Source organism: Humulus lupulus, chromosome 1, assembly GCF_963169125.1.
Source record: "Humulus lupulus chromosome 1, drHumLupu1.1, whole genome shotgun sequence".
Lineage (NCBI taxonomy): Eukaryota > Viridiplantae > Streptophyta > Magnoliopsida > Rosales > Cannabaceae > Humulus > Humulus lupulus.
This window is the reverse complement of record NC_084793.1, coordinates 175,079,434-175,151,522: the sequence shown is the minus strand read 5'-3', so window position 1 is coordinate 175,151,522 and position 72,089 is coordinate 175,079,434. Positions and strand designations below refer to the sequence as shown.

At 40.2% G+C, this 72,089-nt stretch overlaps 2 protein-coding genes across 3 annotated transcripts; both read left to right on the top strand.

Annotated features, from left to right (window-relative positions):
• Positions 1-33,750: 33,750 nt before the first annotated feature.
• Positions 33,751-39,663, top strand: LOC133800617 (dicarboxylate transporter 2.1, chloroplastic-like). Of its 2 annotated transcripts, XM_062238621.1 has the most exons (8): positions 33,751-33,820; positions 35,337-35,399; positions 36,420-36,733; positions 37,046-37,290; positions 37,408-37,437; positions 37,522-37,624; positions 38,107-38,171; positions 38,931-39,663. In XM_062238621.1, exons 3-7 carry the CDS (start codon positions 36,522-36,524, stop codon positions 38,168-38,170), a joined length of 654 nt encoding a protein of 217 aa, XP_062094605.1. In that variant the 5' UTR covers positions 33,751-33,820; positions 35,337-35,399; positions 36,420-36,521; the 3' UTR covers position 38,171; positions 38,931-39,663. The 2 variants fall into 2 exon arrangements, with proteins under 2 accessions (XP_062094605.1, XP_062094613.1); XM_062238629.1 differs by lacking the exon at positions 37,408-37,437 and having other exon boundaries at positions 38,931-39,125.
• Positions 39,664-40,001: 338 nt separating this feature from the next.
• Positions 40,002-41,939, top strand: LOC133800629 (inorganic pyrophosphatase TTM2-like). Its single transcript, XM_062238643.1, has 5 exons — positions 40,002-40,152; positions 40,228-40,340; positions 40,798-40,921; positions 41,244-41,516; positions 41,613-41,939. The coding sequence occupies exons 1-5, from the start codon at positions 40,018-40,020 to the stop codon at positions 41,703-41,705; spliced, it is 738 nt and encodes a 245-aa protein (XP_062094627.1). The 5' UTR covers positions 40,002-40,017; the 3' UTR covers positions 41,706-41,939.
• The last annotated feature ends 30,150 nt before the right edge of the window (positions 41,940-72,089 follow it).

Genomic DNA, 72,089 nt, shown 5'->3' with positions numbered 1-72,089 from the left:
GAATACAAGTGACCTAGATCCGGGTCACTAGAGTAGTAGGATGCTATGGTTTGGATGGTGAAACCAATATGATTGTTGGTGACACTAGTGATGATAATCCATTGTCTTTCAAATAGGGAATGGCTAGCCATGAAAAGGAACTATGGCTCGAAGCCATGTAATAGGAAATGGAGTCCATGTACTCAAATTCCGTCTGGGATCTTGTGGAGGCACCTAGAGACTTTAGGGTCATTGGGTACAAATGGATCTACAAGAAGAAACAAGGTGCTGATGGAAATATCGAGACTTATAAAGCTCGATTAGTGGAAAAGGGTTATACCCAAAGAGAAGGCGTGGAGTGGACTGTGAAGAAACTTTTAATCCGGTAGCCATGCTCAAGTTCATTCGCATCCTCTTATCCATAGCAGCCGCTCTCGACTATGTGATATGGAAAATGGACGTCAAGACAACTTTTCTTAATGGAAAGCTTAACGAAGTCATTTATATGGATCAGCCGGAAGGATTAAAAGTAGTTGGACAAGAAGAAAAAGTTTGCAAGTTGAATATGTATATTTATGGACTTAAGCAAGCTTCTCGTTCGTGGAATCTTAGGTTTGATGAAATAATCAAAACCTATGACTTTGAACAAAATATTGATGAGCCTTGTGTTTACCAACTAAAGGCAAATTAAATAGTGGTATTCTTGGTTCTTTATGTAGATGATATCTTACTCATTGGAAACAATGTTAAGAAATTACCAGATGTGAAGAATTGGCTGAGCACTCAATTCCAGATGAAGGATTTGGGTGAAGCAAGTTATGTTCTACGTATCCAGATCATTAGTGTTGACCCTCAAATTGGTCAACTACACGGAGTCAGATAAACGATATGAAATAAGATGAAAACAAGAAGAAATTCAAATGGAAAAGTATATGACACAAATGATTTATAGTGGTTCGGCCCCAATTGGATTGTAATGACCTACGTCCACTTAGTGTTCTTATTGATGTAGAGTCCCAATACTGTGATCAATGAACTAGGGTTTACGAGTTTCACAAGCCTTGGGAGAATTACAACTTCAGTGATAATCACACTATAATTTTCTCTCAAGATTCAAAGATCAAAAAGTCCCCTCCCTTGAGCCTTTTCATTCATATTTATAGGCTCAAAAAGGTTACATGGGCCAATGGGCCTTAATTATAATTAAGACTTGCGTATCTAGGTAATAATAGAAATTACAATCAATGTATAATTACAGAATTGCATAAATAAAGGAAATAAATGAATGTATGCGACCAGGCTGGTCATCTGTAAGTATGATCCTTGGTAAACCAATAATTTTCTGGTCGATGGCCGAGCAGGATACACTCACTAAAAGCCATCATGTGCCTGCCACATGTGAACCAATCCTAGCACGTCATCAGGGCTGTTTTTGGGTAAACAATTAGGGATAGAAAGAATAGACTCTTAGCTCTATCTCAAGCTGCTTACATAGATAAAGTGCTTGAACGTTTCACAATGACAAATTCCAAGAAAGGACGTTTACCATCCCACCATGGAATTCATCTTTCAAAGAAGCAGTCTCCCCAGACTCCTAAAGAGGAAGATACAATGAGAAAAGTTCCTTGCGCATTTGCAGTTGGAAGTCTGATGTATGCCATGTTGTGTACTAGACCAGATATCTGCTATGCATTGGGAGTAGTAAGCAGGTATCAGTCAAACCCAGGACTGGAACATTGGACAATAGTTAAGCATATCATGAAGTATTTAAGGCGGACTAAGGATTATATGTTAGTCTACAAGGGTGGTGTTCTGAACCCTGTAGGTTACATCGATTCAGATTTTCAGACTGATGTCGATGACAGGAAGTCTACATTAGGAATGGTGTTTACTCTTGGGGGTGGAGCTATGGTATGGAGAAGCGTAAAGCAGTCTGCAATCTCATATTCCACTTTGGAGGCTGAGTACATAGTCGCGTCAGAAGCAACTAAGGAAATTGTATGGCTAAAGAAGTTCTATTTCAATCTTGGTGTTATTCCAGACATGGATAAACCACTTGTGTTGTTTTGTGACAATACAGGAACGATAGACAACTCGAAAGAACCTTGTAGTCATAAGAGGAGTAAGCATATAGAAAGAAAGTATCACATTATACGAGAATATGTGGCCAGGGGAGATGTGAAGGTTATGAAGATTGCATCTGAAGACAATCTTGCGGATCCATTTACAAAGACACTACCAAAAGCTACATTTGATAAGCATATCAAGGAAATGATATTAGTAGAATTAAGGCATTAGTTTCAATTAGTGCAAGTGGGAGTTTGTTAGGGTTTTATGCCTTAATTAAAACCCAATTTCTTTGTAATCTCATTTTATTATCAATAAAAGAATAGAAATCATTTTTTGACTTGGTCAATCACTTTGCTCACATGTTTGATTTTCATGATTATTTGTTTAATATAAACTTCTATTAAATCCCGAGCATATAGCTAATGGTATTTATAGTGACGTAATCACAGTGGAATATAAATATGATTATATGTTCAAAATAAGTCAGTCCTAAGATTAGTAAGTGCACAGGATTTACACTGACTTGCCAATCTATAATATGATCTACTTACACATTGTAGTGATATCTTTTTTCCAGAACATTAGTAAAGTAGATAAGATCGGATGTATTTGTTACATCGGACTTGACCGATATTGACAGTTGATGGGATAAGTAAACATACCGTTATTATCTATTCTAGTCATATCATATAGTTGACCATAGGTCAATTCAATCTCAATTCTGAGTGGTTAGTATTCTAACTGATTGTATTATTTGACTTCTTTGACTTGTTCGTTACCAGCTTACCCTACGGACTAGCCCATACTTACATCTTGGGAACTCGGTAGTGTAATTGAGTGGGAGTGTTAATCATAGATATGAACATCTATAGCTTCTGATGAAGAAATGAAATGATGGTTTCCTTTTAGTTTTGTTCAAGGTGTTTAATGATAGAGATCTCATTTCACTAATTAAATTAGTTTACTGAAATATCATTTACAAGGAACTAAGTTTTGAGGATAAAATACAATGAGGGGTAAAACGGTATTTTAGTCCCATCTCATTGTAGACCGTCTATAGAGGATTGAGTGACAAGTATGGTTGTAACAATGGATAATTAATAGCGTATCTATATTTTTTTATAGAGCGTTCTATGAATTCAAGAGTGCAATTCCAAGTCTTTAGTGGAGTTACGAGGAATTAATAAGTTAGTAAATTTATTTGTTAGATTTATGATAACTTATTGGAGCTTGATTTCATAGGCCCATGGTCCCCACTGTACCTTGGATAAAATTATCTAGATAGTCTCAATTAATTTATTTAATTATCAATTAGAATTATCAAAGTTGACCAGGTCAATTTTGGATAGTTTCACAGAGTTATGTAATTTGGAGAATAAAAGAGAAATTAGGGCAGATTTATTAATTAAGATAAATTGGTATCTAAATTAATAAATAAGTTTAAATCAAGGTTCAATTATAAATAATTAATTTGATAAAGGATTTAAATAATTATTTAATTTATTAAATCAATAGAAAATAATACATGCCATGATTTTATGTCCAATGTGCTTATAATCAAATGGGAAAATTCACGGGCCTAAAGCCAATGACAATTTCGACCTAAGGTTGTTAATTGGCTATTATTTTATTTATTTTTAATTAAATAAATGACGTAATTGAGTCTATAAAAGGAGTACTTAGAGAGAAGTCAAAACATAAGTTTAATCACTGGTATTCTGATAATTTTAGATTCTCTCTACACATATCCTTTTCTAAGCCTCTTATTATTCTTTTATCTTCTTCTCTCTGTAGTTATCTCATGTGTTGAGAATTTCCCACTCTAGTCTAAGAGAAAAACATGTTCTATCATTGTTATCTCATAATACTCTACGACAGAAAGGATACAAGGGTTAGAGAAACTGAAGGAATGACTCATTCATTTTGCTGTGTATACTGTAAGTATTCTATCATTGTTTCTCCTTGAATTCAATTTTAGAAACATGTTCTAGGTTATTTCATATTAATTTTTTTAATATTAGATCTACATGAAAATAAATAAAGATCCTGTAAAAGTTTTCTAACAGACACAACCATCACTAGTAAAGTCAATGGTACTCTAGGAACAAGATATAGTTAAAAAAGTAAAACAGTAATTTTATTCCCTTTCAATTATGAACATTTAATAGAGGATTAACGTTGTATATAATTATTATATCAATGGACACTTTATTCTTTAGTAAAGTACTCTGTAAATATATGTCTATAATTATCAAGAGTTCAATCTCATATTTATAGTAGAGTAATCATGAGATTAATAAATATGATTATTGAATCAAAGAGCTTTGATTAATAGTCTAATATTTATTGGAGCTTGATATTATAGGTCCATAGGTCCCCAGGCTGGCTCTATCAACACTATATCAAGGTAAGAGTTGATACAAGGGTAAAACTGTAATTTAGAAATTTGAGAAGAATTTTATTCTTCGGGTCAAGTATGCAATTATATGATAATTGAGATTAAATAATTAATTTTGAATTAATTATTAAATTTTCGAAAATATGTTTATTAATTTAAATATATAATTTTCAAAATTCAAATATATATATAAATAAATAAAAATTTTAAATTAATAATTTTATTTGAGTGGAAGAAAATAAAATTAGTAAATCAAAAATAGTTTTTGTTTTATTTATTGAATTTTAAAAGATGATGATAATGATGATAATCAATTTGATTTTTGAATTTTGAATTTAAAATTTAAAATTTAAATTTTGAAATATGGTTTTCATCTTTTTCCTTAAAAAGGTAATGATGATAATCAATTTGATTTTTAAAATTTTAATTTAAAATTTAAATTTTGAAATATGGTTTTCATCTTTTTCCTTAAAAAGATAATACCATATTTTGTGGAATGATTGATTTTAGTTAAATAAATAAAGAAAAGAAAAATGAAATATCCCTAAAAAGGGAATACACTGTTGTTCACGCATGGACTGTGACGTGCGTGTAACAGTGTACAAATATTGTATCTGTGTAGTTTTTATTTTAATTATTTAATTAATTAATAATTTAAAAATAGATATTTTCAAATTTGGTAAGTTAGAATTTTACCTAAATCAATTCCTATCATCATTAGGATATTATTATTGTATTACTATTATTATTAGGAATAATATGGTAATACATATTCTCTCTATATATGATATAGAAGAAAAACAAGAAAAACAAGAAAGAAAAATACAAGAGAGAATTCAGAAAAAGTTTCAGCTTTTGTCAGACAAGAAATTGTCTTCTTCTTCTTTTATTCTAACCATTCTCAAGTCATAATCCAAGTTCTCATGATATACTTGTTATTTCTAAATTACCACCCATGTTCTCTATGTTCCCACACACATCTTGAGGTGTAGAGAACACTCTAGAAGATCATGGTTTGAGTGCTCAAATCATTGGGGTAATGACCCAACTATTTTTAAGACCTTGGACAATTAAAACTTCTAAACATAGCTACTATCTTTGAGAAAACATACATAAGAAACATTCATAACTTTATTAAAACTTCAAAGTAAATGTTGAAATACATAAATGATTGATATGAGATCCCATTGTTTTATAATAAAACATAACTTTAAACTAAAGGAAATTGTTTACAAAGCTAAATGCGGAAAATACAAAGAAACATAATTTAAAGAGACTAAAAAAAATAACGCCATCATCGAATCGTTCACGCAGTCCATCGAATCCCTTCATCCTTAATACACAAACCAAGCTACCAAGAATCCTTCCGCCGCCATAACTATTTTCCTGCATACATAAAAATAAAGGAATGAGCCTAATGTCCAGCAAGGAAAATCTACTAGCACATACAACATAAAACATAACATAAGAGTACAAAACATATGACTATAAAACATGTATTATAATGGCCATCATACTTCTTTGGGCTTGCTAACTAAGCAATCATATGCCCATAAAATTTACGGGGCTTAGTTATCTAAACAAGTCATATAAATTTATGGGGCTCATTATCTAAACAACCATATGCCCAAGTAATATATTATTGGGACTTGTTATCTAAACAAGTTATATATTTGTTATCTAAACAAATTATGTGATTGTTATCTAAACAATTTATATGCTAAAAAAACTAAAAACATATCATACATAAATCATAGCATATATCAAAACATAAAAGCATACAAAATCTATCTTGTTTTCCTTACCAATACCGGGATTTATGAGAACAAGGATGAGATTTGGAACACTCCTAAAACCAACAATAAGAATGTGAGTATTTCTAAAGAAAGAGATTATAAAGAAATGAACTAAACCACCAAGAATAAGCTTACCAAAAAGAAACCTTAAGTTCAAAGAACTTAAATACCTAACCAAGAATTGAAAACATCAAGTTAGGATTTGAATAAAGAAAACTAAAGGAAACTAAAGAACCATACAAAAATGAACTTAAGATTAGGAATACCTTTGAATGTACTAGAACCAAACTACACCTTCATATTGAAAACACATTATTTATCTCACTTCCCAAGTGTTTATAAAGCTTAAGATGATAAAGCTTTTATCCCAACCCAAGTGTTTATCACTTTATAGTAACCCTAACAGCTTGAAGGCTCTGAACATAGCTTGAAGAATGAGAGAAATGGCTAGGTACTAGGTCATATTTATAGAGTTCAAGGAGTGAAACTATCTCCTTTTATCTTGAATAAAAATAATGAATATTAATTGAAAAATATTTGAATATTCGTTCAACAGGAGCTGAAGACTCGGTCAAAACGTTCAGAGGCTAGTCAAGAGGTTAAGGAATGAATCAAGCTCGGTTTCAACAACATTTGAAATTATGGCCCTAGGGCCGATATATCGCCCATCATAGGCGATATATTGCCTGGCCCTATGTCCCGAGTGCTCGTGGTTTCGTTTGTGCGAAGTTGACGTGTTTTTCGTATTCCCCGTGTGGCGATACATCGGCTCCTATACTGCGATATATCAGCATACATGAATATATTAAACACTTAATTGCACTTTTTCAGCATAATTTGAATTGATTAATCAAGTTTTACTGAGTAATACGAGATTCCAACAAGTTCTGGAAGGGTCTAGAGCTTCTGGAAACTTCTATTTTTGAATTATCCAGTTAAAATGCTTAAATCTCCAAATAAACAAGATTGTGACAAATGTCATGCTCTTAATGGTCTTGGGAGATTCTAGAGCTTTCTTGAACTTTCTTTTATTTAAACTATAGTTAAATCCTTAAATAAACATGCACACGACAAATGTCATGATCTTATTAATTCTATCTAAACCTTATAGTATAATACATGGCATCTTTATATTCAGATATATTAATCAAACCTTATGTTATAATTAATATTCTTAGACTATAGTTTAAACTTATAAAATATATAAGAGTTGCTACGAGTGCCCAACTAAGTCCTGACTTAAACCAAAATCCACAGTAACTATCATACTATAACTACTAGCAGTTACTACTACTACTACTACTATCTAACTAGCTAAGTAAAATTCTGGGACTCTACAGTTGGATAGGAAGATCGATATATATAAGAAAAGACTTAAGGACACTTGATAGGCTTCGAGAGGTAAATACTCATGTTCTTGAATATTTATGTATATGTTTCTATGTTATTTATAAATATATTGTATATTTATATATATGTTGCATGATTAATAATATTGTATGTTAATGTTTCTATCTGGATGTTTTTCTTTATCATATAAATTGTTTATATGAGAGATGAACTTTTTTTTGGTTCACCACGCCAATTCCCCTGCGCACTCTGATTGTTTTGCCAATAATTGGTATCAGAGTAGGTCATTAATCTATGCATATTATTAATTGTTGTGTGGGACTATGTGCATTTTTATATTATATGTGATATATATTTTAATGGATTGATGCTTATTTTCATGATGATAGATTCTTAAGGGTTATTTATAATGGTGCTTTTGGGTTTAGGAATTTTTCTTAAAATTTCTAGATGAAATATGTAAGCCAATTTTGGGGCATTGAAATTTTATATTTTTTCTTTTAAAAAATAATGGCTGAAATTCCAGCATGGCCCGAGCCCAAAGCCCGAGCCCGAGCCTAGCCCCAAGCCGCGCCTGCCTGTGCCACCTACGCTCGTGCACGCCTCCCTGCCCAGGTCCATGCACCTGCACGCCTGTCTGCCCAGGTCCGCACCCAGCGTGCCTGCCTTCCCAGCCGAGCCCCGCGCGCCTTCTTGCCCAACCATACCTCAATGGTACACACCTAGGGTTTGTATTTTACAAAGCCTAATTTGTAGTTACCATAATTATTTTAATTATTCATTTAATTAAAAATTTGAAATTGAATTAAAATTGTTTTAATTTGTAAATTTATTTAATTGAAATAATATTGATTAGTTTCCTTATTTAACATTGTTTTAATTGTTATCTTCCATAATTAAAATATCCAAAATTAAAATTATCTTGAATTTTAATTTATAAAATTTAAATTGTTTAATTTTATTTTTTAATTAAATTACCCAAATTAAAATTGGGCCTTAAAATCTATTTGGGTGTTAAAACCCAAAGTTTAATTATTTTAAAAGTTTGTTTAAAGTAATTAAAAAGTTGTATAATTCAAAATAGATATGGAAAAGGGGTGGCACTGGCTCAACAAGACTACATCTCAAGGTTCAAGATCAAAGTGCTCTTCGTTAGGTCTTTAATAGTCTAGATTACATTTTCAAGTATTTTTCTAAAAATACCCAATAGTTACCAACCCGCTTTTAATGACTTATTATAAATGTTTGAATGTGGTTAAAATGTTTAATATTTTGTCATTTTAATCAATGCTCACGGAACAAAGCAAGATGAATTCTCAAGGTTCCAAGGACCCCTAGGAACCAGGCAAGATGAATGATAAGGTTTTGAGGACCTCAAGGAACCCAGCAAAATGAATGCTCCAGGCTCAGAGGACCTCAAGGAACCAAGCAAAAGGAATGCTAAATGTTCCAAGGACCTCTAGGAACCAAGAAAAATGAATGCACCAATTTCCCAGGATCTCAAGGAACCAAGCAAGAGGAATGCTCAAGGTTTTGAAGACCACTAAGAACCAAGCAAGATTAATGCTCAAGGTTCTGAAGACCTCAAGGAATCAAGGAAAATGAATGCTCCAGCTTCCAAGGATCTCAAGGAACCAAGCAAGAGGAATGCTCAAGGTTTTGAGGACTTCTAGGAACCGAACAAGATGAATGTTCAAGGTTCTAAGGACCTCTAGGAACTAAGCAAATTAAATGCTCTAGGCTCCTAGGACCTCAACAAACCAAGCAAAAGAAATGCTCATGGTACCAAGGACCCCGTGGAACTAAGCAAGGACTAATGCTCAAGGTTTTGAAGACCTCAAGGAACCAAGCAAGAGCAATGCTCAAAGTTCGAAGGACCTCTAGGAACTACGCAAGAGGAATGCTCAAGGTTCCAAGGACCTCTAGGAACCATGCAAGATGAATGAGCAAGGTTCCGATGACCTCTAGGAACTAAAAAAAGGCTAATTCTCAAGTTTTCGAGGACCTCAAGGAACCAAGAAAAATATATGCTTCGGGTTCTGAGGAACTGAAGGGACAAAGTAAAGACTAATGCTCAAGGTTTCGAGGACGATATGGAAAAAAGCAAAATGAATGCTCCAGGTTCTGAGGACTTCAAGGAAACAAGAGAAATGAATGCTCAATGGTTCCAAGCACCTCTACGAACCAACCAAGATGAATGGTCAAGGCTCTGAGGACCTCAAGGAACAAATCAAAATCCAATATTCAAGGAACTCATGTAACCAAGCAAGGTGAATGCTCAAATGTTTCGAGGACCTCTAAGAACCAAGCAAAATGAATGCTCTAGGTTTTGAGGACCTTTAAGAACCAAGCAAGATCATTGCTCAAGGTTTTGAGGACCTCAAGGAAACAAGCAAGAGATATGCTCAAGGTTCCGAGGACCCCTAGGAACCAAGCAAAATGAATGCTCCAGGTTCCGAGGACCACAAGGAACCAAGCAAGATGAAAACTCAAGGTTCGGGGACCTCGAGGAACCAAGTAAGATTAATTCTAAAGGTTCTAAGGATCTCTAGGAGACGAGAAAATTAAATGCTCCAGGTTCTGTGGACCTAAAGGAACCAAGCAAGAGGAATTCTCAAGGTTCCGAGGACCGCAAGGAACCAAGCAAGATGAATGTTCAAGGTTCTGAGGACCTCTAGGAGCCAAATAAAATGAATGATCCAGGTTCCAAGGACCTCAAGGAATCAAGAAAGAGGAATGCTCAAGGTTCAAAGGACCTCAAGGAACCGAGCAAGATCAATCCTCAAGGTTCTGAGGACCTCTTGGAAACAAACATAATGAATGCTCAAGGTTCTGAGGACCACTAGGAACCAAGAAAAATGAATGCTCTAGGTTCAAATGAAATCTATGAGCAAAGAAAGAGGAATGCTCAAAGCTCTGAGGACCTCTAGTAATGAATGCTAAAGGTTCTGAGGACTTCTAGGAGCAAAGCAAGATGAATGCTTAAGGTTTCGAGGACATTTCGGCAATAAAAAATGACTAATGCTCAAGTTTCAAGGACCTCAAGGAACCAAGCAAAATGAATGCTCCAGATTACGAGGACCTCAAGGAACTAAGCAAAGACTAATCCTCAAGGTTCCGAGGTGCTCAAGGAAGCAAGAAAAATGAATGCTCCAGGTTCCGAGGATTCAAGGAAGTAAGCAAGATGAATGCTCAAAGGTTTTGAGGACCTCTAGGAAACTGGCACAATGAATACTAAATGCTCTGAGGACTTCAAGGAACCAAGCAAGAGGAATGCTCATGTTTCTGAGGACCATTAGGAAACAAGAAAAATGAATTTTCCAGGTTATGAGGACCTCTAGGAACATATCATGATGAATACTCAAGGTTCCGAGGACCTCTAGGAACCAAGAAAAATGAATGCTCTAGGTTTCGAGGACCTCAAGGAACCAAGCAAGAGGAATGCTCAAGTTTTTTAGGACCTCTAGGATTCAAGCTAAATGAATTCTCTAGGTTTCGAGAACCTTGAGGAACTAAGCGAAATGAATGCTCCATGTTCCAAGGACCACAAGTAACAAAGAAAGATGAATGCTCAAATGATCCGAGCACCTATAGGAACCAAGAAAAATAAATGCTCCAGGTTTTGTGGACCTCTAGAAACCAAGCAAGATGAATGCTCAAGGTTCCAAGGACTTCAAGGAACTATGCAAGAGGGATGCTCAAGCTACCTTGGACCTCTAGGATCCTAGCAAAATGAAAGCTCTAGGTTCCGAGGACCTAAAGATACCAAGCAAGAGGATTGCTCAAGATTTAAAGGACCTCTAGGAACCGAGCATGAAGAATTCTAAAGGTTCTGAGGACCACTAGAAATCGGGAAAAATGAATGCTCAAAGTTACGACGACCCCAAGAAACCAAGAAAGGGGAATTCTAAAGGTTCGACGACATCAAGGAACCGCGCAAGATGAATGCTCAAGGTTTCGAGGACCACTACGAACCAAGGAAAATGAATGCTCCAGGTTCCGAGGACCTCAAGTAATCAAGAAAGATGAATGCTCAAGGTTCTGAGGACCTCTAGGAACCAACCCAAATGAATGCTCATGGTTCCGAGGACCTCTAGGAACCAAGAAACATGAATCCTCCAGGTTTTGAGGAAATCTAGGAAGCGAGAAAAAGGAATGCTCAAAGGTTGGAGGACCTTTAAGAACAAAGCAAGATGAATGCTCAAGGTTTCGAAGACCCCTAGGAACCAAGCAAGATGAATGCTAAGGTTCTGAGGACCTCAAGGAACTCTGCAAAATGAATGCTCCAGGCTTCGAGGACCGCAAGGAACCATGAAAGAGGAATGCTCAAGGTTTCAAGGACCTCTAGAAACCAAGAAAAATGAAGGCACCAAGTTCCTAGGATCTCAAGTAACCAAGCAAGAAGAATGCTCAAGAATTTGAGTACCTCTAAGAACCGAGCAAGCCGAAAGCTCATGGTTCTAAGGACCTTTAGGAATCGAGCAAAAAGAATGCTCCTAGTTCTAATGACCTCAAGGAACCAGGCAAGAAGAATGCTCAAGGTTTCGAGGACCTCTAGGAACCAAGCAAGATGAATGCTCAAGGTTATAAGGACCTCTAAGAACCAAGCAAATTTAATGCTCCAAGTTCCTAGACCCTCAAAAAACCAAGAAAGAGGAATTTTCAAGGTACCAACGACGTCTTAGAATCATACAAAATGAATGCTCAATGTTCTGAGGAGCTCTAGAAACCAAGGAAACCGAATGCTCAAGGTTTTGAGGACCTCTAGGAACTAAGCAAAGACTAATGCTCAAGGCTCTGAAGACCTCAAGGAACCAAGAAAGAGCAATGCTCAAGGTTCTAAGGACCTCTAGGAAGTATGCAAGAGGAATGCTCAAGGTTCCGAGGACATCTAGAAACCAAGCAAGATGAATGCGCAAAGTTCTGATGACCTCTAGGAACAAAAAAAAAAGGCTAATGCTCATGTTTCCAAGGACCTAAAGGAACCAAGAAAAATGAATGCTCCAGGTTCTGAGGAACTCAAGGAACAAAGCAAACACTAATGCTGAAGGTTTCAAAGACCACATGGAACCAAGAGAAATGAATGCTCCAAGTTTCTAGGATATCAAGGAAACAAGCAAGATGAATGCTTAAAGGTTCCAAGCACCTCTACGAGAAAAGCAAGATGAATGCTCAAGGTTCCTAGGACCCCTATGAACTAAGCAAAGACTAATGCTCAAGGTTCTGAGGACCTCAAGGAGCCAAGCATAATGAATGCTCAAGGTTCTAAGGACATCAAGGAATCAAGCAAGATGAATGCTCCAGTTTTTGAGAACATCAAGCAATAAAGCAAGATGAATGCTCAAGGTTTTGAGGACCTCAAGGAACAAAGCTAAATGAACTATCCAATTTCCTAGGACCTCAAGGAACAAAACAAAATGAATGCTCAAATGTTCCCAGGACCTCTAAGAACCAAGCAAAAGGAATGCTCCAGGTTTTGAGGACCTTTAGGAACCAAGCAAGATGAATGCTCAAGGTTCCGAGGACCTTAAGGAACCAACCAAGAGGAATGCTCAAGGGTCTGAGGACCTCTAGGAATCAAGAAAAATGAATGCTCCAATTTTTGAGGACCTCAAGGAACCATGCAAGATGAATGCTCAAGGTTTGAGGACCTCTAAGAATCGAGCAAGATTAATGCTAAAGGTTCTGAGGATCTCTAGGAACCAAGAAAAATAAATGCTCCAGGTTTCGAGGACCTAAAGGAACCAAGCAAGAGGAATTCTCAAGGTTCTAAGGACCACTAGGAACTAAATAAAATGACTGCTCCAGGTTCCAAGGATCTTAAGGAAACAAGAAAGAGGAATGCTCAAGGTTCCAAGGATCTCTAGGAACCGAGCAAGATCAATGTTCAAGGTTCTGAGGAGCTCTAGAAAACAAGCATAATGAATGCTCAAGGTTGCTTGTTTGCAAGCTTCATTCTGAATGCGCCTTGCGTGAACTTTACATGCCTTGCGGGACCCCTTAGGTCCTTTGTAAAATGTCACTTTCTCTTGATCAACTGGCCTGACTCAACAGGTTTCGCCATTTGATATGGCCTTGCATCCATAGCCAAGAGAAAAGGGTGTGTGGCCGGTAAAATTTTGGGCGGTGGTCTTGTAGGACCATAGTACCTCCAGAAGTTCGTCTAGCCAAGCTCCCTTCGCTTTGTCTAGGCGCTTCTTTAGAGTATCTTTGAGGGTCTTGTTGACGACCTCTACTTGTCCATTTTCCCTGGGGTGTGCCATTGTTGATAAGCTCTTCATATTTCCATGATGAACACAAAATCTTGTGAAGTGTTTGTTGTTGAATTTAGTTCCATTGTCGGACACAATCTTATATGGAAACCCATAACGGAAAATGATATTCTTCACGACAAATTCTAGTACTTTCTTGGAAGTGATGGTCGCCAATGGCTTTGCCTCACACCATTTAGTGAAATAGTCAACGAGAACCACTGCATACTTGACTTCGCCCCAGCCTGTAGGAAGTGGGCCTATCAAGTCAATCCCCACACTACACCAACGACATACCAAAAAAAAAAAAAAAAAAGATTGTAGTCGATGACTTATGTAAAGCCTAAGGACTTTCATCTAACAGTCCCCAAGGCTAGTTGGACTCTTTTAATCCTCCTCGCTCACCATGGGCTTTGCATTGGCTTTAGTTCATTCGGGGAGCCTCTAATTATTTTGGCAAACCTTTGCACTTGCCGCACCTTCTCACGTACTCCATGGAATCCTCGTTCATGGTTGGCCAAAAGTAATCGTGTTGCAGTATCTTTTTGGATAGGCTCTGACCCCCCAGCATGGTCGCCACAAAATCCTTCGTGAAGCTCTTGCAACAAGGTTTGGGCCACCTCCTTGGCAACACATTGTAGTAGTGGCATCGAATGTCCCCTTCAGTATTGGCAACCGTCCTGCATGACATAGCAGGCTGCTTGGTACAACATCTTCCTTGCCAAGTTGCGATCCGATGGGAGGACACCATCACTTGGATATTTGATGATGGGGGTCATCAATATTTCTTCTTAGTTAATTAGCATTGATGTGTTGTGATCGCCACTAGTGGTGTCACCAAGGGCGCTGTCACTAATGTCGTGGTCACCAGTGGCAAGACCACCAAAGGTGCGGTCACTAATGGCATGGTCGCCAATGGCATTGTCCTTGGCAGGGCTGATGCTAGGCGCTACTAAGAACTCGATTGGAATGACATTGAGGGTTTCCTCATCTCTTGCGCTTTCTAACTTTCCTAATGCATCAGTGTTGAAGTTTTGTTCTCTATGGACCTATTCGATTGTCCAACGATCGAACTTGTAGAGTTCCAGAATATTTACTTAGCTAGCTAAATAGTAGTAGTTGTTAGTATTATTTGTAGTATGTTAGATTCCGTGGATTTTGGTTCAAACCAGAATTTAGTTGGACACTCATAGCAACAGTTATGGATTTTATAAGTTTAACCTATAGTTTAAGAATATTAATTATAACATAAGGTTTGATTAATATTGCTGGTCTTAGATATATATTTATTATAATCTAAGGTTTAGATAAAACCATTAAGAGCATGACACTTGTCATATGCGTGTTTATTAAGGATTTAAGTATTTTTGATAAATAGTTTAAATAAAAGAAAGATCTAGAAGCTCTAGAACCTTCCAAAAACTGTTAGGATCGTATTATGACTCAGTCAAAGCTGTTACTCAATTCAAAATATGTTGAAACAGTGCAAATACCTATTTGATATATCAACATATGCCGATATATCGTAGCTATAAGGGTCGATATATCGCCTCAGAAGATACGGAAAACACGTCGATTTTGCACGAACATACGAACAAGGCTCGGGAATTTGGGGGAGGCGATATATCGGCGCCAAAGCATGATTTTTGAATTTTGATGATTTTTAAATTTTAAAATAGCCTTAACCACTTGGACCTGCCTTTGAACGATTTTGATCGAGTTCTGGGTGTCTGTTGAACGAAAATTCAAATCTTTTTCATTTTATATTCATTTATTTATTCAAATTTACTCCTTGAACTCTATAAATAGGACCTAGTACTCAACCATTTTCTTCATTCTTCAAGCAGTCTTTAGAGCCTCTAAGTTGCTAGTGTTACTATAGAGAGATACACTTGGGTTTTGGGTTAAAAACTTTATCATTCTAAGCTTTTCTACACACTTGGGAAGTGAGATATAGAGAGATTTCGGTATTGAGGTTTAAATCAATTCATACGATTATTCAAGGTATTCTTATCCCTAAGTTCAGTTCTTTGGTTTTCTTTAGTTTTCTTTTATTCAAATCCTAACTTTTGTTTATGATTCTTGATTAGGTATTTAAGTTTATTGAAAACTTAAGGTTCTTCTTGGTAAGTTTCTTATTGGATGGTTTAGTGTTCTTTTCATCTCTTTTTCTTTAGAAACTCACCATTTATATTTTTGGTTTATAGGAATGTTCTAATCCCATTCTTGTTCCCAAATATCCCGGCTTTTGGTAAGGAAAATAAGATAGATTTTATGTGCTTATATGTTTATGTTATTATATGTTTTATGTTATGATATGTATGTATATGTATAAATATGTCTTGTAGTCATTTAGGGTTATAGTTTCTTAAATAGAAAACCCCAATATTTTATGACGCTTAGGGCTTATAGTTGCTAAGATAGAAAACCCCATGATTTTTATCATTTTCACAGTTTAGAGTTATGATTTACCCTACCTCGACTAGTAGAGGAGCTAGATGGGTTATCATATACTACCATGTGATCTAACCTACCTCGATTAGTAGACAGATGACCTAGATGGTTTATCACATGCCATGTTAATGAGTTAATGGACATTAATATTGTAGCCCTATATGATATATGTTTTTATAGTCATATGTCTTATGTTTATGATATAGTCTTATGTTTATGATATATGATTGTTAGTAGATTTTCCTTGCTAGGCATTAGGCTCACTCCTTTATTTTTAGCTTGATGTAGGAAAATGAATATGGAAGGTGGAAGGATTCATGGCAGCTTGACTTGTGTGTTAAGGAAGAATGGAATGAATGAACTGCGTGTCGATCGAGGATGACGTTATTTAGTCTTTTGAATTATGTTTCTTTTGTAATTCCGCACTTAGTTTTTGAACAATTGAATTAAAGTTTATGTTTTATGTTTTACAAACAATGGGATCCCTTACCATATCTATCAAATTTTATAATTTTTTATACTATCTTGTATTTGATACAATATTTTGGGTTTTCAATATAGATATGTTATTTCTTATGTTTGTATCAAAATAGTAGTAGCTATGTCTAGTAGTTTTAATGGTCCAAGGTCTTAGAAATGGTTTGTTCATTATAGTTCGTATCAGAGCAACGATTCATATGCATGAATTTCTCCTTGATACACATGCTCAAGCTCTGAATCTAACCACCAATGTAATTATTTATGTTATAGTTATTATGTTCATGTGTATGGCTAATGTTTTATCCCATATGTTTTCAGTTAAGAATGGATGGAGCCTTGACCTATGAGGATATCCAAGCCATTAGGCATTAAAAAGGATTAGAGAGCCAAGGAATACAGTAGGAGAGTTAGAAAGAATCACTCAGAGATTACTCTTATTTCACAAGGAGATAGTTCACCTCCAAACTACTAAGCAAATCATGATGAGAGCTACGGAGCAATATGTTTTAGTGATTAGGCTTTTTAAAGATTATCCTTCTGTAATTTCAGCTTTAGAAGAAATATGGGAGACTATAGATGATGAAGATGAATTTTCTCATACTTAGGTTCACCTCTAAGATAAAATTCCAATTCACTAATGAGCAAAAACATATAATCTTTACGAATCTTCCTCAAGGAAATTTTGAGGCTCAAGATAATGATGATTATGAGGAGATAGATGATGATATGTTAGATCCTGATTTTTAGATTGGTTTATTTCTTTATTTATTTATTTTTTCATTTATGATTGTACTTAGTGAAAACCTTTTTCCAAATGAATATTATTGTTATTTTTTAATGACATGTATGAGTTTGATTTTTTTTACAATCATAATAAATTTAAATAAATAAATAATGACTAAGTTCGGTAAGGGTGGATACAAATCAATGGACCGGGTTCTATATTGAGAGTTAGGGGGCTATAGTAGTGGGAACGATTTTACTGATCCCAGCCCTCCATCAATATGGTTAACTTTGGAACAACGACGAGTTTCGAGCCAGAGAATTAAGTCATCTAGGATGATTAGAAATAGACTTAGAAAATAATAAAGATGGCTGATTTTTCTAAGTATAGAAACACACCCTAATTATAAAGAAGGCTTAAATAAATTTTTTTCATAAGAAATCATATCAAATAGGTCCGAGTTATGTTTGCTTAGATTAAGTTTTGCCTTAGAGGCTATTACGGTAAGTTCTAACATGTTTTTCTCGACTGTTAGAACTCTGCTGAAGATGTCGCTCAGAAGGTCTGCATGCATAAATGCCAATGCCTTCAGCATCGCTCATGAGACTACTGAAGCCCCTCTAGGTCATAGAAGGGGAGCGCGTGCTACCAATACTGTTGCTAACAGAAGTGCACCGCCGCCTCCGGTTGACAACACCGCAGAAATTGTCAGGCTACGACAACAAGTGGAAGAACTACTTCAACAACAACACCAATAGGCTCAGCCGCAGCCTCAACCAGCAGTTCAAGCACCCCAACAAGTAGGTCCTTATGGAGGATGGCCAATGTTGAACTATGCGCCTTACCCAGCTCAGTACATGGAGCCAATCTACGAGCAGTTTTGTAAGCAACACGCTCCAGACTTTGAAGGGACAACGGACCCCTTTGAGGCAGAAGAATGGCTTAGAAATGTAGAGTCGATCCTAATGCACATGAACCTCAGCAACGCGGATCACATATCCTATGTTTCGCCTCTTTTAAAGAAGGATGCTCGAATATAGTGGGACATAATTCAGCAGACTCATGATGTCGCCACCATGACATGGACAAGATTTGTGGAGCTATTCCACAAGAAGTACTACAACTCGGTAATCATCGCTGCAAGGGTGGAAGAGTTCACCAGTCTGAAGCAGGGAAACTTATCGGTAGCAGAGTATGCTCGACAGTTTGATTGACTAGCCAAGTTTGCTACAGAGCTGGTCCCAACTGACTTTTTTAGGGTTACCAAGTTTGTAAGAGGACTTAGACCAAAGATTGAGCTGGGGGTTAAGCTAGCAAACCCTGGAACTACTACATATGTCGATGCTCTAGAAATGGCTATAGAAGTAGAAAGGCTTCATGTGAATGTTAGTAAGGAGGAGGCCAGTAAGCCTGAGCCTAAACAGCAGAGTCAACCTCAGAATGGTTGAAACAACCACCACAACAACAGCCATCAACATAGCAACAATAATGGCCAGGAGAAAAGGCATCCTGACAACAAGCAATCTGACAATGATAAAATAACACAGACAAACAATGGAGGTAGTAGGTCCGGTTATGTAGAATACCTGCAGTGCTCTAAGTGCCAAAAGAAACATCCTGGTGAGTGTCGCACAAATACCAAGGGATGCTACAATTGTGGCCAAGAAGGTCACCGAAAGAAAGAATGTCCCCACCTCAAGCAAGAAGAGAAAAAGGACAACAAGATGGTTCTTGCCAGAGTCTTTGCCTTGACCCAGGGAGAAGTTGAAGCTAGTAATAAAATGGTCACAGGTCAGAATCCTATCCTCAATAATGTATGTTCAGTATTATTTGATTCGAGAGCCACACACTCGTATATCTCGTTAGGAATGTTAGAGAAATTAGACAAACCTTGTGAAAGATTTAGAACTAGGTTTGTGATAGAATTGCCTTCGATGAAGTAGTCCTATCATCACGGATAGTATGAGGCGTACCGATCAAAATTGAGGACGTAGAACTAGAAAGAGACCCGATAGAGTTAGAGATCAAAGACTTCGACGTAATACTGGGCATGGATTGGCTAGCAAGGCATGGCGCAACCATCAACTATAGACGCAAGCAAGTGATGTTCGAGAATCCTGATGGTCAAACACTATGCTTTATGGGAAAAGTTTCAGGACTACGTACGCCACTTATTTCATCTCTCAAAGCTCAGAGGATGATATTAAAAGGATGTCACGCATTATAAGCCAGCGTCACGGATTTGGTAAAGGAAACAGCACTAAAGGTTGGAGACGTCCGCATCATAAAATAATTTCCAGAAGTATTTCCTGACGACTTACCAAGGTTGCCGCCAACTCGGGAAATTGACTTCACAATCAAACTAGTACCGGGCTCCGAGCCTATCTCAAAGGCACCATACCGGATGGCACCTACCGAACTCAAGGATTTAAAGATGCAACTACAAGAACTCTTAGACTTGGGTTTCATTAGACCAAGCCATTCGCCATGGGGAGCACCGGTTCTATTTGTGAAGAAGAAGGACGGAAGCATGCGGATGTGTATAGATTACCGCGAGCGGAATAAGGTGACAATTAATAATAAGTACCCGCTACCCCAGATCGATGACATGTTTGATCAACTCCGAGGTGCGACCGTGTTTTCAAAGATTGATCTACGGTCCGGGTATCACTACCTCAAAGTATGGGAAGAGAACATTCCCAAGTTAGCTTTTAGAACTCGTTATGGACATTACAAGTTTCTAGTTATGTCTTTTGGTCTTACCAAGGCTCTAGCCGCATTTATGGATTTAATGAATAGGGTCTTTATGGATTACTTGGACAAATTTTCCATAGCGTTCATCGACGATATTTTGGAGTACTCAAAGGACGAAGTTAAGCACGAGGAACATTTAAGAATGACCATGTTGCGATTGAAGGAACATCAACTTTACGCCAAGTTCAAGAAGTTTGAATTTTGGCTTTCACAGGTAGCATTCCTCGGCCACATAGTATCCAAGGATGGAGTTGCTGTAGACCCTGCTAAAGTAGAGGTTGTGAAGGGTTGGCCAAGACCTAAGAACGCATCAGAGGTAAGAATTTTTCTAGGGCTAGCAAGTTATTATCGGAGGTTTGTAGAGGGCTTTTCTAAGATAGCCACTCCACTTACCAACCTAACTCGGAAACAGCAAAGGTTCAACTGGACGGATAAGTGTGAAGAAAGTTTCCAGTTGCTTAAGGATAAGTTATGCTCAGCACCAGTACTTTGTGTACCGACACCCAACGACAAGTTTGTAGTATACTGTGATGCGTCGAAGCAAGGTTTGGGTTGTGTGCTGATGCAGAATGAGAAAGTAATAGCCTACGCCTCAAGGCAGCTGAAGGAATACGAGCAACGCTATCCAACGCACAATATGGAGTTGGCAGCGGTGGTCTTTGCATTGAAAATCTAGTGCCATTATCTTTATGGAGAACAGTGTGAGATTTATACGGATCACAAAAGCTTAAAGTATTTCTTCACTCAAAAGGAGCTCAACATGAGGCAGCGCAGGTGGTTAGAATTAGTAAATGATTATGACTACGAAATCCTATACCACCCGGGAAAAGCAAACGTAGTTGCTGATGCGCTAAGTAGGAAGAGTTATGGAAGTCTAGCAGTGTTAGCTGGAATAGAAAAGCTGCTACAGCAAGAGCTGGTCAATGCCAGAATCGAAGTAGTCATTGGTCAACTGGCTAACTTGTCTATCCAGTCAAGTCTGTTAGAAGATATACAGATTGGACAAGGGCATGATGACACATTAATATCTCAAATAGTTGCAGTTAAAGAAGGCAAGGCCACTAATTTCTCGATATCAGGGCAGGGGTTCTTGAGATATAAGGATTGGGTATGCGTGCCAAATGATCAAGGGATTAAGATGAAGATTTTAGAAGAAGTGCACAATACCCCATACTCAGTTCACCCAGGGTCGACCAAGATGACTCATGGCCTTAAGGCATTATATTGGTGGCCAGGAATGAAGAAAGATGTAGCGGAATATGTGTCTAAATGCTTAGTATGCCAACAATATAAAGATGTAGGGGTTCTTGAGATATAAGGATCGGGTATGCGTGCCAAATGATCAAGGGATTAAGATTTTAGAAGAAGCGCACAATACCCCATACTCAGTTCACCCAGAGTCAACCAAGATGACTCACGGCCTTAAGGCATTATATTGGTGGCCAGGAATGAAGAAAAATCTAGCGGAATATGTGTCTAAATGCTTAGTATGCCAGCAAGTGAAAGCAGAACATCAGCGGCCTGCAGGCTTATTGTAAGTGCTTAGTATTCCAGAATGGAAGTGGGAAGACATAGCCATGGATTTTGTGACAGGACTACCACGAACCAATAAGCAGCACGACTCGGCTTGGGTAGTAATAGATATACTAACCAAGTTAGCTCACTTCCTGCTTGTCAAAACTACATATACAGCAGATCAGTACGCAGACGTGTATGCCCAAGAAATAGTAAGACTGCATGGAATCCCTAAGACCATAGTATCTGATAGAAGATCGGTGTTTACATTGAGATTTTGGGGAAGCTTGCGGCAAGCTATGGGTACCAAGTTAAGTATTAGTATGGCATTTCATCCTCAGACCGATGGTCAGTCCGAGCGTACCACATAGATTTTAGAGGATTTGTTGTGCGCTTGTGTACTTGATTTTGAAGGATCATGGAGTAAGTATTTGCCACTGATAGAATTCTCCTACAACAATAGCTACCAGTCAACAATTGGGATGGCACCCTATGAGTTGTTATATGGAAGGAGGTGTCGATCACCGTTACATTGGGACGAGGTAAGAGAAAGGAAACTTCTTGGACCTAAAGCTGTTAGAGAAGCTCAGGATGCAGTAGCATTGATTAGAAATCGTATGCTCGCTGCTCAGAGTCATCAGAAAAGTTAGCCAAGCGGCGTGATGTGGAATTCAAAGTCGGAGATCAAGTCTTCTTAAAGATATCCCCTATGAAAGGTGTGAAGTGGTTTGGGAAGAAAGGCATGCTTAGTCCTCGGTTTATAGGTCCTTTTGAGATATTGGACAAGGTAGGAACAATTACATATAGATTAGCCCTACCGCCAGCTCTAACAGATAACCAGGATGTGTTCCACATCTCGATGCTGCGTAGATATGTGTCAGACCCATCTCACATCCTTAAGTACGATACAATAGCACTCCAGAAAGACTTGAGTTAGGAGGAATGACCGGTTAGCATCCTAGATAGGGGGATGAAGGAATTACGATCCAAGAGTATTCTGATAGTCAAGGTCCTATGGAGTAATAGTTCTGAACGGGAGGCAACGTGGGAGTTGGAGGAAGACATGTTAGCACGATATCCAGAATTGTTTGGTAAGTAAATTTTTGGGATGAAATTCCTTTTAGTAGGGGAGAATTGTAGAGTTCCAGAATATTTACTTAGCTAGCTAAATAGCAGTAGCCGTTAGTATTAGTTTGTAGTATGTTAGATTCCGTGGATTTTGGTTCAAGCCGGAATTTAGTTGGACACTCATAACAACAATTATGGATTTTATAAGTTTAACCTATAGTTTAAGAAGATTAATTATAACATAAGGTTTGATTAATATTGTTGGTCTTAGATATATATTTATTATAACCTATGGTTTAGATAAAACCATTAAGAGCATGACACTTGTCATATGCATGTTTATTAAGGATTTAAGTATTTTTTATGAATAATTTAAATAACAGAAAGATCAAGAAGCTCTATAACCATCCAGAAACTGTTAGGATCGTATTATGACTCAGTCAAAGCTGTTACTCAATTCAAAATATGCTGAAATAGTGCAAATACGTGTTTGATATATCAATGTATGCTGATATATCGCAGCTATAGGGGCCGATATATCGCTTACGGAAGATACAGAAAACACGTCGACTTTGCACAAACGTTCGAACAGGGCTCAGCAATTTGGGGGAGGCGATATATCGCCTATGGGGGGTGATATCTCGGCTCCAAGGCATGATTTTTTAATGTTGATGATTTTTAAATTTAAAAATAGCCTTAATCACTTGGACCTGCCTTTGAACGATTTTGACTGAGTTCTGGACGTCTGTTAAACGAAAATTCAAATCTTTTTCATTTTATATTCATTTATTTATTCAAATTAAAAGGGGTTAGTTTTACTCCTTGAACTCTATAAATAGGACCTAGTACTCAGCCATTTTCTTCATTCTTCAAGCAGTCTTTAGAGCCTCTAAGTTGCTAGTGTACTATAGAGAGATACACGTGGGTTTTGGGTTAAAAGCTTTATCATTCTAAGCTTTTCTAAACACTTGGGAAGTGAGATGTAGTGAGATTTCAGTATTGAGGTTTAAATCAATTCATAAGATCATTCAAGGTATTCTTATCCCTAAGTTCAGTTCTTTGGTTTTCTTTAGTTTTCTTTAGTTTTCTTTAGTTTTCTTTTATTCAGTTCATAACTTTTGTTTATGATTCTTGATTAGGTATTTGAGTTTCTTGAAAACTTAAGGTTCTTCTTGGTAAGTTTCTTCTTGGATGGTTTAGTGTTCTTTTCATCTCTTTTTCTTTAGAAACTCGCCATTTATACAGTTGGTTTATAGGAGTGTTCTAATCCCGTTCTTGTTCCCAAATATCCTGGCTTTTGGTAAGGAAAATAGGATAGATTTTATGTGTTTATATATTTTATGTTATGATATGTATGTATATTTATAAATATGTCTTGTAGTCATTTGGGGCTTATAGTTGCTTAGATAGCAAACACCAAGATTTTTTTCACTTTCATGGTTTAGAGTTATGATTTACCCTACCTCGACTAGTAGAGGAGCTAGATGGGTTATCATATACTACCATGTGATCTAACCTACCTCGATTAGTAGACAGACGACCTAGATGGTTTATCACATGCCATGCTAATGAGTTAACGGCTATTAATATTGTAGTACTATATGATATATGTTTTTATAGTCATATGTCTTATGTTTATGATATAGTCTTATGTTTATAATATATGATTGTTAGTAGATTTTCCTTGCTAGGCATTAGGCTCACTCCTTTATTTTAAGCTTGATGCAGGAAAATGAATATGGAAGGTGGAAGGATTCATGGCAGCTTAGCTTGTGTGTTAAGGAAGATTGGAATGAATGAACTACGTGTCGATCGAGGATGACGGTATTTAGTCTTTTGAATTATGTTTCTTTTGTAATTCCGCACTTAGTTTTTGAACAATTGAATTAAAGTTTATGTTTTATGTTTTACAAACAATGGGATCCCTTACCATATCTATCAAATTTTATATTTTTTTATACTATCTTGTATTTGATACAATATTTTGGCTTTTCAATAAAGATATGTTATTTCTTATGTTTGTATCAAAATAGCAGTAGCTATGTCTAGTAGTTTTAATGGTCCAAGGTCTTAGAAATAGTTGGGTCATTACAGAACTAGGCAAGCATGTCTTTTGCTTTGTTGAGGTAGGCGGTCATGCAAAGTTCATGAGCCTGGTATTCGTGAATGATTTGGTTGACCACTAGCTACGAGTCACTTCTGATCGTTAGGCACTAAGCTTTACAATTCCTTCGCCATGCGTAATCCTGCTAGTAACACCTCATACTCGCCTTCATTGTTTGTTGCAGCAAAACTGAACCTTAGCACGCAATGGATATGGTGGCTCTCCGGCGTTACTAGGATCAGGCCTGCGCTGGCATTGTGTTCATGGGAGGCACCATCCACATAAACTTTCCAATATTCTTCCCTCAGTCGATGACCACTATTCAAAGCCTTCAGTCGCTGATTGCATTCGACTATGAAATCGGCTAGGGACTGACCATTTATCATCGTTCTTGGCTCATAGGAAATCTCAAACTATCCTAACTCAATGACCCATTTCAATAAGTGACCTAAGGCATCAAGTCTCTGTAAGACTTGTCGGAGGGGTTGGTCCATTGATAACTCTTAAATAAAGAGTTATTTTTATACTTTTAAGCTTATAAATGAAGAACTAGGAAGAGTGATGTGTGTTTATTATTGTCAATTTTAGTTAATTTATTTTCCTTTTTGTGTTATAAATAAATTGTTGTGTCTTTTTAGTTTTTTCGAGGTGAAAGTAGGAAAACAATGAGTTTATGCGTGAATTATCTAAGGAGAAAGAGGAAAAGTAATTTGGTTTCAAAATAGTCTTGTATGTCCCTAAATTTCAGATTTTGTTGTAGAAGAGAAAATTTTGTTGGAGCATTTCCATCAGGATCCAAGTGGAGAATTTCAGCATATGAAGGAGAGCCACTTGGCACTTCATTAAGATCTGGAAAAGAGTGATGAGGTGGCAAAAATCAGAGGCATTATGCTATATTTTTTAAGAAGTATGCAAGGGAATAGAAGGGAAACTATTGTGTAGAGAGAATGAGGTCATTTTTGTACTTGGAGAAAAGGAGGTTTCTACCCTAGTTGAAAGAAAAGGAAAGGACAGTGACCATAGAGTACATTCAGCCATATTTAGAGAGAAACACCAAGTACATAGAAAAAACCCAGAAGTACAAAGATGGAAAAGAGGAAAGAATAAGAAGAAAAGAGGAGGACACTCATTTCATCATCATTTTTGTTGATTTCTTCTCCTTTGTTTGTTATTCTTTTTCTATTTTTCTCTAGTATTCTGGGTATGATTACTCATGGATTGATTTGAATTTGTATTTATGTTTCTTAATTTAGCCATGAACTAGATCTTTTGACTCTTGAATTATTAATGAAATCTAGTCTTAATTTTAAATTTCTAGCACTTTATTTTAGCAAAAATACCCATTGTTCATTCAAGTGTGTTTAATGCTTAATTTTTGTTGTTATTTGGCCATCAATGGCAAGATGTTCAATTATATTTGTGCTGCAAAGTTTGAATATAATGGATGAACTTGAATGACATAAGTAGAAATTCTTGTTAGGTTATGTTTTGTGAATAGCATCAGAATGTGTTATTTGTCATGTGTAACAATTATGAATTGAAGCTTAAAATTGAATTCTTAAGCTTTATTGGCATAAAAATATGTTTAATTAGGTAAAAGAATTAATACAATATGATTTGGTAAAGTTCTATGAACTTATCTTGAATTCTTATTAACTCAAGGAATTTTGCTAAAATATTGTTGCAGCAAACTGTTCAGGTCACTTGACATAGATGAATTTAATAATGTAAGCCCACTTCACCAAATTGATTTTCTCTCACTTTTAAATTGGCATATTAGTTTATTTTAAGCATTTTTAATTGATCTCAAGTAGTCTTAGTTTACAAGAATCACAACAATTAAATTTGTGTTACTGTTGAATTTGCTTGGTAATTAATTTGTGCATTTAGTTTTAATTTGCAATCCATGTGGAGACAAACTTGAATACTTATAACTTTGTTGCTTGTGTTTGTGACTGTGTACACTTGCACATCATAGACCAAATTATATCACAACACCTATCAACACCTTCATTGGATGAGCTTGGAAATATGGTCCAAGTTTTCAGGATGCCAACACTAAACAGTAGGCGAGCTTCTCCATCTGAGGGTATCATGCATCGGCATCTATCAGTCACTTGTTGACATAATAGATGAGATTTTGTACGTTACCCTCCTCTCGAACTAACATCGCACTCAATGCATGGTCAGAGACAACTAGATACAAGTACAAGTCCTCACCAATGATTGGTTTGGATAGTAAGGACAGTTGTGCCAAATGTTGTTTTATCGCCTGAAAAGTGTGCTCCCATTTTACCGTCCATCCAAATTTCTTACTTCCCCTAAGGAGGTGAAGAACGAAATGCACTTATCAATTGACTTTGAAATTAAGGGACTGAGGACAGCGACCCTCCCAGTCAAGCTCTGTATGTCCTTTGTTCTCTTGAGAGACTCCATATTAAAGAGGGCCTTGATCTTGTTAGAGTTTGCTTCGATTCCTCTAAAGTTGACGATATACCCCAGGAACTTTCCAGAGGTGACCCCGAATGAATACTTCCACGGGTTCAACTTCATATTGTACCGGTGTAGATTTTCGAAAGCCTTTTCTAGGTCAACTACATGGTCCCAGCCTTGTTGCGCTTTACTAGCATATCATCGATGTAAACCTCCATATTCCTTCTGATTTATCCTTGAAAATCTTGTTGACTAGTCACTGGTAGGTGGCTCCGACATTCTTTAACCCGAAGGGCATGACCCTGTAGCAATACAGGCCCATGTTTTTCATGAACGATATGTGCTCTTGATCTGGATGATGGATCACTATTTTATTGTATCCTGAGTAGGCATCCATGAATGACAGTAGTTCGTGTCCGGAGGTGGCATCGACAAGCTGGTCAATCCTCATGGCACGCTTTGTTGAGGTTGCTAAAGTTAATACATACTCTCCAGGTACCGTTTGATTTGCACACAAGCATCGGGTTAGTGACCCGTAGGGGATAGAAGGCCCCGAGGATGAAGCCATTCTCTTCCAACTTCTTTGCTTCTGCTTTCAGCACTTCATACCTCTCGACATCTAGGGACCATCACCTCTGGCAGACTGGGGGTGCCTTCGAGTCTACGTTCACGATGTGGCTAATGACTGACAGACTAATGCCTACCATGTCGGTGTTGGACCAAGCAAAGACATCTTGGTTCTTTCATAAGAAATCTATCAAGTCAGCCTTCACGTCGCTACTCAAGTTCTTCCCGACCTTCACCTTTCGGGTGGGGTCACCATCCTTTGATTCTACTTCTTTGAGCTCTTTGATCGGTCCAACCAATCTCTCTTCATCCTCAAATCAAGGTTCCAAATCCTCCCTGCTTTGGGACTCGTTTCATAAAGTGTGTGGGCTTGGGTCGCCATCGGTGACAATACCATTCCCATAGTCGCCATTGGCGACGTTGTCTCTACGATTGCTGTTGGTGACACCGTTTCTGCGGTCATCGTTGGTGACCACACCAGGGTTGGCCTCACCTATCAAACTTGTCTTTGTCATCGTGGTAGTCTTCTCTTTAAATAACTCATTTATAACTTGAAATCCTTGGTCATTAAAGATCATTTTTCCACAAGCAGCTCTTCCCTTTCTAGCTTTATTGATCGAGGCATTGTAACATTCACGTACCTCTCACTGGTTTCTTACACAGTCGATGCCTTCACTCATGGGGAACTTAATGGTGATGTGCCAAATGGACATTATGGCATGTATATCAATGAGTACCGGACGTCCTAGCACGACGTTGTACGTCGACGATCAGTCGATGACCACGAATGTCGTCATGCAAGCCTCTCTCTAAGGGGGATTTCCTAGAGTCAACGAAACTTGATGGATCCAATAAGAGCAAAGACCTCGCCATCAAAACCATAGATTGTGGTTGAGCACAGCGCAAGGTCGCGAACAAACAATTTCATTTTCTCTAGATATGACTTGTACACAATATTGATAGAACGTGTGTTGTCAACTAGAACTCTTAGCACCTTTAGGCTAGCTATTGTACCCAAAAAATACAAGCTCCATTGTCTTGTTCGTGGTACATCTGGAAGGAAGTTAATGAAGACTATTCAGCCCTTAGAGTTTTACGTGAGTTCTACGTGGAGTAGCTCGAGTAAATCCCAGAGTAGATTAAACATGGAGGAGATCACTAGTTTGAATTAACTGGGTATGATGGAGGAAGACTGGTGATACAAAGTTCATCTAAGTCATATCCCGAGCATCTCTGTGTTTAGGTCACCATATCCTATAAACTTCCAGCTCGAGGAGTGCATTCAAGTCACCGCAGATGCTTAGAATGCACAAGCTAGAATTCCTAAAGACTCGGAGATGTAACACGAATAAATAGCATGATGTAACTGTTGTAACCTCTGCCTGATAGACATATAATATCAGACAATTATTGCTTTTATTACATTTATTTGTACATTTTGGGAGTTACACAAGCTTGAATGTTACTCAGATGTAAATGGTCATGAATTATGTCCATTGATATCCTTTAAATAAAGGAGAAATGGACAGAAAAGGGACCAAATTTTGTATGCAAAAACTCTGCCAAAATTGTCTCAAACAATTTTTCCAAAGATCCTAAAGAGAATAACACAGACTCGTGGACTAGGTGAATTTTAATCACTGAACCACGTAAAATTTCTCGCGTGATATGTATTTACAGTTTCCTATAAAGCCTAATTCTCTATTTCGGACTTCTTAGTCGACTATTGGCAAAAAATTGTGTCAACATTAGCTATCTGAGCTGCGATGACCATGGGATTGTTGTGCAAGTAATGAACATGTCTCGAGTCTTTCCTGGTGAAGGTGATGTCTTGGTCTTCCATGCGTGAGACCTTGCTTGGTCTCTCTTCATTCATCATTACTTCGTCTGTTTGATGTCATAGCTCACGTGCATAGCTCTCCCGACACTTGTTACTGTCCCCTGCGAGTTGTGGTCCTCCAAAAATCATGAAAACAATGGCTATCATGTCTGCTACCTCGCCTATGTAGGGTAGAGACTGCAGTCCATATTCTTTCCCTAATCCACATTCTTTACTGCTTCATCTTCACCGGGTTCACATTCTTTACCGCCTCATCTAGCTTGATGAACTTATCTGGGCGGTCCAAGAAGTCATGCATCGAACTGGCTACTTTCTTGGTCAAGCTATTCCACGTAAAGCTTTGGACTCTGATGCTAGACATAATCGCCATTACCCGTCCTTCGTCACCAACGGTCTTGGCACGAGCGACTTCCTCTTGGAACCTCATGATGTAGTCCTTCAAAGTCTCCTTCTCGTCATGCTTCATGTTGGTGAGGTGGTTAGCCTCACGAGGATGGACACATATAGCATAAAACTACTAGTGGAAGTCTTCAGTGAGTTGTTCCCAGGAGACAATGGATATAGTATTATACTTCCAAAACCATTGCTTCGCGGCTCTGACCAGCATGGCAGGAAAAACCTTGCATCTTGCATTGTTTGACACCTTGTGAATCTCCATTTGAATATCGAAGTTGTTGATGTGCTCCAAGGGATCTCCTTTGTCATCGTAGGTTGCCATCAGTGGCATCCTAAAGTTATCTGGTAGCTGTGTGTTGGCGATGGCGGGAGAGAAGGGGCTTGCCGTTCTTGGATTCAAAGCGAGTTCACCATTCCTAGTCCCGCCCATCTCCCTGATCGCCCTTCTCAGTTCCTCGATCTGGGCAAGAACGGGATCATTGGTGACCAGGGCCTCTTAGCAATCGACGACTGGAACCCCTTGACCATTGGTGACTGGGGATCGCCCATAGTGCTCTCCATGCTCCTCCCTTCGAGCATTCAGATGTTCACGTAAGTCGCCATGGCTCTCATGCTGTCGAATATGAAGTGAAGGACTAGCTAAGCCTTCTCCATAGTCCCAAGACTGGGGTGGTCACTGTCCCCCCTTGTTTGGAGGCTAAGAAGGTCGCCCTGTCCGGAACCGAGATCTCTCAGGATCAAAAATGCTCTTGGAGTGGCAAGTAGTTGATTGCTCCACTCCTTCTCCATCCAAGGCATGGAGCTTCCTTGAAGGGGCCTGGCGATGCCTCACTACCATGCCTATGGCCTTCTCAAAGGCAAGGGTTGCCTCTAGTTGTCGTTATTCCTTGTCTCGTCGCTAGGCAGCCATCTCAACTATAGCAGCGGCGTTCATGGCGCATAACCATGTCATTTATTCTCTCATGGTGGCAACGTCCTCCTGTGTCGCCTTGGGGTGTTGTGGGAAGTGGTCACCCTTGCCTTCATCCATGTTCTTATGAGGGTCCTCCTCAACGTTCCTTAGAGAAGGAGGAGGAGGAGGAGGATTTGGTGGGGTCGCAAGGCTGTTCTCTTTAGCTGAACACGCCAAGGTGCCATGATCAGTGAGGGGGTGGGCCACCTTGGGTGGTAGGTGAGGAGATCTCACTCTGAGACTCACACTCTTAATGAAAGTACAAAAATGTTGACTCGTTTTTTCGTCAACATGCACAGATTAATAAATGAAGAGTTGTTTTGTGTGTAATATCTCAAAGCAGATCTTAATGATGAGCAATGAGATGAAGAAAAGAGAAATAAATGAAATAATAAATGAATGAGGCAAATATTTATAGCTGTTTATCCCAAACAAGATGACCTACGTCCACTTAAGTCAGTATTATTTATGAACTTTGAACCCTCAAGAACAAACTAATTTTGTGTCGCAGTTACAGTAATGGAGAGTAGAAGCTATCTCCAAAAATGAAAAGTTACTAACTTTTTCTTCTCTCTTTATCTGATTTTTATCCCTTTGTTACATTTCAGATTGCACTATTTATAGTCGTAGAGATTGAAAGGGCTAACAGTGGAACCTTGCTTCCCGATCAGGCTAAATTTTAGTATAGTTGGCTGAAGATAGGTATATGTCTCACCAAAAATGGTAATCTGATGTGTCCTCACTACTACAAAACTGTACTTAGATGACACACATGAGACGACGGTTTTAGTAGACCTGTCTTCTTATGTTAAAAATAAACATATGACGACTGACTCTCTAAAACCGTCATGCCATGCACAACAAAACTTACATTAGACAACAGTTCTTAGAAGAATGTCGTCACGTGTTTATTTTTAACACAATTAGACAGTTCTACTTAGACTGTTGTCTTATGTGCGTCGTCTTATTATTATTATTATTTAAGGCTTATTGAGATTTTTTCCCCCGAACTATTACCGATCCAAATCGTGCCCCCCGAATTTTTGAACTGGTTAAAAATTCCCCCTTAATTATTCACGTTACTGAAATGTGGGACTTCCTTCCAATTTCGCTAATGGAATGGTGATGTGGTAGTTTGGTGGCCGATGTGGTATTGCCACGTCAATGCTTCATTTATAATATAAATAATAAATAGTATTCTTGCCCCCGAACTATTACTATTACTAAATTGTGCCCCCTGATTTTTAAAAATTTACAATTAAACAATCTTTTTAATATTAAAAAAATTGAAAAAATCATTAAAATTAAAAAAAAAATTGATGGTGACAAAAAATTGGCTTGGGTGTTGGGCATGCGTCAGAATGAGGGTAATGACATCGTCGACAGACTGGGCTTATGCGGGTCCCTTGCGACATTCAACTTTGGTGTTGCCTATATCGCTTTAAGTTTTTATTTTGTATGATTTAATTTTAAAAAAATGATTTTTTAGTTTAATGTTTTTAATATTTTCTTTTAAATATTCAAAATATTGTTTTAATTTTAAATTTTAGAATTCGATGGGCATAATTTAGTAACTGTAATAGTTTGGGGGGTAAAAGCCTATCTATTTTTTAAATTATACAAGTAGCAATCTACATCAGCACTCCAGTGTCGCCATATCACTATTCTGTTAGTAAAATTGGACGGAAGTCCCTCATTTCAATAACATGAATAGTTCAGGGGGAATTTTTAACAGGCCAAAAAATTCAGGAGGCACGATTTGGTAGTCGTAATAGTCCGGAAAAAAAATCCTAATAAGCCTTTTTTTAAAAGGGTATTAATATATTTAATATTATTGGATCATATATATATTTTAATATTTATAAAAAATATTGTCTAGACATATCTATTAATACTTTAATTAGTTGTTAAATTTTTATATATAATATTATACTTTTAATTAATTATATTATATTAATAATACTTGAAACTTAAATCAAATAAAATCATGCATATGTCTAATATTAAGATATATTACTCATGCATATGTTTCTTATTTTTTTTAAACTAAAAATAATTTATATAAAAAAAATTTAATCCACTTGTAAAAAAAAGATTATTCCTTAAAAAAGAAAAAAAATGTTTACATGTTTAATATGTGATATAATTTTATTTTTTTAAAGTAATGAGTCATATACACGAAATTAATAAAACAAAACAATAAGAGACTCACTCAAAATAGCCCTCAATCGTCAAAAATAGCCCCAAATGAAATTTAACAAAACAAGAAAAATCCCTAATCTTTTAATTCTACCAGTTGGCTTCTCTAAAACTCACTCAAAATAGCCTCAATCGTTTTCCTCTCACGCTCACCAGCTCACCCACTCGATCAATTCTCTCTCGCACTCAGCCCTCTCGATTCGTTCTCTCACTCAGCCTCTGCAAGAACTCAGCTCTCGTCTCTCTCCATAACGTCGAGTTGCTCTCTTTCACACTCAGCCTCGGCAAGAACCAGGCGACCCCGCCGACACAAGAACTAGGCGACCCCGCCGACGCAAGAACCAGGCGACCCCCCCCCCCCCCACATCGACGCAAGAACCAGGCCACCCCCCACCGATGCAAGAACCAGGCCACCCCCCCCCCCCCCCCCACCGACGCAAGAACCAGGCCACCCTGGGGTAAACTAGGCAGACCTCCAATTGTTTATGAGGTAATTTTTTTTTATTCTTCGTACATTTTTTTCTCAAAAATCTGAGAGTAGTATTTCCTTTGTTTCACCATGTACATGTGCTTTTAAATTAAAGATGAGTTTCCCATTTCTTTCTTTTTGTGATCTTGAACTTTTTAAACTTTGGGTCTCTTTGTGGAGTTTTGTTTTGTTAAATCTTACCTTGATTTGTTTATAAAAATATAGAAGCTGTCCTGTATAGTAGAAGAGCTACTATTGGTACAAGGGCTAGTCATTTAGAACCTGCTTGGTTTAATAAGTAAGACTGTATGTATGGGTGTACTCTAAATCTTGAATATGCCTTATAGGTTTGCTCTTTTGTGTAATTGTTCTTTCGCAGACTCTTTCTATTAATTTAGGAATGTATTCACCAAATTTTATGAAAAATAAATTATAGGAACATTGCTTTTTACTTATCATAAACACCTACAAAGATAAAACATACAAGTTTTTCTTTGCTTAAATGGAATGCAGACATTTTGATGATAGAATTAATGTGCTAGAGACTAGTAGTATAGTAGTGGGATGATCGAGACATAACTGTCATATATCTGTTTGGAGTGTAAGAAAGGGGGAGATGTTGGTCAAAATGGCGAGACACTGAGACATATAGAGAAACACGGTTGTATGTGAAAAATATTTATTAGAAGTAATTTTGTTTGTTGCGCTCTGTATTTCTTTTGACATTGGTTTTAACACAATGAAATTTACTTGGTCAAACTTATGGTACGGAAGTAGAAAATAGAAAGAAAGGGAAACTTGTAATAGCTACTTTCAAAAGATCTATTGGGTCATTAGGGTCTGAGGTACATTTGAGTAGAGTGTACGAGTTTTTAACAAGGGAAGCATGGATCAAAATGATAAGCATCAAGCCAAACCAAATGATAGAGGCTAGTGAAAATTGACAATGAGATGGCTGCAAAGATTCATTGGGTTGAGTTAGATTTCAACTAGTTGATTTGACCGATCCACTTTAAAATGACTGTCAAGTTTGTAGGCTAATGTAGATACATCTAACCTAGCTACCTAGAAAAGGAAAAATTAATAATAATGAAGAGTGGTAAACAGAAAATGTTGAAGGACTACTGGGCCGTATTCATAACAGAAAATGTTGAAGGACTGTTGGGCTGTAGTAAACAACTGTGTTTATTTTAAAGCTATATTTATTTACCTAATTTCTTAAATAGATACTAATATGATTAGGACCAGACTTAGAAGGATCATCTGTTAGGCATATGAATCCTATTATTTCCAGATTTTATGTTTTCTCCCTCTTTCTTTTCCGTGTGCTTTCCTCTATTTATTAGTGGTTTGTGATGAATAAAAGATAGATTATTGAGATTTGAGACCTAATAGCTTAAAGGAAATAAACATGAGACGATTTTGGTAAAAGCCAAGATGGTCTGAACTTTTAATAGTCTTGTTGATAGCTTTGGCAAACTTCATATTCAATTTGGAAGCTCTAATGACATTAACTTTTTTGTTGTGCATGTTGTAGCTCTGGAGAACAGTACTACTCAAACGCGTGGTGGTGTATACTGGTTGATATTACCTGTAGGATGTAATACACTTTTTTCCCTAGCAACTATTTTTTCTATGGTCCACGCCCTACTTTCAAGTTTGTTAAGTGGAAATGAAACATTGCATGCTTTTCTTTGATAGAATATTCATGAATGTATTTCCTCTGTCTTTGCATTCCTTAGTTCAATTGATTTTTTTTTTTCAATCTGAACAAAAAAAGCTTCACTTCAATAGACCTTTTTTTTTCTCAGTTCTTTATGTATTCAAGGTGTTTCTTACGTGCGTCAATTATACATGTTGGCCTTGCACTTGGTTTCTGGCACTGAACTACCCTTAAGAATTTCTTATTACTGATTATTCTTTCAAATTGCATACACCAAGTTCAATTGTAGTAAAACTGAAAATGAGGTCTTTGTAAAGTCAGTAGAATTTTTTATTTCTTTTGATATTGGTTTTACAATTCTTGTAAATTAGCATGATGTGTTTCCATGGCTTCATGCTTTATACGAAATTTTACATACTTAGATCTTGGCTCATCATTCTGGGGAATGACTTTGATACTCGCATCAACAAATCTCCTCACTGCGAGAATTGCTGCTGGTTGTTTAATTGTTGCTCTATTTGTGGTGCTCTGTATTGCTAAAAACGTAAGATTGCTATTTCATATATTAGATAGATTGATTAACTAAATCTGTATAAAGTAAAGAGGTATTGGGGTAATTCAAGTGGGTTAGCCTCATGATTTGCTTTCATTAGGTTAGGATTGGATTCCTTATGGGCACTTGTCTAACGCTTTGCTAGTGTTCTTTTCTCTGTCAAATATTACAGAATTCAGCTGGAGGACATGCTATATTGATAAAATATATGTACTAATTGTACCACAATTCACTGTATGATTGATTATAATGTGAATGAATCCGCTCATGTAAGGAGCCACAGATCTGTTAAAAGCTGGTGGTTCATCTGTTATTAGCATATGATTTTAGATATTGAACTATACTAAGCAGGCGTTATCTGATAGTTGTGTTACATTTATTGATGTTGTTCTGATTTTTGATAGGCTGCTGGTAGCTCTAGTGCGCTTTTCTTCACCGCTGCGGCTCAAAATTTGTTAGGCATTAAATTGGCTGAGAAAGTTGGGGTGGTAATTCCAAACATTTGGATGACTTGGTTCAAGGTTGCCAGTGTACCTGCCATTGTTTCGCTTCTAGTTTCACCACTAGTTTTATACATAATTTATCCTCCAGAAACCAAGGACATTCCTGAAGCCCCTGCTATGGCTGCCAAGAAACTGGAAAGCATGGGTGCTGTTACGAAAAATCAATGGATTATGATTGGTACAATGCTTCTTGCGGTATCCTTATGGGTCTTTGGGTATGTCCTATGGCTTTTGCTTAACTAATTTTAATTTGTTCATTACATGATTATGTCATGATACCATCAATTTGAATAATTGGTTTTAGCTTAGAATTCTTACAAGTACACTCGGTGACAGAAATATCTCAATATGTTTTATATCTTCTGTACGCTATAGTTTTTCACTTCTTACCATTGATTTTTGTTTTCTTTTTTTATTCTCCACCTTAATTGTGCTGAGCATATTTTAATATCATAAGCAATGCACTAATTGACTATTTAAATCCATGTTGGTTTCTGATTCACAGAGTTTATCTGGTATTCTTGCAGAGAAACTATCGGCATACCAAGTGTTGTGGCTGCAATGATTGGTTTATCTATACTTCTTTTGACAGGAGTCCTTGATTGGAGTGACTGTTTAAATGAAAAATCAGCATGGGATACCTTGATTGGTTTACCATTTTCTGATGCTTACTGGTTGACTCTATCAGGATTCATCATTTTCCTTGCTTTAATTTGGGTTCTGCAAGAAATGACAACAGTCCGTATTCTCCGTTTCGTTATTCTCTTTATAGGTACTTTTTTATCTTATTATTTTTGTGGCAAAACTCCTTTATTAGTTTTTATACTTATTATCACATCTTTTTGGATGGAGATTTACAGCTGTAAATGTTTGATTTGGTTAATTGCAGGTGTGATGAACAGCTTGTTTTCAGTATATGGTATGTACCACCACTCATCTTTAGCAAGTAACCTATTGATTACCAATTCTACACTTGTGTTTGATATTCAAATACATATGACAGATATCTATGATGATTTAATATCTCGAAGAGTCAACTCCAGTGATGCTGAGAAGTTTGCTGAAATTTGTCCTTGTTGCAATGGAGTTGGATGGGGAGTCATATGGTGAGCATGTTGTTTAAAACTCATTTATATTAATCTTTTTATTAGTCCCTAAGCATTTGTAAAAAGTTGAGTTGGTTCAGAATTTTAAATTCAACGACATACCATAACTTTCAAAAAGTCTTAATCTTTAACATGGCTTTCCTTTAAAAAAACTTAACAGAAATGGCACATCATTAGTCTCTACATTTTGAAAATATCATTTAATTATTCCCCAAACTTTCGAAATGTTGTACCTTTAGTTTGTAAGATGTGTCATTCTATATTAAGCTTGATTGAAACTGTGATATTATCTTGGTCTGCGAATATTTGGTCGTCAAATCAATTTTAATGATTCTAAAGTTTAGGGATCAGGATGTAATCATGTATCATCTTGTATAGTTGAGATCACATTTCAATAAGGTAAACTTGTAAAAGAGAGCATGTATATTTTCTCCATGTAAAATTATATTTTGCTAATCTTAATGCTTTGCTTACACTTGCAGGGGAATGATATCATTTACATTTCTTTGTGGATCAATGTATTTGGGACTTGTCATCTTATCATGAGGTACAACCTGCTTTCTTCTAGTGTTTGCAATGATTTAACATATATTTATATTTGATGAGAGAAAACATATATTGCATTTATAGCCTATAATTTATAGGTACAATGTCATTTGTGAAATATCTTTCTCTGATACTTGTGGCATAATTGTATTAAATTGTTTAGTTCACTATTACTGTCATTCAACTTTATTTGTAAACTGACCAGTATTTTGTTGAAATTGTTTGTTGGTTAGTGTGGATACTTTCAATTTATGCTGGATAATTGAAATTCAATACCATGTATTACATTGTTAGGATATTTACTATTAAATTAATGTTTTCAGCTTAAGAAGCTTATATATTTTTTCTCCCCACACATTTATGTTGTTTGAAGAGACCTTAAAATTTTCTTAGTACTTGATGTGTCAATGGTAATTTACTTTATAATTGTTGAAAATATATTTTCCAATAACAACCCTGGACAACAATAAAATAAATAATAATAATAATAACAATATATGTGTATGTTCTCCTATTTAAATCATTTCATTGGAATGGATTTATGTTCCTCAACCGCACTATTAGACTTGTTTTGTGCTAGACAGCAAATTAAAATGGAAAGCAAACGAGATTGTGTGATTTGCTTAGAACTTGGAGATTTATTATTCTGGCAGTTTTCTGTGAAGAATGTTAGCTAATCTTTAATAGCTTCGCTGTTTAAAGATTTATTTTATGGCTAAATTTGTTTTTTTTTTCTTTTTTCTTGTTCTTTCCTTTTCAGGATTAGAGTCTTGGGTCCAAACTCATCTTGGGGTTGCAGAGAACTCATATATATGTGTTTCATTCCAAATTTTGTAGCCTGATTCAATTGATACTAAAAAATATTTATGCCTTCATTCTTTTAACCCTTTTTATTGAGAGTTACATGTGATTATTTTCGTAATTTTTTATAGGAGCTTTTTATTTTACTCATATATATCTATTCTTGTAGAGATTGGAGAGTGATTTAAACAATTGACATGAACTGCTTAATCCAATGTGTATTCTTGTAGAAGAGCTACTATTGGTTTGATTCTTCTTGTTCTTGTTCAATGGCAAAGTATTATTGTAGTATTTGCAAATTTTTTGATGATGAAAGGTATGCACCTTAATTTCTATTGGAGCAACTTAATCATCAATATGTTCAGGTATTATACTAGTTTTAGCATTCACGTGCTTGCAATCAGATTTTGATTTTAAATCTTTCATTTATAGTTGCATCTTCAATATTATTTTACCTTGAGGAATATTATTGGACATTTAGATGAAATTATTCATTTTAACTTGGCGTTATTATATGCCTTTCTGATTGAAAAAAATTTAGACTTCAGAAGCATGCCATATATGTACTTGTTACCATTTATTTAACTTTCCCTTTGTATGATAGCATAACAAAACACTTTTAGTACTTAGGCCATTGTAGAAGTAGAACTGTTAATTAGGCAATTATAATTGTTGGTACTTATTATCACTTTCTCTTCTTTTCTGGAAGAGAAATTATTCTCACATGATTTTGACATATTATTGCAAGTGCTTCAAACTTCGTAAGGTGCTATTTTCAGACTTCCTGGAGTACTCCAGTGTGATATCGACCTCTCTCCTAAGATACATCCTAGCCAACATGGAAGTTTATTTATTTAGTTTTTTCTTTTTCTTTTTTCATGGAATTACGCCAGAGACTAGAGTGTTTACTCTATAACTCTTATGGACTTGCTTGGGCAATTCACTGCTTTGTTAGGCAATTATGCTAGAAAATATAGAAATGAATTATCCATGTCAAAGACTTATTATTAGGTGAATTTTAAGAAGCATGGCATTAACTTTCTAGAATGGATATGAAGGTGCAAGGGAAAGATCAGCAATACGTTAAATTTGTTGCAGAGCAGCTGGGCCTGGATGGTTCATATGTTCCTCGTACTTATATTGAACAGATTCAGCTGGAGAAACTTGTAAATGATGTTATGGTATGACTCTTATTGGCAACGATGCACTCTACAGCTTCTGGATGAGTGAGTGGTACTAACATGCTTAATCTACAGGCACTGCCAGATGATTTAAAGACAAAACTCAGCATAGATGATGATTTTGCTGCAAGCCCTAAAGAAGCTCTTTCCCGAGCATCAGCAAATAGAAGAATGAAGCATCTCGGCCGGTACTCTCAATTTTTCTACAATTTGATATATTTTCCATCTAAATTGAGAGAAAATAAGAAATGGAAAAGAAAATATATGAATAAGTGTGGAAATTGAATAAATGACCAAGAAGCCAAAGAAAAAGGGTTTCATTCATCATATGTACTAATCTAGCACTGGTCATTTTTTAAAAACCTCGGTACAAGAATCCAAAACTATAACCATTTCAGTTAGTGAGAGCTTGCAACAGTTTTTATGGGTACATCCCCTGGTTGGAGACACTATTATTAGCTCTGTTTGATCCAAATGATTGTTCTATTAGACTGAATTGTTATGTAATGTCTTAACTAAAGTGTTATTTACACATGAAGTTCTTAAAAAATTAAGGGCTTTTAGCAGTGTAATTCAATAATTTGTGAAATTACTGAAAATGTGGGGTGGTGATTTATCCCTCACTGTGTATCTCTATTTTGGCAGAGGTATGTCACAATCATATTCAAATCAGAGAGACAAGACTATGGCCAAGCTAACTAAACTGGCTGTTAACCACAGAAGGTTTGATGGAAGGGCCCCAGATTCACCTGCACCACTTTCAAACCAGGTAAATGGTTTTTGCCTCTATATAATCAGAGCGATAAATTATGTTGTTTATTCAGAAAATGAAAAGGGAAATAGACAATCATAGAGTTCTTAAGAATTTTTTTTTTATTTAGGTTAACAAGAAACTGAATTGTGTAGTGGGCATAGGAAAGCATCTGAATTGACTCTTAACTTACTATGACAAGAATAATCCATATAATGTATATCAAATATTAAAGTTCAAAAGTGGGTTGACTTCCTAATGATAATGGAATGAAACATGAATGTAGGCTATGTGGCTTTGCTTTTCATCCATCAATATTTTTTTTAATTTTTGGTCTCAGGGAATTATAACTCAACTTTCTGAACAAATTTCTACTCTAAACGAAAGGATGGATGAATTTACATCTCGCATTGAAGAATTGAACTCCAAATTCTCTGTCCGGAAAGTCTCAGCCAGCCAACAAAACTTGGCTATGCAGGCTGAAACCTACAATGGTTCGGGACCCACTTCTCTTTATGTCACCAGATTAAGTAATGGTTCTTTGACTGGTTCGCTCCTGCCCAATTCTTCATCTTCTTCTCAATTGACTAAGGAGTCCCCACTGATGGAAGAGGTGATGAGTCTGACTACTGTTTTAAAATTTGGCAAGATAACAATAATCAAGCTTAGTTTTTAATTTCTGACTTAGTTTTTATTTTGTGTTTTGTAGTGTGGTGGAAAGAATACATATACACTTGGTGAAATTAATGAAACTCGAAATGAATGGGCAGCCAAGCTTCTTGAGCGGATGAGTCATAGTTAGAGTAACTTTTGAAATCAAAATTAAAAAATATACTAATTGTAGTGTTTAGTTAGTACTTACATAGTTATTCCAAGTGTATATTTTGATATTGTAATTTTAGATTTGGAACATACTGAGTTCTATTGATTTTGTCTGCCTATTGATTATGTCTGAACTATGTTGTAATTACACAGGAAATTATGAATGAATATAGTGGTTGAAAATAGAGAAATGAAAAAATTCTCATATTCTACATGGGACGTCGGTCTCCATGAACTTGTCGTCTTATGTATTGTAGGGGACGATGCTTGCACATAAATTGTCATCTCATGTACTGCAGGAAAATGACGCTTTAGTAGGAACTGTCGTCTCATTTATTACAGTAGATGACGCTTGCACAGAAATTGTCGTCTCATGTACCACAAGAGACAACGTTTGTATAGGACCCATCATCTCATGTACGACAAGAGATGACACTTTTATTTCAACTGTCGTTTTATGCTTTACATGGCATGACATTGCATGGGACGACGGTATTAGAACCGACGTATGAGAGTCCATACGACGGTTTAAAACCATCGTCCCATGTCAATTTTGTAGTAGTGCCTGTTCATTTAATGGTTGCAGGTGCACTCTGGTGCAGAATGAGGCTTCGGTGGCAAGGGCCATTGGCGAGCAGTGAGGGCCCTTGGCGACCGACAACTAGCGAGGGCCTCGAGGACCAGCTACTATTGATGATGACTTTAGCTGATCCTCATGATCTGTGTTGGTCTGACTTGTGCGTCTAGTTAGGGAAATTATCTAGGGCCATTTTCTTCTTATGATTGGTATCGACGTGGCCATATGGGGATCATGTGGCTTCATGCGATGGGAGAAGTAGGCCAGTTCTGGTGAGTCCTGCCTCTTCTTGTGTATTGGGGAAGTGGCGAGGCCCAGTCCTCATGGCGGCTGGTGGTGATTTTTGTGTCCCGACACATTGTCTTAACACATCATCGCTTTGCAGGCCACCACATGGAAGTGTCGAATTCCGAGTATAACACCAAGTCATTAGGTAACATATTAGGGTAACATTAGTGGATTAATACTGTTGACTCATTTTTTCATCAACTTGAACGAAGCAATGAATGAAGAGTTGTTTTGGGTGTATAATTTGGAGTGATATCTTGGTTGTGAATAGTGAACCAAAGAAAGAGAAATAAATACAATAATAAATGAAAGAGACACATGATTATAGTGGTTCGGCCCCAAAAAGATGACCTATGTCCACTTTAGTCAGTATTATTGTTCATGGACTTTGAACCCTTAAGAACAAGTACAATGAGTTTGATCTTGCTCTTGGGGCAGTTACATCCATGAAGAATGAGAGCTCTCTTGAAGATGAATAGGTACTAACTTAATGAGCCAACTAGCAAGTTTCGACTAGATCTAGATTGATCCGATTATATTCTCATTTTCATTCTCCCTCTTCTTTTGCATCTTGATTTTCACTATTTATAGTCGCGGAGATGGGAAGAGCTGATGGTGGCAACTGGTTTCCCGATCAAGCTACTTTTAGGTACACTTTGACGAAGGTAAGATACTATCTCACCAAAAATGGTAATCTGACATGTCTTGTTTATGAAGGGGTTGAAGGCGCACTCTAGTGCGAGAGGAGGCTCGGGGGGCGATGGCACAGACCCTTTGGGCCAAGAGGATCGGCAAGGTACGAGGGAGCATGGAGATGGCATGCAGGGGCCTACGGGCACAAGGGCTCAAGGCAATGGTGCAAGCCCTCCGAGCCGAGGGGTTTGGTTAGGGCATGACGGCTCGAGGCAATGGCACGAGCCCTTTGAGCTATGGGGACAACAAGGACGCAAGGGTGCTGGTGTGGGCCCTCTGAGCCGAGGGGATCGACAAAGGCACAAGGGCACTAGGCGATGGCCCTGGTGCAAAGGCTCGAGGCAATGGCGCGAGCCCTCCGAGCTGTGGGGATTGGCGAGGGCGCAAGGGCACAAGGTATTGGCACGGGCCCTCTAAGCTAAGGGGATCAGTGAAAGCAAAAGGATGCTAGACAATGGCACGAGGCAATGGTGCAGGCCCTCCGAGTCGAGGGGATCGGCAGGGGTGCGAGTACAAGGGTGCAAGCCCTTTGATCTGAGGGGATCGATGAGGGTGCAGGGGCGCGAGGTAATGGCGCAAGCCTTCGGAGCTGAGGGGATCGGCAAGGGTGTGGGGGTGCAAGTCCTTGGCATAGGCCCTCTAAGTCGAGGGGATCAAGGAGGATGTGAGGGTGCAAGGTGCTGCTGCGAGCCCTCTGGGTGGAGGGGATCGATGATGGTGCAACGGCGCTAGGCAACGGCTCGAGCATGCACCCTCCAATCCATGGGGATTGATGAGGATGCAAGGGCGCAAGGTGCTTGTGTGGGCTCTCCGAGCTAATGGGATTGACGAGGGTGCAAGGGCGCTAGACAATGGTGCGCGAGGGCGCGAGTCAATGGCGCAGAGCCATATGGATACGAGGTAACAGTGTAAGCCCTCTAAGCTGAGGGGATGGGGAGGGCGTAAGGGCTCGAGTGCGAGGGAGTGAGTGCGAAGGCGTGAGTGCGAGGGTGCGAGTGTGAGGGCGCGGGCCCTTCGAGCTGAGGGGATCGACGAGGGTGTAGGGGTGCGAGGGCGCAAGGTAATGGCGCGGGCCCTCAAGATGAGGGGATCAACGAGGGTGCAAGAGGGCAGGGGCACGAGGCGCAGGCACAAACTCTTCAAGCTGAGGGGATCGGAGAGGATGCAAGGGCGCGTGGCATGAGGGTGATGAGTCGAGCAACGAGCTTCGCAAGGACTTAGCTTCCTGAGCCACTTTTCTCGCTATGATCTCGAGACTTAGTTACTCAATTTGTCACCTCCCCATGCGATGATGTGCATACCATCGCTGATTCTTGATGTTTGTGCCTTTAATAAAAGGTGATTCCACCATCTTCTCGGTTGAGCCACCGGGATCATGGGCCTCCTCGCCACTTTGGGGATGGAAGGTGAGAAACATAATATTTTCTTTGCTATTTGTGTTTGTGGACTATTCACTTTCACAAACAGAGAGCAGGCTCTTCATGCTTGATTATTTTTTAACTTTGGATGCTGACCCTTTGTATGTTGCTTTTTTCAGGTATCCTCGCAGAGTAGCAGTTTCCAAAGAGTGTTGCTAGTTAGATCATCATGGTCCCTCAGAAACCTCCTCAAGATCAGGCCTGTCTGAGGCGGGGAGTGGTCTACCTAACTATAGTGGACTCGGGGTTGTCCTCAACCGATGGCTATGCCGAGGTCATTCAGTAAGTCTGTGATACAACTCCTTCATCATTCAAAGGCAATTTCAGCACATTTCCATCCAACATGACTGAGGTCCAGTTGAACCAGATGATCGCCCATCACAACTTATCGGACATGCTCGAGTATAGGCTTCCCATGCCCACTTAGCGTGCTGACCATCCTCACGAAGGGGTGGCAGGCATGTATTCCCATTCATTGTAATCCTTGGCCCATACTCCCAATACATGATTACATACTTAGTGTTGCGGACTATTTTCAGGTGTTTCCATTTTAGTTAGGTATGAATGCCTATCAAGTTATTATTGGACTCAACATATTGTTTAGGACCATCGGTTGGGAACCTCCAATGCCCCGCGAGATTCTTTACCTTTATCGCCTTCAGTTCAATTTAGAAAGGAGGAGAACCGACTTCTACCATATCCACACTTAGAATATTGTGCCCCCACTGGTGGTTATTGGGAAATCTAATGGGTAGTATGCCTACGGATACTTTTTCACCACGAGTATCAATTCCGTCTGCAAGGCTTTCCAACAAGTTGGTGAGTTGAATCACTACCTACTTTATGAAGCGTTGTTTTGAAGTCCTAGTACACCGCTCTTGCTGATGGGTGTGGGAGCTCTTGCCAATGGCGACCGACGAGCTCCATATGTACGTAGCGAGGGTCGCCTGACTAGTCTTTTTTTGTCTCATCCTGACACATTTTTTGTTTTTGTCAGGTACCCTTACTTGTTCGACAGCATGGCTTGGCTACAAGAAGCGCCTGGAGTATTTTCAAGCCCAGATCCCAGCAAAGTACAAGACTGCACACTACCTCCTTAATGATGACAACCTGTGGATCTGTGGCTTTCTAAGGGCAAACTAGTCACTGAATCTAGCAGGTCCTCTCCACCTGCTTAGTGTGTCATCCTGAGGAATTTTCCCGCCGTTCACATTTGCGACATTAATGTTGGGGAGCCTGGAGCCCCGACTCATCGCGACATAGGCAGTGGGATATTGAATCTTGTGGTAGGAGTCCCTCGACTCCTCGCCCTATGCTTTTGTCGATTTGGGATTTTGGCGGTACTTCGGCATCATCAGCCATCGGCCCTTACGGGGCCTCGCCTGTAGTTGGGCCTTCAAAGCCTGTTTTGGGGCAAGGGGAATCTTCGTGGTCCTCCTTGCAAGCTCATTTCCAGATACAGTGGGGTGACTTACTAGCTGCTACCCAGGCCGAGCTTACACCGCTTCCCTTTTTTTTTCTACCAGCTCTGGAAATCGCAAGCCCAGTACGGGCGATGAGGCATCCATGCGATCCCCCTAGGGAACTGGGCCAACTTGACCTTTTTAGATCCCCAACCAAGTGTAGGAGCGCCTTCGAGCGGGCCACCAGGTTCTTTTCCATAGGATGCTCCACCTCCCGCGACATCGCCAAGCCTCATGCCCTCCAGCGCACCGACATCTTCAGAGTCGCCTCCTCCTGCAGCCTTTCAGGCAGACATGGACATGGCAAAGGGTATGCTAGAGTCTGTGGCATTGGGTCCTCTCATACTCCGCAGCTGGCCATTGGTGACCATAGGCTCTTCTTTAGACTTATCCTGTCAGTAGATCGAGAACATTGTCATGGTAACTATTTTGACTTGTCTTATTTCCTTCCCCATACTTATATTTCACCTTTTATAGTCAATATTTTTGTGATTTGTTAAATACAAAGGATAAGTGTTAATATACAAGCTAGGTATAAACACTTAGTGAACTTCATATAGTGTAGGTGTGAAATTTGAGTTTCAATTGTAGGCACTTTAAAAATGTGTTTTTGGGGTTCAAAGTGATACATGGAGGTATCTAAGGATCCCCAAAACATTTGGTAGCATTTGGAGCAATTTTAGGATCATTGGAAGGTTCAAAAGTCAGAGAGGGTGATGATGTGTTGCCTCCTAAGAGGTGTTGCATCGCCTAAATGCAAAGGGGCTTAAAAGCCCCAGCAGGCAATACATCATATACATACAGGTGATGTATCACCTGACGTGTCCATATAAACATGTAAAATGAGCTCCAAATGACAAGTTAATTATCTCTAATCCTATTGGTTAGACCTAATGACGGTGCCTACACTATAAAAGGGTCCTCATAAAGTGTTGGAAGACTTTATTACTATCTCCAATCTTTCGCTAACATCTCTCTCTCTAGCTTTCAAGAATCTCTAGTTTTCTCGAAGAAACTCAAAAATAAAGTTTTTGACTTTGTTAGTTTAAGACTTGTTCAATCCCAATCCTCATTTCTTCTTAGAAAAGGCCTTAAGCATCAATGGTGGCTAGGAAATTGAGATTTATGACAGCGGTACGATTCATGTATAAGCCTTGGTTTTGTGTTTTCCATTTGTTGAAGGAAAAGTTCAAAATGGTGGATTCAACAAGGGTTTTGTAGGTTCATCAAAGTTGAAGAAGATTGTTCTACAAGTAGGGTTTGCATCATCTTTCTCAATCTTTCTTTAGTCTCTATCCACCATTAATTTGTGTAGATTCTAGTTTTTGTGGTGGTGTAATCTCACTCTCTCCCAACATTTTAATTCTCTATAATATGAGATAGAATATCATGGAAGAATCTAACTCTTTTTCGACTTTGAAGTTCATGACTCAAGACTTTGTAAGATTGGATATGTTTGATGGGACTAACTTTATTCGTTGGCAAGACAAGAGTTGTAACGCCCTACTTCCTTAGAGCCGTTACTGAGTGAGTTTTTAAGACAAAACAGTGTGCAAAGAACTCGCTAACCGAGGTTTTGAAACAAAAGTGTGACTAATTAAAAGTTAAGGCTGTAATCTTAGAAAATGCGTCGTTTCATTAAAACTTCTATTATTAAACATTTGGGATCCCAAAATAAGGTTTGAAAACTAATCACGTCTTGAAATAAGGTTACATTTTGAGAAATCATAAAATCATAGATTATTACAGCCATTTACGAATAAACCCCCAACCAAAGCAGTCGGGCAGGCCAAACATGTACGCGTCGCTTCACGCTCTCCGTACTCATGGTTGGTTGACTCAGTCATTGCCCTTACCTGCAACACAGAGCACCCGTGAGCCGAAGCCCAGCAAGAAAACTCATGCAGAACATAACATATGCATTTATACAATTTATCATAACAGATAATCCACATATAAACAAGTCAACCATTAGACTAAGCAAACACGGCCATGCCGCCACAGAGGCCTTACCAAAGCCCTGGGGTATCGGTTCTCACCGCGAGGATAACTCATGTATCCCTTGGGTCCCACCCTGAATATAGCATAATACATGTATCCACCGGGCCCCGCCCTGACTATAGCATCCCATGTGCTAGGTGTTACTTTCGGCCCACGGCCGCCCCGGCTTACGCCGTACTCGGCCCTTGCCGCTCATTTCATCATAATCACACATATAGTACATTCGAAATAATCATTCACACACATCATGATTCATTTAAGGTTTAAACATTTGCACATAATACAATCTGGGGCCATGCCCTAACCTCGGGTGTTATAGTTTTCTTACCTGCATTCCGAGCCTCCTGATGCACCAAAGCCGCGAGCACGGTCCTCTAGCACGAGCCTCTCAAAGAACCTAGTCACAACACACAAGAAACATCCCTCATTGCTAATCAACCCAAAACCACTTCCCGGGACCAATCCCACACTCCCGGGGCTCCCAAATTCCTAAAACAATTCATCGGAAACATCCCCCGAACCCCCGGAGCAAAAGCTGAAAAATGTAAATTTTGGTGTCCTGAAAATGGCCTAGCGCCGCGGCTCAGCCCTACAGGGCCGCGGCGCTTAACAAGTCAGAGGCCACACCTCCCCTGGAACCAACCTTGCGCCGCGGCGCCCAAGAACAGGGCCGCGGCGCGCCCTTACGAACCCGAAATTTCTGGGTTTCTCACCTTCAATTCCTTCATCCAAAATACCCCCAAAACAGCCCAAACTCATATCTCAACCCCAAAACTCAATTCCAAACTTCATAGGAATCATTTAACAACTCAGAAACACAATCAAAGAAACCCAAACACACAATCAAATCCCCAAAATCCACATCTTTGATTTTCAACTTCATAAAATATTAAACCCAAAAACAAACTTAATCAAACTTCAAAATGCTTTAATTCCTCAAACCATAACAAAAGCAAGCCTTAAATTTACTTAGAATCCTTACCTTGAATGAAGAATCCAACCCTATGCATCCTTGATTCATCTCCTAAGTCTCCAACTTCTCCTTCTCTTCTTCTTCTTCTTCTTCCTCATGCCCTAGCTTTTCCCTCTCTTTTCTCTTCTCTTCAAACTCTATCAAGACCAAAATGGTTAAGCCCCAAACCGTGTACCCCATAAAACCAGCTGCCATTTATCTAATTCCCAACCAAATGACCATTTTGCCCCTCCTTGCCTATCCTTTCCCACCTAAACCTCAAGGGTACTTAAGTCTTTTCATTTCTATTTCATTTCTACCATTTTCTTTCTAAAACTTGTTACTCTCAGCAGTAACAAATGGTTACCCAGGTTACTAAATCTCCAATAACCATTACCCGCTAAATCTCAACTTAACCATAAAATTCCCGAGGTACCCCTAGGCTCCTCCCGAGCCGGGTATAGAATTCCCGTCGTGACTCTTGAGTTAACTAGCTCTCTAGGACCGTCTCGGCACGTGCATCACAATAATACAACCACACCCACGTGGTACAATTCACAGAATACAATTATCACATATCGACGCAGTTATGCCCAACAAGGCCAAAATTACAGTTATGCCCTTCAAACACAGTCAGGGCCTACATGCATACTAATACACATAGTCATGCATCACAGATAAATAAATAGTCAAATAACATGCTTTAAATCATAACCATGCATTTAACTCATAAAATCACACATAAATCCCAACATGCCCTCCTGGCACACTAATCAAGGCCCTTAAGCCTTATTAGCGATTTTGGGTCGTTACAACTATCCCCTCCTCATAAAAATTTCGTCCTCGAAATTTACCCAAACACATCAGTCGGCAACCCGCAACCTGACCATAATCTCCAAGGTCCATCGCCTTACTTTAGTTCCTACCAATGCCCTTTCAGGAGAACAATCTTGGCTCGCAAGATCTCGTCTAATAGCCATACCATGATAGCTTCTTGCTTACACCGCAACCCTGCTGAAACCTCAGGGTCTGCCTAGATTACAATGACCAATTCATTGTCTTATTCTTGATTCCAGAGTTACTCAAAAGTCATCACCGCTACCAGGTGGGATCAACTCGTAGGCCCCGCTGGCCTAACCCTTAGTACAACTTCAGTTTACGCTGAATTAAGAGTCAGAACTCTCCCTTCTTTCTCTGAACACCTTACAGATCCTCGTCTGTTACCACGCAGAGATGCAACTCTTTCCTTCCAAAGCTTTATTTCCTCACAATTTAACAACTTACAAGCTCTTAATTCTTTCAAATAGGCAGACACTCCTGCCTTAAGAAGTTTCAACGACCTCTCTGGCTTTCTCTCTGAACTAAAGCCAAACTGTAGCATTCACTATGCTTCACCTCTTATCAAGCCCTATGTCGCATTACATTAACAAGATACCAGCAACTGTCACCACAGCTAATTCATCAGGGATTACACTTCCCTTAATATCTCAAGTATTTGCCTACTCGGCGCTCAATTCTTTAAGTTATCTGATAAACTTTCAGACTGCCAATTCACTTGCAATCAACTGATAATCCCAGATTCCCACTCTGTTCTTTTCGTTCTCTAGGTCCATTCCAAAATTTAAAATACTATAGGGTCTCAATTCCGTATCATCGACACTCCATCCTGAAATCAGTTCACTCGACCCAATCAACATTAACTCAAACAACCGAGTTACAACTTTCATGTCCAAACACCTTACTCAAGGTCTATTGTGGTCTATTCCCGCGATACGCCGCCACATCACCTAACCCCTCAGGGTCCAAAGGAAAACACTAGATTCCGTCACCCGCTCGACCCTCCCGGTACGACGTACCCTAGGAGGTGGAATGATGTCCATTCAGAATTCTCATTCATAAACCGAATCTAATTGGATCCTTCATCCATTCCTGGTATCCCAACTTGTACCACCCTAGCAGGGTTCTTTCCTGCTTCGACCCAAGCCGAAACTTCGGATTCCATAGCTTAATGACACTCACCAGCTAATCATTCCTTCCAATGTTACGCCAATCTCAGTCGTTGCCTTGTATCCCCTATCACAATCTATGGCGTTATTCCTTGACTTACACCTGCCTCACAGCTAGGAGTTCCGCCTCCAATTACGTCTCCCTTCTTTCAATCAAGGATTTCAAACATTGATCATCCGTCTGTTACTTTTCACCGCATCTGGGTCTCAACGTTAACCTTCTTACTAATACCCAACACTCAAGTACCTTATGCCATACACAATAGCCGACTTAATGTTCCAAGTGTATCCACCATGATCCATTTTGTCGCCTCCCGCAAGGTTCAATCCATCCTCGCGTCAATTTATTCCTGGGCGTGCCCAACTCGTGATGCACTCCCACATTTCCATAACCCTACCATAAATCAGGTCCTTTATGAAATCACTCTTTACTTAACCAAAACACACGCATATTCCTGCATTATCAGATACTAAACAATCATACCTTGCCTTCTGAATTTCTTTCTGTTTTGATACCACTCAGTCCGTCTAACCTCGAGTTTACTGTTCTCCTCGTCTCTGATGTAGTTGTCTCTCGGAGATGCTTGTGCAATAGATGACGCGCTTACCAGTCTTGTTATGCCTTCAATTCTTCGGACGTTCTTCATTAGCTTCTTTGCGGCTTCAGATCAATTCTTCTATTACCCGTCCTTCCTCCTTGTAGCTCTAATCTGAGTAATCCTGACGACGCTCAAACCAACAATCCGTAGAACCTTACCTGAGACTCTGCCTTCTGGGTACAAACGTCTTTCGCATAATCACTTGCTCACCATTTCCGTCTGGGAGTAATCCATATGTACTGCTCGTGAACTTGAAGGGGACTTGCCCGCACCGTTCATGCATTCTCTGTCTAAAGAACTTACCTGTGCCGCTGTAGCTTGAACCATTCCGGAATCTTTGTTACCAACTCCTCACACTCTAGCCGGCGCAACTAGACAATCCACGAAATGTCTCTATCCTTGGTTTCCAACTGGCAATAACCAGGTCATAGATCAACTCTTGGGGACATCGTCCCATTTTGTATTCAACATTGTACGTTTCGTCCTAACCCGACGATGCTAACCATCCTCGCAGTAACTCACACTGGCTACACCAGGCTTAGATTCCTTCGTTGCTTTAATAGACTTTCTGTCAGCCAAAACCGTCTTTTACAACATTCCTTATACCAATCCTATCTGTAGTCTGACCTTGAAGTATTACCTAAATCTTTCTGTGCATAACCACATAACTTTTCCACTGGTCTGCTCAGTTTCCATTCAGTCTCCTTTACCTACTCCAGATGATACCCTCAACAATCCATCTGCCAGGGTTTCTAATTCCTTCTCAATAAGTATTACTGTCCTCAGCCTCTCAAATGGCACCATCGAGGCAACTTCTCTATGTCCATCACCCTCTCGGAGCATTCACAACACCGAGTCCTTCCAGTTCGCTACTTGCCCAAAGCATAAGCTCGTCAGTCAAATACTCCTCCTTAAGGACTCAGCCTTGAACTTGTAATGTATCGACGCATTCCAGTTCTCCGTTTCCTTCACCATGGGAAATCCATCCTAACATCCCGAGTCATTCTACGCAGAAGTCACGTCCTCACCTGACCTCCTCTCAGGTGGCATCCTTTCCCTTATGCATACAAAATAACCTCCCTAGTTCCTGTCACCAACTTGATAACTACCTCTTCCATCAGGCTTCTTTCCAATCTCAAATCAGGTGCCCAAGCACTGTCTGGGGTCCTCCTACCTCAAAATTGAAAATCTGACCTCACTGCGTTCTATCAACACAAGTACCATCTTATCAATCAGACTTTTCCCTCTTTCTGGCAAACCAGAAGCCACAATCCTACCCGGGGTTCTTTTAACTTGAATATCACGAGTCTATCTTTACCAATTCCATCAAAGGAAGCACTGCCCTTGCGGCTCTAGCACTCATGCCCTAATCATCAACCATCAGTTCCTCGACATCATGGCCCTCTCCGCCATCCACATACATACGATAATTCCTTATATCAGGGCGGCCCAAATCCCCTAGACTATTCCAGATCTCATATTCTTAAATGGGTCTCCATCCAATTCCGGATACATCCGTCAGTATAACTTCCTGAATGAATTATCCAATTCACCAAACCCATTGATCTACGCTGTTGTTACCCCTAACAGTCCAAACCAGACTTACACATTTGCCCGTCTCCACGGTTCTAATCATGTCTTTAAAATCTCTTCTAACCATTCATCATCTAGGTTCTTCCCAACCCATTAAGCCCGTACTTCAGCCCGAGTACCAGTTCCAGGCATCTCCCTGCCTCAACATTTAACACAACCCTCTAATCAGGATATCTCATCCCCTTAACCAAGGGTGAAGTTAACTCCGCTCGTCTATTGGTAAATTCCTCGCCAACTCGTACCTTCCTCAACACTAGAGGATAACACCCCTTAAGCCTTTCAAATAGTACCCTTATCTGTCCATCCCTTACAGTAAACCATCACCGGTAACCTTACTGTTAAAACATCTAAATCAGCCATCTCTCCAGAGGATCCGCTGTTCTTCTATCCCATCTCAACTAACAAACTCCACAGCTTACTCACACCCTGGTGACCTTTTGCTGCTGCTCTCAGGGATAACTAGAGATCTCAACTCCAACTTATATCTAGAATCCCCCTTTCAACCCAATATCAGGTCCCCAAACCCTTCTAGGAACCAACAACTCGAATTCATCTGTCAAAACTGACCAACTCCTGAACTCTGAGGTTCCTACTCTGAACCAAACCACCACTAGGTCCGAACATTTACAGGTATAATGCACACACAAGCATATACTAGGTCAAATCCACAATGATATACATTTAGCTACCAGATTCAAACATCACTAAGTATATCCATACTCATCATGCTTCATACAAGCCAATATACAGATATAACATATGAATTTCATCCAGAAAATTAATCGCATATACACAAAACGCGAACCAATATGCCAATATTCATCCATATACATCATAATGTCATTCAGCATGCATTAATCTCAACATGCAATAGCCAAGGGCCAGGCCCTATCAGTATCTCATGCATATGTCATCTCATTCCTCATGCTCCATATAAATAAGCAGGCAAATAGGGCATTCAAACATATATTCAAACATGTCAATCATTCATACCAACCAACCCTGAGTCGAGCTTGTCACTGACAGCGAGCGTACATGTTCAGTCGATCTCCAGAACCAATAAACCTTGGCTCGCTCTGATACCAAGTTGTAACGCCCTACTTCCTTAGAGCCGTTACTGAGTGAGTTTTTAAGACAAAACAGTGTGCAAAGAACTCGCTAACCGAGGTTTTGAAACAAAAGTGTGACTAATTAAAAGTTAAGGCTGTAATCTTAGAAAATGCGTCGTTTCATTAAAACTTCTATTATTAAACATTTGGGATCCCAAAATAAGGTTTGAAAACTAATCACGTCTTGAAATAAGGTTACATTTTGAGAAATCATAAAATCATAGATTATTACAGCCATTTACGAATAAACCCCCAACCAAAGCAGTCGGGCAGGCCAAACATGTACGCGTCGCTTCACGCTCTCCGTACTCATGGTTGGTTGACTCAGTCATTGCCCTTACCTGCAACACAGAGCACCCGTGAGCCGAAGCCCAGCAAGAAAACTCATGCAGAACATAACATATGCATTTATACAATTTATCATAACAGATAATCCACATATAAACAAGTCAACCATTAGACTAAGCAAACACGGCCATGCCGCCCCAGAGGCCTTACCAAAGCCCTGGGGTATCGGTTCTCACCGCGAGGATAACTCATGTATCCCTTGGGTCCCACCCTGAATATAGCATAATACATGTATCCACCGGGCCCCGCCCTGACTATAGCATCCCATGTGCTAGGTGTTACTTTCGGCCCACGGCCGCCCCGGCTTACGTCGTACCCGGCCCACGGCCGCCCCGGCTTACGCCGTACTCGGCCCTTGCCGCTCATTTCATCATAATCACACATATAGTACATTCGAAATAATCATTCACACACATCATGATTCATTTAAGGTTTAAACATTTGCACATAATACAATCTGGGGCCATGCCCTAACCTCGGGTGTTATAGTTTTCTTACCTGCATTCCGAGCCTCCTGATGCACCAAAGCCGCGAGCACGGTCCTCTAGCACGAGCCTCTCAAAGAACCTAGTCACAACACACAAGAAACATCCCTCATTACTAATCAACCCAAAACCACTTCCCGGGACCAATCCCACACTCCCGGGGCTCCCAAATTCCTAAAACAATTCATCGGAAACATCCCCCGAACCCCCGGAGCAAAAGCTGAAAAATGTAAATTTTGGTGTCCTGAAAATGGCCTAGCGCCGCGGCTCAGCCCTACAGGGCCGCGGCGCTTAACAAGTCAGAGGCCACACCTCCCCTGGAACCAACCTTGCGCCGCGGCGCCCAAGAACAGGGCCGCGGCGCGCCCTTACGAACCCGAAATTTCTGGGTTTCTCACCTTCAATTCCTTCATCCAAAATACCCCCAAAACAGCCCAAACTCATATCTCAACCCCAAAACTCAATTCCAAACTTCATAGGAATCATTTAACAACTCAGAAACACAATCAAAGAAACCCAAACACACAATCAAATCCCCAAAATCCACATCTTTGATTTTCAACTTCATAAAATATTAAACCCAAAAACAAACTTAATCAAACTTCAAAATGCTTTAATTCCTCAAACCATAACAAAAGCAAGCCTTAAATTTACTTAGAATCCTTACCTTGAATGAAGAATCCAACCCTATGCATCCTTGATTCATCTCCTAAGTCTCCAACTTCTCCTACTCTTCTTCTTCTTCTTCTTCCTCATGCCCTAGCTTTTCCCTCTCTTTTCTCTTCTCTTCAAACTCTATCAAGACCAAAATGGTTAAGCCCCAAACCGTGTACCCCATAAAACCAGCTGCCATTTATCTAATTCCCAACCAAATGACCATTTTGCCCCTCCTTGCCTATCCTTTCCCACCTAAACCTCAAGGGTACTTAAGTCTTTTCATTTCTATTTCATTTCTACCATTTTCTTTCTAAAACTTGTTACTCTCAGCAGTAACAAATGGTTACCCAGGTTACTAAATCTCCAATAACCATTACCCGCTAAATCTCAACTTAACCATAAAATTCCCGAGGTACCCCTAGGCTCCTCCCGAGCCGGGTATAGAATTCCCGTCGTGACTCTTGAGTTAACTAGCTCTCTAGGACCGTCTCGGCACGTGCATCACAATAATACAACCACACCCACGTGGTACAATTCACAGAATACAATTATCACATATCGACGCAGTTATGCCCAACAAGGCCAAAATTACAGTTATGCCCTTCAAACACAGTCAGGGCCTACATGCATACTAATACACATAGTCATGCATCACAGATAAATAAATAGTCAAATAACATGCTTTAAATCATAACCATGCATTTAACTCATAAAATCACACATAAATCCCAACATGCCCTCCTGGCACACTAATCAAGGCCCTTAAGCCTTATTAGCGATTTTGGGTCGTTACAAGATTAGATTCTTGCTAATCATTCTAAAGGTCTTCTATGTCTTGGATAAATACCTAAAACCATTGGAAGTGGTCAAGGAAGATGATACTCAAGAAGTTGTCAAAGAAAGGAAGAAGCGCGAAGAAGATGAATTGATATGTAGGGTTCACATACTCAATGCTCTTTCAGGTGGGCTCTATGAACTCTACACCAACACCAAGACCGCCTAGGAAATATCGGAAGCTTTGGAAAAGAAGTACAAAGTGAAAGAAGAAGGTACAAACAAATTTCTTATTACTTAATAGATGGAATTTAAGTTCTATGATATGAAACCCCTTCTCCCCCAAATACATGAGATACAAATTATTGTGAATAAGTTGTCTACACTTAATATTGTATTGCTGGAACAATTCCTTGTGAGTGCCATAATAGCCAAGTTACCTCAATCTTGGAGGAGCTATAGGAAGAAGATCCTCCATAAGAATTAAGAGATTTCATTGGAGGAATTCCTCAAACATTTGAGGATTGAGAAGGAATCTCACTCTAGAGATAAGAACAAGGAGGAATCTAATGGAGAGACTTCAAAGGCCAATGTGATGACCAATCCTCCTAACAAAGGCAAATGAATTGGAAAGAATAAGGGAAAAGGACAAAAACCCTTAGGGCCCAAGAAGAATGAGGGATGATTCAAAAGTTCCAAGGGACCTTGCTTTGTGTGTTGCAAGAATAGCCACTTTGCTAGAAATTGTTGGTTCAAGAGGAACCGTAACAATGAGGCAAGAGCCAACTCAACCAAAGATGAGCTAGTGGCAACACTAAGCGAAGTTAATGCCATTCATAGAAAGGTGAATGGGTGGTGGTATGATACTTGTGCCACCATTCATGTTACCTATGATAGATGTCTATTCAAGACATTTGAATCTTCAAAGGAAGGGCATGAAATACAAATGGGCAATGAAAAAAGGTCCAAGATTGAAGGAAAGGGAACTATTGAATTTTTCTTCACATCTGGCAAGAAGGTCCTAGTCACCAATGTTTTGTATACACCAAAAATGAGTAGAAACCTTGTGAGTGGTAATCGAGAATAAAGGTTGTGTTAGATTTCGACTAGCTTACTTTGTCCAAGGGAAATGTGTTTGTGGGAAAGGGATATGCTTGTGATGACATGTTTAAACTTTTTACTTATATTGACAATGTGAACAATAAAGCTTCCTCTACTTCTCGTTAAATACTTGACTCAAATTATATTAATTTGTGGCATGTTAGACTTGCACATAGTACAATTAAAAGAGCAATTAATGTGGATTGATTGGTTGTGATAATGTTGAGCATGATAAATGTGAATTATGTGTTAATTCTAAGATGGTAAAGAATCATTTTCCAAGTGTTGAAAGAAACTCTAAGTTGTTAGATTTGATACATAGTGACTTGTGTGAACTAAATGGAATGTTGACTAGAGTAGGAAGTAGATATTTTATTACTTTCATAGATTGTTGTTCTAGGTTCACATATGTATATTTTCATAAGAATAAACATGAAGCATTTAATGTGTTTAAAGCTTACAAAGCAAAAGTTGAAAATCAATTGGAAATGAAAATTAAAGTGCTAAGAAGTGATAGGGGTGGTGAATAATTTTCAAATGATTCCAACATGTTTTGTGAAGAGCACAGAATAATACATGAATGTACAACCCCGTATACTCCACAATAAAATGGTATAGCGGAAAGGAAAAATAGAACACTTCTTGAGATGATTAATGCTATGATATTACATTCTAAATTGAGTTTTAGTTTGTGGGATGAAGCCTTTCTATTCGCTTGTCATATTTTGAATCGTACTCCCATGAAGAAAAATAATATATGTAACGCCACAAGGATCCTAATAAGGCTTAGTGCCTTGATTAGGGTGTCGTGCAAGCATTATTGGATTATTATGTGTTAATATGTGATTTAATGGAATATTTATGTGATTATGTGAATCGCATGAGTTTTATTACAATATGACAGATTATGCATATTTAAGTGTATTAAATGTGTGTAAAGGGCCCGCTTTTATTTAAACGGACATAATTGTATTTTTGACCCGTTGAGGATAGATTTGCAATTATATTGTATTATGTTATTGAGACCACATTATAGTGTGGATATATTTGAGATATTCGGCAAGAGTCGGTCATTTTGAGCAAGATAGCAGTCTAGTCCCAACGGGGATTAATTCTGGCTCAGGATTAGCCAAGGGGTATTTTGGTAATTCGGTGAGTTACCGAGACTCATTGGAGTATGAGTCGTATTTTGGGGAAAATAATGATATTGGGAATTATAAGTGTCATGTGAGACAGGAGTGTAAAATGTCGATTTTACCCTTAGTGGGCTTTGAGAGGAAAGTTTTAAGTGGGAGCATTTTGGTCTTTTGGACCTGAATGTTTAGGCTGAGTGACTGAGTTTATCAACTTAGAAAGAAACAGAAACACACTCTCTCTCCTTTCTCACATTCTCTCTCTCTCTCTCTCTCTCTCTCTCTCTCTAAGCTTTTGAATTTTGAAGAGAGTTTTGATTCTAAAGCTTGGAAGAAAGCTTGCCAAGGGAATGAAGTGGTTATGGGAGAAGATTTGGAAGCTTTTAAGCTTAGGGAAACATTTTATCATAGGTAATTCTGTTTGTTTAAATCTCTTGGAATTAGTTTTGGGAGCTTCTTAAGTTTTCTTGAAATTTGAGTTTCAGCTGGATTTTGGTGGGTTTAGAAGATTCATTATAGTATTTATGAGCTGTTGGGACCAATATGATGGTTAAAAATGTGTTTTGGGATGGATTTAGGGTTAGCTATGATTTCTAAAATCATTGGATTCTGAGTTCGCAGGGTCACGCCGCGACACTGTTCTTGGAGCGTCGCGACCCCTGTGAACTTAGTTGAGGCAGGGGAGCCTCGAACCGCCTTAGCGTCATGGTGCTTGGCAGGTTGCGTCATAGCACATGTGTAGGGGATTTGTGGGCTCTCTGCCTAATTGAGCGTTGCGACTCAAATGAGGAAAAGTGGAAAAAAAAATTAGGTTTTGGGTTGTGGGAACCCAAACCTAAAGGCTTGGGAATGGTTCTACTACCGGTTTAGTATGATTCAAGGTCCTGGAGGCTAGGACTTGGTTCAGAAGCCTTTATTGGTTTTTTCTTGATATTTATTCCTTGTTGTGGTTGTGACTAGGGTGTACCATTAGGCTCGAGTGGAAAAGATTGCGCTCGGGTGGAAAATATTGCACTCGGGGTCGCCATACACTATTCACTCAGGACTTGAGGTAAGAAAACTACACCTAGACTGTGGTTAGGGCTTGAGCCCAATTATCGAACATGATTATAACCATGCTTAAAATGTTTTATTAAATATGTTGGTTGTGTTGTGCCTACATGTGTTAAGAGATGACTGTTTATCTATTATATTTGATTGAAAAGCTTGGCTTATAAGTCCAGGGCGACAATAGAGTGTTGAACGCAGACTGATGTTATTTATCTGATATATGTGATTGAAAAGCTCGGCTTATAAGTCGAGGGAGGAAACTGCGTGCTGAACGTGGGCCGATGTGGTTAAGCCAACCCAGAAGTGTGATATACGCTTGAATGACCATATGGCCACCTGGAAAATAAAGCATAAGATGTGCTAGGCTAGCTCTAAGGCTGGTTTGATGGGAATAGGGAAATGGGCCCCCGGTGCGACTCTATAGTTGCTTATGTGGATTAAAAAGCTCGGATTATAAGTCGAGGGTGGCATTAGTGTGCGGAACGCAGGCCGAAATGGTAGGACCAATATAAAAGCTCTGCTTATATGTCATGGACGACATTAACGTGCATAATGTAAGCCGAGATGGTAGTGTCGACATAGAAGTTCAGCTTATAAGTTGTGGATGGCATTAGCATATGGAACGCGAACCGTAATAGTGGGACCAATATATAAGCGTGATATACGCTTGGACGACTCTATAATTGCTGGGAACATGGAGCGTGGTGCACGTTTGACTGACTCTATAGCTGTTCCAAAAGGAATATTGCGATGGGCACCGTTGTGGCTCCATAGTCGCTTAAATTGATTAAATGCATGCACGAGTATGGTTATTACTGATAGGCATGTTAATTATGATTCTGTAATATTTTGATTAATGGATTATGACTATGTTTATGTTTTCCTGTTGAGGCTTGGCTCACGGGTGCTACGTGGTGCAGGTAAGGGCAAGGAAAAGTTGGACCAGCCATGAGTTGGAGAGCTTCAGGGGCGTAGTGTACTTGCTTGACTGCCACGGTCAAGAGTACTTGCAGGAACTAGGGTTGAACCATGATTTTTTTGCTTAGGTTAGCCTTTTGTATTCATTTTGGGTCTTTAACAATTATAAACTATTTTTGGGATCCCATGTAAATACTTAAACCTTTTTTAAGGAAATGATTATTGTTTAACCAAAAAATTTAGTACCTAAACCTTCTGTTAGTTTCCATTACATGTTTTAAGTCCAAATGACTCATTTAGCGATTTAAGCACTATTTTAATTGCATAGTGTAATGGTCCTAGATTAGTAGGATGTTACAATATCTCTCCATATGAGTTATGGATATGAAAAAAAAAAACAAACATTGGTTATCTTAAAGTGTGGGGGTGTCTTGCTTATTTTAAGAGTATCGTTCCTAAAAGACCAAGTTGGGTCCAAGGGCTATAAGATGTGCATTTGTGGGTTATGCCCAAAAATAGCAAAGCTTATCAATTATTAGACTTGGACTCTAATGTGATAATAGAATCAAGAGAGGTTGAGTTCTTTGAGAACATGTCATGAAATGACAACAAGTTAATTGAACCAACTCAAACTAGAGAGCCTCAAGATGAGACACCTAAAATGGTTGGTGAGCAACTTTTGTTGCCTAGAAGGAGCCAAAGGCTCAAATATTTGGGATGAAGGAAGAAATGTTTTCAAATAGAGACACTATACATTGTTGAATGTGATCATGAGGAAATTACTTGGTGTTGACGATGAGAACTCATCAACTATGTCAAGTTAGAAAAATCAAAGTGTAGTGCTTATGAATGAAGAACTTCAAAAACCTAAATAGAAACTTAGAAAACAGTTGCAGAAGAAAAATGGGGAAAAGAACTTGTATTTCTCTTTTGTGTCCAGCTACAGTGTTTTTTACAACCTCCCTCCATGTGGAAGTGGGGTTCCCTTTATAGTGGGCTCTTATGGCCCCTGATACATTGTGGTCCAGGGGACCAGATGGTACACAAGTACATTGTCAGGAGAGTGGTCTCAGGGGTAGTGGTGTTGGCTCCAGTACATGGTCAGGGGTGTGGAGGTGGTGTTGCCACTCTTCGTACTACCCCTTATCGCCACTACTTGTCGGGTACAGGTGTCAGGTCTATGCCTTCATCCTTGCAGACATGTATGTACCTATTTAAAGGTACCTTATTCGTATTTCTTGTCTCTTGTGGGCCAGTTGGCCTTCTTGTAAGTGGTCCCATTTGGCTAACTAGAGATGGTGTATTTCGTTGGTGGCCCCAACCTCACCAAGTGGTGTAGGGCCTTTTCAACGAGGTGGGTATAGCATGCAATAAGGCTAGTGAGGTCTCGTGAGGATGTGGGGAGGTCCTGGCACCGTGTGCACCCGTGAGGCATGCGGCGCCATATGCGCTGGTGAGGCAACATGGATGCGAGGCACTATGGGCGTGCGAGGCATAGAGGCCTCGCGAGGCGCCTGGGGCGCGCGAGGTGCTCATGTGCGTGTTAGGCGAAGAGGCCTCGCGAGGCGCCTAGGGCGTGCAAGACACTCATGGGCATCCAAGGTGATGCGGCCTTGCGAGATGCCTGGGCACGTGAGGCATTTGTGAGGCATTAGGGGCGTGCGAGACGGAGAGGCCTCACGAGGTGCCTGGGGCGTGCGAGACACTCGTGGGCATCCGAGGTGATGCGACCTTGCGAGATGCTGAGGTACGCGAGGCGTTTGCGAGGCATCAAGGGCGTGCGAAATAGAGAGGCCTCACGAGGTGCCTGGGCCGCACGAGATGCTCATGTGCATGCGAGGCGACAAGCTCGCGAGACGCCTGGGGTGCGCAAGACGCTTGTGGGTGTCCGAGGCGAAGTGGTCATTTGGAGCAAGGTTGATCAGTGCGAGGCGCACCCAGAGTGAACTTTCCCTAGGCAGCTAGTTTCGAGTGAGGCTTATGCACTATTAGCCTATGCTTCATTTTATATCTCCACCCTTATAGGGCTTGAGCACGTCTTCGAGGGATCCGAGGGACTTCGGACATGGTTGCTTTGGATCTCCCATAGACCTTAGACATAAGATGTGGGTCTTTCACGAGTGTAGAATTTTCAGCATCCACACTTGCCCTCCAGTCTAGGAGAGGGCCTTTAGGTGCTCTGGTAGACTTTTCGGTATGGTGTCTTGTAAGCATAGGCGGTGTTTGTGATGATCCTTGTTATTGCTTGAGCTTGAGTGTGAGCCTATTATTTGGCTCTGCTGATCCCAATGCAGGTGTTTAACTCCATTTTTGACCATAGATCAAGCACTGGACTTAATGGCTAAGATGAGCTCATGATCCTTATAAATAGCCATTCATGTCTAGCCTATCCTTCACCCTTTATTTCTTTGGCTTAGTGGTTTTGGAAACCTTAGTCTTTTCAAGAGGTGAGGAGTTCGATTCCTCACCACCTCACTTTTTATTATTTATGTCATTTCATTTTTTTTTCCTTTTTTTTATGCCCATATCCATGTGGGTGCTTAGGGACTAAAACATCCTTTTCCTTTGTTGTTGCAGGTGCGTACTTTTGACCACTTGCCTCTCTTTGACCGTGACGGTGGTTTTGGGCCTCGACCTCCTTTTGACCACGACAACCTCCAATTTTACTTGCTTGAGGTATACTTTCTTTCTCCCTTATGTCTATTGGGTCCAAATTAGCACCACTCGGGATGGGGTACTTTGGTCTAAGCTCTTCGTGAGTTAACCCAATTGCATGCCCTCATTCATACCCCGTATTTGGTTATTTAGAGCGCTTGTGCCTAGAATTTTTGAGCCCATTCCTTTGTGTTTTGTAGCAATCCTCTCATTTATACGTGAACCTTTTTTGCTTTCAGGACGAGGTCTCATGGCATGTAAAGGACCATTCAACGCTCCTCCGAGGGTCGAGTTTATTGACTTATCTTCAGACTCAGAGCCCCCCGAGGACAACCTTCACCAAGACTATGACACCTTAAGGCAGGCCCGTATTCGTCATCTTGAGCACATGGCTGAACTTAGACGTAAAATCTAGGTGGTAGAGAGCGAAATAGACTTAGTTTTGAGGGGAGACTGAGTATCTTTTCCCCTTGACCTTAATGACCATATAGCGAACCTTAGGGTGACCCTTTTAGATTTACAGATGGAGCTGGAGTTTATGGAGGGAAATCTCCTGCTTGAGCCTCCTACCCCATTTTCCCCTAATGACTATCATGGGGCCATCCCGTCTTCTCCTCAACCCTTGTTCTCGTTCTACCCTTGCTTGGTGCTTTCACACTCGGCGCCTCGGTGGAAAACCCTTGCTAGGAAGAAAAAATGGAGGGTAAAGTGCCCTGTTTCCACCTCACCTTTTTCTTTTGGTTTTGTAGATATGCCGAAGAGAGCACGGCGACAGGTGACCGCTGAGGATCAACACACTGGCCCCTTGTTGGCTTCCACCCTAGTGTCCCATGTGTCTGAAAATAAATTGTTGGAATTAACGAAGAACTACCATGTTTGCCCGGAATACAAATTATACGTTCCTTCGAACACGAACCAGGCTAATCGGCCAAGTCCGGGTTATGTGGCCATGAGCGAGCATATCTTGAAAGCGGGTAGCACAATCCCATTACACCCGTTCTTCGTCACGGTTCTCAACTATTTTGACCTTGCTCCACTCCAGTTGGCACCCAACAGTTGGCCGACCTTGAGTTGCCTCTTTATTGCGTATATGGAGCGCTTCAAGCGTGGTCCCATGGCCCAAGAGATGCATTTCATGTACAACCTCATGCCCTCTCCTAAATCCAAAGGCTTTTATTTCCTGCAAAAAGCCAATTCTTCGGTCTCCTTGATAGAGGGTTCTGTATCCAACCCACGATCTTGGAAGCAAGACTTCTTCTTTGTGAAGGGTCCCCTCTCTGTTTGTGAGCACTTTCGCTCAGCTCATAGTAAGTACTTCAAGTTTTTTTTTATTATTATTTTTTGGAACTTACTGTTTTGGAACTTATGTTCGTGTCGGCAACTATGTTGATTATGCAGAGAATTTCGCTGTGCCTGAAGTTATCGGGTCGGAGGCAGATGCAGTGGATAAATTTCTCGAGGCTGACCCTGATGAAAAAATGGTTGTACGTCTCTTCACCGTGACCAACCTCAACCATCACAAGCTGTCCCCGGTCTCGGAGCCTGAGTTATTGTGGACTATTTCTGGGACGCGGAAGAAAAAGGTTGTTTTGGCTGATCCTCACTCGGACGGGGGTGAGGCTGAGTGTGTGCCAGAGGGAGTCTCCCCAGGACATAGGCAACCCCACTGACCATCTTTGTCTCCCATGGAGTGCCCTCCTTTAGCCCCTACAGACCATGACATGGCCTCCCACTCCCACGATCAACAGGCCATGCCGAGGGGCTTCGTCTATCCCTATTCTAAGGACTTCGATGCTTTCCCTCAGGCTTCCCTTGATCCTGGTCCATTGGAACTCATTTTTCCGATCTTCCTTACCCCCCTCCTGGTCCATCGGGGGCTCATTTTTCTGATCTTCTTGTGCCCCCTCCTCCTTCGGCGAGCGGGTCATCTGTCCCTACCCAGCCAAGCACCCTTGGCTCAGAAGGGGCACCCTAGGTGGGCCGCATGGTGGCCTCTTATGGGTGACGGTATGTCCAGGTCGCCATGGATCTTCCTGAGGCTGATTGGAGAGGTCTTGGGAATTTTTCCATGTCGGAGCTCGGGGAGACTCTTGTGCGTTCCGCGCCCTTGGGTGAGTTCATGCATCTTACGTCAGCCTTATCCCTTTTCTCTCTCTTTTTTTTTTTTGCTTATCATGCATCTTACATCTTGTGCAGACCTATACAGTGGCTCAGCGATTTGCCGATTAGGCTCAGGACCTCTCCGCGTCGAATGCTAAAAGGGACCGTCTTACGGTCCAGGTCCAAGGGCTTGAGAGAGAGCTTGTTGAAACCAAACAAAAGCTGAAGAAGGCCCTGGCGAAGGCCTCTTCATCATCGACAAAGAAGACGAGGGCGATTTCCAAGGTCGTGATGCTGCAAGAGAAGGTCACTTGCTTGGAGGCTGACCTTGAGGGTGCAAAGGCTACCATCACAACGTTGCAGGGGAGGGTCGCTTCCTTAGAGGCGGATAAGGCTGACATTGAGTATAGATCCATAGAGCACGCCCTCTATGGGGTATGGAGGCAAAATCCAAACTTCGATTTTTCCTCCTTTGGTTAGCATGCCGTTTGCAGGGCCGCTGAGTGGAATGCCTACGGCAGGAGGCCTTGAGATTGTCATTCTGCGTTTTTTGCTGTTTCAGTCCAATGTGGTTTTATGCTCATTTGAGCCTTATTTGCTTGTAATTTCTCTAAGTCCTGTTACATTATCAAAACTCTTTTTATATATATATATACAAATGCGATCATTCATCTTTATTCCTCTATGTTAGAGGTCCTTTTGAGCCCGCACAATGGGGTTCGATAGGTTCTCTTTTTTACTTATCAAGCTTGAGGTCCTTTGGAGCCCATGCGAAGGGGTTCAATAGGTCCCTCTTTGGTGCCTCTTGATTGTACCTATAAGGATATATGACCCCTTGGGTTCTAGTTATCCTTTTATATATTTTTGCGCGCGCTTATTATCTTTTGCCAGAAGCGTCCTTCTCGTCATTATTCATAGTACTATTTTTGTAAGGGTCTCTTTCAGGACCCTTTTTGGCTAGACGGCTTGGTGGTCGTTCTAGGCTTATTGGTGGGTGCTTTTCCTGAGGCACTTCCTCTTGTGGAAGCATTTACTCTTATTAGGATGCTTTTCTTGTAAGACCTTTTGACCTCCTTGATGTTCATAAGGGTAGATAATCCTTGTGAACTCAAGCAATGCCTTACAAGGTCTTCTTCTTTCTTCGTAAGGGGATCCTTTTAAGATCCTTCTGGTAAGGAGTCTTTTTAGGATATAAGGGTCTCATTTGGGACCCTTTTTTGACATAAGAGGTCCTTTTAGGATCCTCCTGATATAAGGGGTCCTGTTAGGACATAAGGGTCTCGTTTGGGACCCTCTTTTGACATAAGGGGTCCTTTTAGGATCCTCCTGATATAAACGGTCCTGTTAGGACATAAGGGTCTCGTTTGGGACCCTTTTTTGACATAAGGGGTCCTTTTAGGATCCTCCTGATATAAGGGGTCCTCTTAGGATATAAGGGTCTCGTTTGGGACCTTTTTTTTTTACCCCCTATATACTCATATACTCTGCCCCCCCAAGTGTTTGGTGAGATTTATCTCGGCAGGCACTTTGATCATTCTATTCATGCATTTTGATAATCATTTTGCTTAAACAAGAAACTTTGCTACATATTCACTTAATGTCACAACATATTCATTGAAAACAGGCGAAGTACATGGCAACTTAGTGTGACTTGTTCTTGCTACATATTAAGGAGTTCAAATTGAACTTACAACTATTACATTTACCTTGCATGTTAGACAGGTTAATATCAACCTTGCCTCAACATGGAAGTTTTACTGATAATACTTCCTCAGATGTTCTGCATTCCACGCCCTGGGTACCATGGTGTCATCCAAGCGTGCGAGCTTGTAGGTGTTGGGGGACATAACTTGAGCAACTTGGTAGGGTCCTTCCTAGTTTGCCCCTAACACACCCGCGCTTGGATCTCGAGTGTTGGGCAGGACTTTCCGCAACACGAGGTCTCCCACTCTGAATGCCCTCTCTTGCACCCTCGAATTATAGTAGCTTGTGGCTCGTTGCTGATATGTTGCCAGCCTCAGTTGTGCCCTTTCTCTCTTGGCTTCCAACAGGTCCAAATTCCCGACCAATCCTGTGATATTAGCCTGGTCATCATATGCTTGCGTGCGGATGGAGTTAATCTTCATTTCTATCGGAAGGACAGCCTTGCTGCCATAGGCTAAGGCAAAAGGCGTCCCCCCAGTGGTGGAACGAGGGGTGGTCCTGTAGGCCCAAAGTACATTGGGGAGTTCCTCGACCCAGGCCCCTTTCAACTTTTCCAACTTTGTTTTCAATTTCCTTTTTAGGATCTTGTTGATGGCCTCTACTTGTCCATTGGCTTGTGGGTGTACTACTGCGGAGAAACTCCTCTTGATTCCTTTTTCCGTGCAATATTCCTCGAATATTCCTCCTTCAAATTGCATTCCATTGTCGGAGATAATCTTGCAAGGTACTCCAAATCTACAGACGATATATTTGTTGATGAAGGTGGTGATTTGCTTAGCCGTTATGTTGACTAAAGGCTCTGCTTCCACTTACTTAGTGAAATAATCAATTGCTACCACCGCATATTTTGCTCCTCCTCTTCCTGTTGGCAACGCTCCAATCAAGTCAATTCCCCACACAGCGAAGAGCCACGGACTGGTCATGCTCACCAGCTCATTTGGTGACTGTCAGGGGTAATTTGCATGTCTCTAGCACTTGTCACACCTTCTCGCAAAGTCGCTCGCGTCCTTCTCCATGGTAGGCCAATAATACCCCTGGCGGATGGCCTTTTTTGTCGTGGACTGCCCCCCAGCATGATTTCCACATTCCCCCTCATGAATCTCTTGCATAATTTTTAAAGCCTCTCCCTTATTTACGCATCGTAGGAGCGGGGTAGAGAAGCCTCTCTTATATAAGACCCCGTCTACCAGGGTGTATTAGGCAGCTTTGTAAGTCAGCCTGCGGTATCTTTTTTGTCCAAAGGCAAGACCCCGTTAGTTAAGTACTTCGTGATGGGTGCAAACCATGACTCCCCGGGCTATTGACCATATGGATCGTTTCTTCAGCTATGCTCGGCTTGGAGAGGTATTCAACCGAGATGGACTCAAGCATGTCTTCATCTCGAGTAGAGGTGATTTTTGCGAGTGCATCAGTGTTTGTGTTTTGCTCCCTTGGGATCTATTCTATGGTATATTTTTTGAACTGATCCAAATACCCTTTCACCTTGGCGAGATATGCAGCCATTTTTGGGCCTCTAGCTTGATATTCACCTCTCACTTGGAACACCACGAGCTGTGAGTCGCTAAAGACATGCAAATGGGTTACCTTTAACTCCCTAGCTAGCCACAGGCTAGCCAACAGTGCCTCATACTCTGCTTCATTGTTGGAAGCTTCGAATCTGAATCTCAAGGCACAATACATCTTGTGCCCCTCAGGTCCCGTCATTACTATGCTAGTGCCAGCTCCTCCTTCATTAGATGCCCTGTCTACATGGAGGCTCCATTCTTCAGGGTGCTTTTCCTCTTCATGCACCGGTTCATTCTCCCCTATTTCTCCCTCCTCACGGGGTCGATGTGCAAACTCGACTATAAAGTTTGCAAGTACCTGCCCGTTGATTGAGGTCCTTGGGGTGTAAGTGATGTCAAATTGACTCAATTCAATCGGCCACTTTAACAATATCCTTGAAGTTTCTGGCTTGTGCAAGACTTGACGTAAAGTGGTATTGGTGAGCACCTCGATGGCATGGGCATGAAAATAGGGCCTTAGCTTTCGAGAAGCCACTATCAAGGCATATGCCAACTTCTCTATTTCTGGGTACCGGGTTTCTGCATCTACCAACCGCTTGCTCACATAGTACACGAGCTCCTGATGCTTATTTTCTTCTTTCACCAAGGCGGCACTTGTAGCTCCTGATAGCATGCTCTGATACGGCTAAATACAAGTACAACTTCTCCCCTTTTTTTGGCTTAGCCGCCTTCGTCTCCTCTTTGGCCTATTGCATTTCCTTGGAGGCCTTCTAAACAACCTCCTCAAGCTCCCGAGAGCATTTTTGCTCGGCCTTGAGGGTAGCCTTGGCCCGAGCAAGGTCTTCCCAATGGCCTTTCATTTTTTCCTTAAGGGAAACAATTTTGTCCTGAGACTTCTAGAGTGCGTACGACTTCTCCACCATGATGTCTCCTAGGCGCTGGAAGGCCAAGGCGAACTACAAAATGAAAAAATAAGTGTTAGCCTAATAAAACCTTGTTGAGTTGAATTCAAGCACAGGAATGATTAGCTTACCCAGATAGAGGCGTACCGACACGAAGCCATAAGAGAAGCATCGTTACTATTGTCAAGTTGGGAAAAGCTTCGGGCAGTCAACTCGCACATGCTAGAGCTGACCCCCTAGAGGAGCTCGGCGGTGAGAGGAGCAACGATCTCCCTCAGCTTGCCAGAGAACAAAGTCTCCAGCTCGGCCGGACCAATTGGAGGGATGATGGGCCTCTCTCGGGGTGGCTTGAGTTGACGAAGGGCTTCAGCCGTCTCGTGCAAGGCTTTGTTGTCTTCTTCCAGCCTCGCCTTGAAGTGTTGAAGCATCTTCTCATACTACTCCAGCAAGGCCCCCTCATACCTCTTGGGGTACACAAGGAGACGGATCTAGGGTGGCACCGCCTCCTGCTCCGAGTCTTGAACCAACCCTTGATTTGGTTCTGGGACCTCCTCCTGCCTTAGCTCTTGAACCGCTTCGTCTGACCCGGGCAAGGATGGGATCTCCACCACCAGGGGCAAGTCGATTGCAGGGACCTCCGCAGGGGGAGTGGAGACTCTCCACCTCTTGGTCGGAGGAGAGGGTTCAGGTTGCTCTGAGGATGCGATGAGCCCTCTCATGCCGAAGAGATTGGGGGCGCTCCCAACCTTAGTGCAGATCGGGAAATGTCCGCCAATCCCATGTGAGCTGCAGGAACAAATCAAATAGTTAGCGTACATTCTACACAACTGGCTAATGCAATAACATAAGCTACTCGGAGGCCCAGCGTGAGTTGAGCCTCGGTGCAAACAATGAGGGTGTATTATCCTATTCCTGACCTCACAACTAATGTTGGTACCATATTGGCAAAACTAGCTCGAGTTGAAGGATGTCACTCAGTATAGGGGTACGAAACCCCAAGAAGTTGAGTGCCTCCTCAGGCGGTGGAGATACACGTCTATTAGATCTAGTAATCCTAGAATTCTTCTTTAGTCCAATGCCGGTGTGAGATTTGACCACAATGTAGGAGGGCTAGGGAAGCCCAAACATGCTCGGGACTTATCCTGTCACCTACTCGAGAAGCATAAGTCAGAGCGAAAGGTGATTTACCTGAGTCAAGGTGGGAAGATTCCATCCTTGCTTGAAGCTCTTCCTCGAGCTCTTGATCCTCTTGTGCCTCTCGGGCCTCCTTTACAGTGCGCACGTTCACCAGCCTCTGCTCCGCCAACCATTTCTATAATGCCCTCTTGGCCAACCCTTCTATGTAACTAATATGACGAGACACCAACTCCCGAGACTTTTTGGATTGGCGGTACTTGGCTAGCTCCAGGTTGCTGGTTCGTTGATCTACACTGAGAAGCCCCGACCTAATGAGGTTTGATTCTGTTACCAGGACGCTAAGGTCCAAATCCTGGTCGGAGAGAGCCCTCATCGCCTGGAGATGATCCTAGAAGAGCTGGACATAGTAGGTTCGGCGGAAAGGACCTATTCAAAAGGAATTGACTAAGTGTCGAATACAGAAAAACCCTAGTAAGGTAAAAGGCAACGCATTCGGAAAGATACTCACCAACTCGAGTGAAGTCAAGAATCAGGGTCGGGTTGCTACGGGCCGGGAAGCCCTCCGTGAAGAAGAAGGCATCCTTTTAGTCCCGAGAGTGATTCTCGTTATCGTGATGAGCCTTATAATTGAGCGACGAGGCCGCGTACTTCGCCAGGGAATAATACTTGTCTCGCTTGGAGCCTTTCTTCCAAGGAGTGGTTTTGAAGCTGTAGAAGTAAAGGATCACCGCTGGCGAGGGCTTAGGCCATTTCTCCTTCCAGTACAGAATGTACATCCCTGCAAGCACTCTGTAGTCGTTGGGGGAGAGCTAGAAAGGGGCTATCCCCATGAACTTCAGGAAGTTCACGAAGTATTGTTTGAGGGGTAGGGTAGCCCCTACTATCAGGTGGGCCTAGCTCCAGGCGCCTAGGCCGTTGACGCTATGATGCGGCCTCTCGGACTCCCGACAGAGGCGGAGGAGGAATTTGTCTTCGATTGAGTAGTATCTCATGATTGCCTCGAGGGCATCAAGGTGTCGAAGTAGAGTGTGGTAATCCTCTACATCGAACGCATTTCCCTCATATTTTTGGGTAGGGTGTGGAAGAGGGGCCCTGTTAACCTCCTCCATAGTTAGACCCCAGTCTTTGGGCATTTTGGGCCTCACTGCCACTTGAATGTCGGGGTGAACGACTAGCTCCCTAGCCGGCTCTTGGAT

Coding starts and splice junctions, on each gene's coding strand:
- LOC133800629 (XM_062238643.1), top strand. CDS start 40,018: ATGGATATGAAGGTGCAAGGGAAAGATCAGCAATACGTTAAATTTGTT. Junction 40,153..40,227: donor AACTTGTAAATGATGTTATG/GTATGACTCTTA, acceptor CTTAATCTACAG/GCACTGCCAGATGATTTAAA. Junction 40,922..41,243: donor CTGCACCACTTTCAAACCAG/GTAAATGGTTTT, acceptor TTTTGGTCTCAG/GGAATTATAACTCAACTTTC.
- LOC133800617 (XM_062238621.1), top strand. CDS start 36,522: ATGACTTGGTTCAAGGTTGCCAGTGTACCTGCCATTGTTTCGCTTCTA. Junction 36,734..37,045: donor GTATCCTTATGGGTCTTTGG/GTATGTCCTATG, acceptor GTATTCTTGCAG/AGAAACTATCGGCATACCAA. Junction 37,291..37,407: donor TTTCGTTATTCTCTTTATAG/GTACTTTTTTAT, acceptor GGTTAATTGCAG/GTGTGATGAACAGCTTGTTT.